General features: G+C 42.8%; 2 protein-coding genes across 3 annotated transcripts in view; one reads left to right on the forward strand and one right to left on the reverse strand.

Moving 5' to 3' along the window:
- Nucleotides 1-769: 769 nt before the first annotated feature.
- On the reverse strand, nt 770-56259 carry LOC134614530 (uncharacterized). Of its 2 annotated transcripts, XM_063458443.1 has the most exons (15): nt 56147-56258; nt 40622-40749; nt 37321-37539; nt 36120-36210; nt 33203-33279; nt 32206-32316; nt 31154-31213; nt 28898-29054; nt 28613-28811; nt 27062-27140; nt 21802-21891; nt 19874-19946; nt 7658-7725; nt 5582-5709; nt 770-1118 (listed from the first exon to the last, which is right to left on the reverse strand). In XM_063458443.1, exons 2-15 carry the CDS (start codon nt 40745-40747, stop codon nt 995-997), a joined length of 1602 nt encoding a protein of 533 aa, XP_063314513.1. In that variant the 5' UTR covers nt 40748-40749; nt 56147-56258; the 3' UTR covers nt 770-994. The 2 variants fall into 2 exon arrangements, with proteins under 2 accessions (XP_063314513.1, XP_063314514.1); XM_063458444.1 differs by lacking the exon at nt 21802-21891 and having other exon boundaries at nt 56147-56259.
- Nucleotides 56260-66698: 10439 nt separating this feature from the next.
- The window catches only part of RAB33B (RAB33B, member RAS oncogene family), a 16142-nt gene continuing 10751 nt past the window's right edge, over nt 66699-72089 (forward strand). The window contains exons 1-2 of the mRNA XM_063458445.1: nt 66699-66884; nt 71265-71528. Coding sequence (XP_063314515.1) covers nt 71277-71528 — 252 coding nt within the window. The 5' untranslated portion in view covers nt 66699-66884; nt 71265-71276. The remainder of the gene's footprint in view (nt 66885-71264; nt 71529-72089) is intronic.

The following is a 72089-nucleotide window of genomic DNA, read 5'->3' on the forward strand; positions in this document are numbered from 1 at the left end:
GAAGCAGTGACGTGGGACATGTCGCTGCCTCTGGTAAGTCACTGAAGGGGTTTTCACCCCTTCAGCGATTGGGGGGTGGGAGGGAGAGGGACCCTCCAGTGCCAGGAAAACGGATCGTTTTCCTGGCACTGGAGTTTCCCTTTAAATAGTAATTCAATATCTGAAGTGTATCACCTTCAAAGAGTTGTACTTTTGCATAGTCTGATATTGTGCTTCTATAAATATAAATTGTAATGAGTAGAAAACTGAAATGCAAAATTTGCTAAAAAGTGCAGATTAGGAAAAATGGTCCAGTTTGATCATAGTCACAAGCTTGGCTATTTCATACCTCAGCTCGGGCATTCCTAGAAGTGGGATGCTGGTTGGAGAAGGGTAAAGGGGTCGAGCCAGTGATGCAATTACGTCACTGGCTTTGCCACAAAAGGGGGAAGAACTGCCTGGAAAGGGGCGGATCAACCGAATTACTGGCGTGAATGCATGTCAGGCTGCCTGCCAATCATCTAAAGCCCACTGAGGGTAGCCTCAGTACTATATGCAGGGTCTTAGTGCCCATAGATCAGTAAGTGGTATCGGGATTGTCCCGCCAAAATTGGGACAGTTGGGAGTCCTACTATTTTTACCTAAATGTTGCACTATAGTTGCCCATTTACCACAGTTCTGTGTTTTATGAAGAAATATCAATCTGTGTTGCAGATCTTGCTTATAGCAAAGCTGTCGTAAAAATTAAACTTTGGTGTTATCAAGACCATCTTAACATAATTCTAGATAGTTTTGTTTTTTAAACAATATTTAATATATAGTATTTATGAGCAGAATACATACTTGCAAAATGACTTTACACCAACTTCAAGGACATAATCCTGGTCTGAGTATTTGTATCTTACTAGGTGTATATATAAAACTTGTTATAGACGGTATTATATGTCCCTGGTTATTTGTTATTGTTAGAATAAACTACCAATGTTTAATTATGCTAAATTAATGTATACCAAAATTAGATTTTGCTACTGAGGAATGTGTGTTCCAAATTCAAATAAGTTGTAATGAATTCTGGAAAATCCCTTTTTTGAACAATTTCCAGAAATAAATCAGCTGCTGACTGAAGTCTTTGTTTCTCCCTAAAAAGAGGAAAATGGAAGTTGTTACAAATAGCATTTTCATGTCACGATTAAAAAAAATAAACTAGTTACATAAAAACTGTAGTGTCATTCACATTTTTCATAAAATCATTACATTGTAAATATGAATACCTTATGGACAAAGATTTTTTTCCCCCCAATTCATTTAGCGTAATACCATATTTTGGTGTGAAGGACATACTAAAGTGCACCCCGCCCAACATTTCAAATGGACAGAAAGGACTCTTTCATTTTAGGGATGTGCATGGCCAGAGGTGAGCTGTTTCATTGACTTACTAATAACAATCTACAGAACTAGAACCAAAACAAATCTTATTTACACAGACTGATTCTAAAAGACACATTACAGGGAGTATTACTGCTGTGACTCTGATATAAATTCAGGCACACCAAGAATACAGAGTTCCTAGACCAGTGATGGCGAACCTTTTTGAGCCCGAGTGCCCAAACCGCAATACATGCCAACTTTTTGTGTGTGTGGAGGGTAGGGTGCTGTGTGTGTGTGTGTGGGGGGGGGGGGGGGGGTAGGGGTGCTGTTTTTTTGAGGAGGTGGGGGTAGGGGTGCTGTGTGTGGGAGGGTTGAAGATACATAAAAAAATTTTGTTTTAAAAAAGCATATTAAATCAGTATCGTCCCCCTCTCCCTTCTTCCTACCTTTGGTGAAGGAGAAGGGGGGAACACAGCCATCCCTGGTAGTCCGGTGGTGGTAAGTATGTAGGACAGCTCTCCTGTCCTCCCGCGCGATGCTGTGTGGAGCATTGCCATGGTAACACGCGGCAACGCTCCACCCAGCTTGCGGGAGGACAGGAGAGCTGCTTCCTAGATCCCTCCCCCTGCTTCCGGTCCTGCCGACAACAAAGCAGAGTAGGCGCCTGCCGTTTTTGGCAGGCAGGTGCCTATTCTGCATTGATGGCGAACCTATGGCCGCGTGCCCACAGAGAGGGCCCGGCATGCCACAGGTTCGCCATAACTGTGCTAGACTGTAGGGACTGTCCTTCCTAAATAGGGACACTTGTGAGGTATGAAAGTGGATAGTGGTGGAACCAGTGCCTGTCCCAACACCAATACATCATATGTACCAGGGAAGAACTAGATTTAGGCATAAAATAATAGAATGATGAATTTGAGGCATAACCGCAACCAATAAGGAGATATAAGTTGCATGTGGAAAAACCGTGCAACAATATTTTCAATCATATATGTTTATATAATACTGATGTGCGAAAGTCTAAGATAAACTGAGCCGCAAGATAATAGTCAGTTTTGGATCATCTTCTCCGCTTACAACGCGTCGCTCCCTACAGACCATGCTTATCTCCTCCTCTATAAAAAATTTTTTTTTTTTTTTTTTTATAATTCTTTATTTTTGGTGTGCACAAGAGTAATCACAAGCTTTGGTGCGCCACAACAGCGACATCTGGGTACAATATTGAATATTTGCATTACAGGTTGTGGTAACTGATTGTCAGGCACATTTTTAGTTAAAGTAACAAATAAGTAGTTGTTTAGGTTCTCGGGTAGCGTAATTTAAGTTTAAGTATTCAATGCAACTAACATTTCTAAATACGTTTGACTCAGTAGCTTAAAGTAAGTGGACCTGGTGAGTGTCATTTTTTTCAGTTCCTCGATAGTAATATGATCATGCTGAGCTACGCTTATCTGAGCCTAAAAGAGGGACATGCATTCCATACAGTGACATTTAGAAAATTACATGTCTATCTAAGTACACAAATAGTTAAATGGGTAAATGCAAGCCTTAACAAATTTTGTTCTGCAAGTAGTGGTACCACAGGAGTATGTCACCCTGACTGGTCTGGGTTTCTTGTTGGTTTGTGCAGCATAGGGTAGTCCGGTGTGATTGCCGTGGATATGGGAGCCCAGAGCAAGCCATGCCAGTTACAGTCTGTACCGGGTCTCTCCATGGGAGGTATGGTGACAGTCTATCAAATGCAGCAGTAGCCATTAAATGTGGGTTTTTTTCCCCCCGGTGCCTCCAGAGCTTTGATAGTCCTAGTGCTAGGTACCCTCAGAGCCCTCTCATATGTTGCCTCTCGTGGCTGTCGCTGGATACCTCCCTTACTTTGCTGTGGGTCCTTCTTCTCGCTGGTTTGCGCTCTGCGGCTGCATGAGGCCGCATGAGGCCCCTGGCTCTCGTAGCTTGTGCCTCCCGACGGATTTACGGTGCATGTTAGGGGTCTCCTGGCTTTGCAGTGACGTTCTGTCTCCTCTGGTAAGCTGGTGAAGTGACACTAAATGGTTGTCTTTGTAGCTTCGTTGGTTTCTTCGCTGTAAGCGAGCGTCGGCTCGATCACCCTGGCAGCTCGCGCACATGGCCAGCGGCCATCTTGTGGACTGTCGCCCATTTGATGTTCCTCGCCAGGGAGATAGTTTAGGCCCAGGTTGGTATGCTGGTTAGTGCCTCCGCAGACCGGGATGACCCCCCCGGTCCAGAGGGGGGAGGAGGAGCGCGAGCCGCCGGCTAGGAGACCCGGGAGGGCGGCCGTCCCATCCCGGCTCAAGCTCCAACTAGCTCCGGGTCCAGCCGGGTTGCTGTTGGTGCCGGACAGGGACCCATGTGGGTACTCCGATCTTCCCAGTATCTGGGGGTTCATGTGGGCTTTGGCATGATTTGCCGGTCGCAGGTAACCTCCAATTTACTCCGACTTTCAGGCCCCGGAGCGGGAGCTCAGACAGAACACGTCTGATCCCGTCGGCGGTCCGGCCCCGCCCCCCTATAAAGAATTTTTAACTTAACTTCTAACGAGGTCTTTATGCTGACATATAGGTGCAAGTGGTAGATCCTATATCAGTGATTGACAGGGAGCAGAAATTCAGACAATTAGCTCTAGGATAGGAGTTAAAGCAGATCTGTTACTTTTTGTTTCTATTTCCTCTTGCTTTTATTTAGTTATTTATTTTTTAATTCATCCTAGTTTTTTTTAGTAATACATAAGATAAAGTAAAGACTAATTTGTTTAGCAGCCAAGAAGAAATAAATCAATGTGTCGGAGATGTAGACAAGCACTCGGGCCAAATTGCCGAGTACTCTGACATGGGGGTCCCACATTCATGCAGATATAACATTATTTGTAAAGTTTGTCAAACCACTGAACTTGAAATTTAGGACTAGACAATTATATTATGGTTAGATTGTCACAACAGATACCGCCCGCACCTCCCATGCCTCACCCTTCTGTCAGTCCCTACATTGGCTTCCTATAAAATATAGAGCTCAATTTAAAATTCTGGTTCTTGCTTTCAAATCTCTACATAATGCTGCTCCCACCTATCTATCATCCCTTATACACAAGTATGTCCCGTCTAGGCCCTTACGATCTGCTGAAGACTTACGTCTAGCTTCTGTCCGTACTCCCACCTCTGATGCTCGCCTTCAAGATTTCTCGAGGGCTGCACCGTTCCTGTGGAACTCGCTTCCCTCCTCCGTTAGATGCTCACCCAGTCTCCACTCCTTCAAAAAAATCGTTAAAAACCCACTTCTTCATAAAAGCGTATTAATTGAACTGTTAATAACTCCTGACTGATTCCTTGTCTGCAACTGTCACTAGTCTAATACCATCCTTACCTTTTTGTGTCATTTTCCCCCACTCCCTCTAGCATGTAAGCTCATTGAGCAGGGCCTTCAAACCCTCTGTTCCTGTGTGTCCAACTTGTCTGGTTACAACTACATGTCTGTTCGTCCACCCATTGTAAAGTGCTGCAGAATTTGATGGCGCTATATAAATATCATAATAATAATAATATGGCCATAGAAAGGGTTTTACAATCACAGAGAACTTGCATATCAGATACATTAGCAGCTTTGTCTATAGACACTCAATGCAGAACTATCCGCCAAAGGAAAGTGGCTCTATATCACATGTCCACCTATAATGCAAGGTTCACAAGAACAGTGCAGAAAATGTATGTCCATAGGAAATGGTGAAAATGTAGGGAAGGCTCTGGACATCTCAGGACACAAATGGCTTTTTAAAGCAGATGTGTTTTAGCTCAGCAATCAAATAATTCCATTACATGGACCATTTCTGCAGGTATTTTGGAAATCTGGATTCCTTACTATGACAGCAGATTCCTTATAAATGTTTATGTGCAACTGACTATATTTTGTCACACCTATAGAATGTTCTAAATTTTTCCTGAATAGCACTCAAGGTACAGAATTTACAAAATGAAAATGTTTTTAATGCAGATTTTCCATACACACTTGAAATTTCCAGCACAATTCCAAGAATAGTTAAAATTCATGTAGATGTTCTTCATTCAAATTTTAAATTTTAGGACAAAATATCTGCAATTGGTAGAATTCGCCAGCTCATCTATTTTGACATTTGTGGATTAAAATGTGACATTCCCTGGTCGGTTCACACCAATTTCCAGTTTAATGGATCACCCTGTTTGTTAGAGATTGGTGACAGTCTACTAACCTCTCAGAAGCATGTGTCCTGTTAGTGAGCTGCAGTACAACCTCTTTAACTAATTCGTGGACGAGGCTCCTTGTGACTGTTCTGCTGTCATCTTCTAACTTGACCCGATGCCTCACCCACTGCCAGACCTGTGTTAAAAATAAAAATACTGTTAAATATTCCTTGCAGATCTGTAAGCATCATGGTACAATTAGTAATTTAATTAGGAAAACTAACCATTAGAATTTCTCAAGGTTCGGGGTTATACGACCTATGTACCATTTGTCTTTGCGCCATTGGGAAGTCTTTAGACGGCTAGCTAATACTCATTAGCTGAGATGGCTTAGCAGGCGCTTAGTCAGTGGAAGAGCGGCAGGATTGACATCCGTCTTGTACAGCTCTGCAGAAGCTGGCTGTCCCCAAACCCTGCTTCACAGGAGACCAGTTGCCTGGCAGGACGACCAGGTATGAGGGCAAACTACCATTATAAAGTACTCCTGTAACACCTCCCGGCTGTCAAGGAGAGACACAGGAGTTTTTTTTTCTGTCTTGCTCACTTTGAACTGTAGTTAAAATCAGAATTGAATGCTTCTCATTCTCCCCTTAAAGCACCTAATTTCAGTACCTGCACCCCCTTATTAACCGAGCATGATGCCATCTGTAACCAAGCCCTCCTATATCTGTCCATCCATGCCAACATTGTCTTAATTTCACCACGTCATACCTTGCAGCACCCCTTTTTTCATTGCTAGGTACTCTCTTTGTATCAGTCTGTTGCTCGTGCCATTCTATTCTTGGCCTTCCCAGCAGATTTTAGTTGTCATAAAGACAAGATACATTTTATTTCCCCTCTTCTCTTCTGCCTCCTCTCATTACGTCTTATCCTCTTCTCCATATTCACCCCTCTTATCCACATATTCCACCATATATACCTTTCTGAATACTCTGCTATTCAGTATTCACTCTAGAGTCCATGGTGAATTCATCAGATGTGTAGAAATGTGTGTAAAAACATTGGCAAATGCGTACTTCTAAAATAAATATACATATGCACTTAATATGCTGTGTCTGGATATGCATGCATATTCCACATGCACACATTAATAACCGTCCACTCCTGCACATTCACTACTAACTTCTAACTTGGGCACCCATGACTGTGATGACGGTTTAACGGGTGTCCTTCTATGTACTACTTTTGGTAGGTACCACTGCATACCAGGAACAACCCACAAGACTTGCCGTTTTGGAGAAGCTCTGACCCAGTCATCTAGCCATGACTATTTGGTCCTTGTCAAAGTGACTCAGATCTTTGTGCTTGACCAGTTTTCTGCTTCCAACACAAGAAATTCAAGACCTGACTGTTCACTTGCTGCTTAATAAGCCACCCTTTGACAAGTGCCATTGTAACAATACAAGCAGTGTTATGCACCTCACCTGTCAGTGGTTTTAATGTTGTGACTGATTAGTGTATATTTTATATGTATGGGTGCACTTAAATTATAGTGAAACCTTCACGTACCAAATGAGCCAAAAAAGAGCTCGGTCACAAACGGACAGAATCTCAGAAAACATCAGATATGAATTTACAGACTTGTATACAGTACTTAACGTGGAATTATTCACAGCGTTTATAATGGATAACATTCAGGAATTCATTCGGAACGACAATGTCAGTAGTAATCAACATAGTTTAAAGAAAGACAGATCATATTACCGTAAGTTAATTTAATTTCTTTCTCTACAGAAAGCAACAGAAGTATAGATCAGGTTAGATTTCAGGTTAGGTTACAGATATACTTAAATGGTTATTGAACAAATTAAAAGCAATTTGTACAACATTTCAAATGCACCATTTTAACCCCTTAAGGACCAAACTTCTGGAATAAAAGGGAATCACGACATGTCACACATGTCATGTGTTCTTAAGGGGTTAAATGCATACCAGACTGTCCTATTTAATGAGAAAATAGTATCCATGTATCACTATAAGGATTGAAATCCTTTACTCACACTAAGTGTGGACTCGAGTTGAGGGCTCATCACATGAAGAGCCTTTGGGTAAGTGTTACCAGTTATTGATTTGTCATACTCTACCTGAGATCTAGATATTTCTGCAGTTGCTGAATCCTCCACTTTCCCGCAATAAAAGAAGTGTCCTTCTCCTAAACATAAGAACAGTATTTGATGTTCCATATGTAGGAACTTATCTACACACACAACAAACTACATGACAAATAGTCATAATTCCAAGAAAGCTATATACATTTTATAGATAAATAGTAGGGATCGACCGATATTCATTTTTTTGAGCCGATATCGATAATCTGTGAACTTTCAGGCCGATAGCCGATAACTTACCGATATTCTGTACATTTACCATTTTGAAAAAATTCCTACCCGGTCTGACAGGAACCTGCAAGCGAGCAGGCAGGTTGGAGCGTTGCCGTGCATTACCATGGCAACGCTCCGACCTGCCTGCTGTTCTCGCGGGAGGAGCTGCAGGCTGAACAGCACGCGCCATCACTGGACCACCAGGGATTGAAGAGCAGCCGTTCCCCCTCTCCCCTGACCAAAGGTAAGGGGGGGAGGGGGGTAATATAAAGCTTTATTTTTATAAATATATCAATATATCAATGCTATAACCCCCCCCACCCCACCAACAGCACCCCTCCACACATACAGAACCCCTCCACACACACAGAACCCCCCTCACACACACACAGAACCCCCTCCACACACACAGAACCCCCCCACACACACAGAACCCCCCCCCACACACACAGAACCCCCCCCACACACAGAACCCCCCCCCCCCACACACACAGAACCCCCCCCCACACACACACACAGAACCCCCCCCCCCCCACACACACACAGAACCCCCCCCCCCACACACACAGAACCCCCCCACACACACACAGAACCCCCCCACACACACACAGAACCCCCCCACACACACACAGAACCCCCCCTACACACACATAACCCCCCACACACACACAGAACCCACACACACACACACAGAACCCCCCCACACACACACAGAACCCACACACACACACATATAATCCCTCCACACACACAGAACCCCCCCCCCCCACACACACACACAGAACCCCCTCACACACACAGAACCCCCCACACACACACAGAACCCCCCCCACACACACAATCCCTCCACACACACACAGAACCCCCCCACACACAGAACCCCTTCACACAAAGAACCCCTTCACACCTTCACACACACAGAACCCCTTCACGCACACAGAACCCCTTCACGCACACAGAACCCCTCCACACATAAACAGCACCCCTGCACACACACAGAACCCCTTCACACACACAGAACCCCCCCCCCACACACACACAGAACCCCTCCACGCACTGAACCCCTCCACGCACTATTCTGGAACGGCTGCAAAGGCTATGAATGTGGTTTTCAGGAGCACATGGCGCTCATTGCCCTGATGAGATTATCCATACCAAATCACCTTCCCAGATAGTTTACTCAGTCACAACTCACATGTAAGAAGATCTGGCGCTGTTTATTCGTCGCATGATCTGTAGAATGTGCAGTCACAACAGGTAAAAGAACGATTCTTCCATACAGGTAGGAGAGATATCACAAGTCACATATAGATGTACAGCATAGAATACACTGGAACAGGAAAGGGGGAGGGGGGAATCTGAAGCATCATGCAAACTATGGAGTGGCCCAAGAGACAAACTTAAAGGGAAACTCCAGTGCCAGAAAAACGATTCGTTTTTCTGGCACTGGAGGGTCCCTCTCCCTCCCACCCACCAATCCCCGGTTACTGAAGGGGTGAAAAAAAAACCCTTCAGTCACTTACCTGGGACAGCGGCGATGTCCCTCGCCGCTGTCTCCGCCTCCGCGACGCTCCTCCTAGTGATTACGTCGGCCGGTGGGCGAGACTAAACTCGCTCACCGGCCGAGGAGACCTAATGCGCATGCGAGGAAATTCCGCGCATGCGCATTACGTCTCCCCATAGGAAAGCATTGAAAAATAATTTCAATGCTTTCCTATGGGGTTTTGAGCGACGCTGGAGGTCCTCACACAGCGTGAGGACGTCCAGCGACGCTCTAGCACAGGAAACCTGTGCTAGAACCCAGGAAGTGACCTCTAGTGGCTGTCTAATAGACAGCCACTAGAGGTGGAGTTAACCCTGCAATGTAAATATTGCAGTTTATGAAAAACTGCAATAATTACACTTGCAGGGTTAAGGGTAGTGGGAGTTGGCACCCAGACCACTCCAATGAGCAGAAGTGGTCTGGGTGCCTGGAGTGTCCCTTTAAGATGAACATTAAAGAAACAGTACATTATAATAAAACATTATCATGTAACATGACACTCCCCGCCTGAAATCTTTAGATTTCAAAGCCTATTATATATATATAAAGATAAGTCCAAATGTCTAAAAGTCCAACTTGAACCTGTAAGTGAAGAAAACATTGGAAAATAATACTGGTGGGTTAACCATAAATACAAGATACCTGCAAAACAGGGAAGGTATGCAGTAAATAAACAATAAAACATGAAGTCCAATAACGGATGGCTAAAGTCCTGTAGTCTACAGTTTATAGCCGTGGAGCTTCAACAGTGGCATAGTTAACAGTTATAGTGGCGTTCTCCCCGCCATAGTACCGTATGCTCTGGTACTCTTGCATAAGTCACTCGCTTGGGAGAAGAAGTACCAATTCTGTGATTGGTCGTGAGAAAGTCCGTGTGGAACCTCCTTTGGTTATCTTAATCTCAACCTTGCGAACCTTTCCATCATCGCTGGGCATTACACTTGTTACAAGACCCATAGGCCACTCATTGCGACAGACTTCTCTATCTTTCAGAAGAACAAGGTCGCCTACTTTAAGGTTGGGCTTGGGTGTTTGCCATTTGGAACGGCTTTGAAGGATAGGCAGGTACTCCTTTCTCCAGCGGTGCCAAAACACGTTGGCTAGGTGTTGTACCTGTTTCCATTGACGCCTGTAAATATCCTTTGCGTCGATCTCAGCAGGAGATATCACGGTAGTCCCAACCTTCTGAGTAAGGAGTGTGGCTGGGGTAAGAATCACTGGAGAATCAGAATCAGAAGATACTGGTACTAGAGGCCTTGCATTAATGATGGCGGATACTTCCGAGAGGAAGGTACTCAAAGTCTCGTGAGTCAATAGTGAAGACTTGCGGTCCTGCAACATGGAATCGAGAATTCTTCGAGCGATCCCAATCATTCGCTCCCAGGATCCTCCCATATGTGAAGAATGTGGTGTATTAAACAGTCAAGTACATCCATTGTTTGCTAAGAAATTGTCTAGTTGAAGTTCTTTACAGGCTCCAACAAAGTTGGAACCACAGTCGGATCTTAGCTGCTTGACAGGTCCTCGGATGGAGAAGAATCTTCGTAAAGCGTTGATGAAACAAGAAGAATCCATTGACTCAATCACTTCAATGTGTACAGCTCGTATGGTGAGACAAGTAAACAACACGGCCCACCTTTTGCTGTTGGCTGCTCCACCACGAGTCTTTCGAGTTACCACGGTCCACGGACCGAAGACGTCAACTCCAACGTAGGTGAAGGGTGGATCTGTGCTTAAACGATCAGCTGGCAGGCTTGCCATTTGTTGTAGTTGGTGTCTACCTCTTAACTTGTGACACTTGACGCATTTGAAAAGCAGGGAAGAAACACATCTTTTCATTCCAACAATCCACAAGCCGGCTGACCTGATAGCGCCTTCTGTAAATTGTCTACCTTGGTGTTGTGTTAGTTCATGATGGTGCCGGATTAGAAGAGTGGCGATGTGGTGCTGACCTGGTATGATGATAGGGTTTTGTTCCTTGCTGCACAGGTCAGATTTCTCTATTCGACCTCCAACTCGCAGCAACTGATTGTCATCGACCACAGGGTTTAGATTAAATAGTGAACTATCCTTTGATAAAGGTATTCCACCTTTGAATCTGTGGAATTCTTCCATGTACACTTCTTGTTGTACACAGCGAATAATAACCTTTTCGGCACGCTCAATTTCCGTTGCGGTAAGATGGTTGGTACAGATATGCCAACCATGACACTCTGATATTGAGCTCCTTTTAAAACAATGGGCAACGTGAATCAAATAAGCAACAGCCCTAACAGCTGATGACCAGGTTGAGAAACGTTCAAAACGGTGTGACTTGAGTTTTGGTTCTGGACTTGTAGAAGTATGCAATGTGGTGTTCATAGACCTGATTTCTTTATCATCATCAGGATGTACTAGTTCGTAGGCGACGTCGGTGGAATTTGAGTAGGAGTTTTCGTGAATAAATCTTGGAGCCGTCAGCCACAAGCAGCTATGGAGAGCTGCTGGAGATATAGGTCTTGTCCCACAATCAGCGGGATTAAGGTCAGTGGGAATATAATGCCATTGCTTTGGCAGAGAGAACCTTCTGATACGTTCTACTCGATTACTGACGTACAAGTAAAATTGTTTGGTTTGGTTGTAAATGTATCCAAGCACTATCTTACTGTCTGTGTAAAATGTGAAGGAATCGATTTTAATGTCCATTTCACTCTTTATGACTTCAGCTATTTCCACGGCTAGCACAGCTGCACAAAGTTCAAGTCTGGGTATAGTATGTGCAGGTTTTGGTGTTAGCTTTGCCTTGCCTAGAACAAAATTGCAATGTATGTCTCCATTGATCTCTGAGGTCTTCAAATAGGCCACTGCAGCTATAGCTTCAACTGATGCGTCTGAGAAAATATGGATTTCCCTCTGGTTAGCGGCTGAAATGGAGACTGGGGCATAGCAACGTGGAATTTGGAGCTGTTCTAGTGGCTTCAGAGAACCTCTCCATTTCTCCCATCTTTGTTGTTTCTCCATGGGTAACGGAGTGTCCCAATCTATGTTATCAGTAGTGAGCTGTCTTAAAAGCATCTTACCTTGGGTGGTGACTGGGGCTATAAATCCCAGTGGGTCGTAGATGCTATTCACCATGGACAAGACTCCTCTCCTGGTAAAAGGTTTGTCACAGATTGACACTTGAAAGGTGAATGTGTCTTCTTTGATGTTCCACAGCAGACCTAGACTTCTCTGCAAAGGAGGCGTGTCTGACCCAAGGTCAAGGTCTTTCACGCTGGCAGCATAGTCCTCAGAGTGAAATGCATTCATTAGCTCTTGGCTGTTGGATATAATCTTGTGGAGTCTCAAGTTTGCTACGGATAGCATCTCCTTTGTTCGGGTGAGAAGATCAATTGCTTCTTTAGCAGTAGGAAAGGATTTGAGCCCGTCGTCGACGTAAAAGTTCCTTTCGACAAATTGACGAGCGTCGGATCCATACTCAGCTTCTCCAAGCTGGGCTGTCTTTTTTAGTCCATAGATTGCTACAGCTGGGGAAGGGCTGTTCCCAAAGACATGCACCCTCATTCGGTAATCAATTACCTCTTTGTTGAGGTCATTGTCCTTGTGCCATAGGAACCTGAGGTAGTTTCTGTTGTCTTCCTTGACGATGAAGCAGTGGAACATTTGTTGAATGTCCGCCATCACTGCTACAGGTTCTTGTCTAAAGCGAATTAGGACTCCAATCAGGCTGTTGTTCAAGTTGGGCCCTGTGAGGAGCATGTTGTTAAGTGAGATGCCTTCATGTTGGGCACTGGAGTCAAAGACAACTCTGATTTGGTCTGGCTTTCGTGGGTGATACACACCGAAGGAAGGGAGGTACCAGCATTCTTCTCCTTCTTTCAGTGGAGGTGCGGGTTCAGCATGACCTCTATCAAAGATATTCTGGATAAAGTCTACAAAATGTCTTTCCATCTCTGGTTTCCTGCTCAAAGTACGCTTTAAAGAGGAGAATCTTTTAATGGCTTTATGTAGATTGTTGGGTAGATTCTCTCTCGGGAGGCGAAAGGGTAGGGGGGCTACCCAACTATTGGAATCTTCCTGAAAGAACTCATTGTCCATTACTTTAAGGAATTCTTTGTCTTCTACTGAAGGAGCTAACATGTTGTCTTCACTGCTTGCATTGAAAACTGTAGAGCCAAACCTGTCATCGTGTGCGGGAAAGGTTTGTGTTGCCATGTTGCAACTTGCAGCTAGTTAACTTCTCCTTTACCCAGTAGTGATGTGGGCATGGCTCAAAGTGAGTATTACGACCATTCGGCAATATATTTGTCTTAAATGAAGAAAGGTTAGTAGGCCTTTTCATTTTGCCTATACAGACATTACCTATGATGACCCAGCCCAAGTCCAGGTACTGGGCAAATGGAGCATCTGGGGGTCCGCTGACCTGCCTGTGCACCTTGTGGACCCTTAGAATATCTCTTCCCAGCAGAAGAAGGATTTTAGCATCTTTGTCAAGTGGTGGGATTTCACTTGCTATTGACTTTAGGTGAGGGTGGTAGAAGGCAACTTCTGGTGTAGGTATTTCTTCTTTGTTGGCTGGTATCTGGTTGCACTCTACAAGTGTAGGTAAGGGTAATTGTAAGTTATCTCCTAGAGAGGACACAATAAATCCATGTGCTCTTCTTCCAAAGACCTCTGTAGTGCCGCTACAAGTGCCTAAGGTGTAAGGGTGAACCTCTCCTCTTATGCAAAATAGATCAAACAGTTCAGATCGGGCAAGTGATCGATTGCTTTGATCATATAAGATAGCATACACCTTTAAAGTCCTTTCTGGTTGATCCTTGTGGTGAACATTCACTAAGCATATTTTAGCACAAGACTTGTCGCAGTGGTCTTCCCCACAGACTTCAGTGCATGGGGAAAATATCACGGTGGAATTAGGCACCTGATCTGTACTCTTCCCATCGTGATTTGGCCTGGGAGAAAGGTTTGCAGATTGTGAAGGGTTGGACTCGAGTGGATGGAGAGCTTGAACATGGTCCTCGGAACTGCACTCTATGCACTTGATAGGGATTTTACATTCCTTGGCAAAGTGATCAGTGGAAGCACAGCATCTATAGCATACCCCAAAGGTCTTTAGGAGTTCCTTTCGTTCTTGTAGGGGCTTCTTCCTAAAACTGATACATTTTTTGAGGGGATGTGGCTTCTTGTGGATAGGACATAATCGGTTTGGGTTTTCGATCTTGCCGCTCTTGTTTGAGGCGGGAGCTGAGGTGGGAGCGGGAATCATGTCTGTCTTCTTAACAGACACGGGACCTCTAAGATTCTTGTAGTTGATTTGTAGGTTGTCACCTTTCAGTGAGGGAGTACTGAACTCTCCAATGCAAAACTAGGATCGTTCTTGGTGTCAGCAATGTTCCTGACAAATTCGCAGAAGTAGGAGAAAGGGGGAAATGAAACCTTGTTTTCCCGTTTGTATTTTGACCCAATTTGGATCCACTTTTCACGTAGGCTATACGGAAGCTTGTAAATGATAGGGTTAACTCCTCGAGCAGTGTCCAGGTAACTGAGGCCCGGTAGTTTAGGGTCGGTTTTGGCAAGCTGGACTTCGAGAAGAAGGTCACTGAGTCTCTGGAACTCTTTATTGTCCTTACCGGATATCGTTGGGAAATTTTCCAATCGTTTAAGCAATGCATTCTCTATGGCTTCAGGACTACCATAACTCTGTTCTAGACGTTCCCATGCAGCGGTGAGACCTGCTGTTGGATTGTCGATGTAGACTGACCTGAGGCTCTTGACACGTTCTGTAGATTGTGGGCCAAGCCACCTGATCAGCAGATCCAGCTCCTCGGCAGCAGAAATACCAAGATCACCTATGGTAGTTTTGAAGGCAGCTTTCCAGCTTCTGTAATTTTCAGGATGGTCATTGAAGCTTACTAGGCCTGACTTGGTGAGCTCTCTTCGAAGTATATACTTTACGAACTCTGCTGTATCGGTTGCCTCTGACTTCACGTAGGAGGTTGCTGGTTGAATGTTGCGGATTGCGTCGTTTCTGGTATTGTTGTAAAAAGACGTGGGAAGATATAGTGCAGCAAGGGCGTTCAGCTGAGTTGTTGGGTTGAAGTCTGGAACGGTACTATTAGCAGGAGGTTGGTGACTTGCTTGCAGATTCGTGTGCAATTCTGTGACATATGCAGAATCAGCATGACAGTCAGGCGCTGTACTGGGGTGGATTTGCATGTAGGAAGTTGCTGGAACAGCTTTTGCCTGGTGGTGTGGTGAAGTCCTTGCGTTGTTGTGAAGAATGGAGGCAATTGAGTGCTCGCTGCTGTGGTTTAGAACATAGTTCTTAGTGCGTTCGAAAGGATCTTCCATATCTGCCTTGATGCTGACCCTTTCACTAGCATTTTCCTCTGCACCGATAGCTTGTTCCAAAATCTTTAGTTTTGCTGCAGCTGCCTCGTAGTTGCTCTGTACCTTTAAAGCTTCAATTGCTGCCCTTTGACATGCTGTCTGAGCTTCCATTGCTGCCCTTTGACGTGCTGCTTTAGACGCTGCTTCAGCTTCCATTGCTGCCGCTTCGGCTTGCATTGCTGCAGCCTCGGCTTGCATTGCTGCAGCTTCAGCCTCCATGTCTGCTCTCTTTTTTGCAAATGCGGCCTGTACTTTGCTAGCCTCTGTTTCGGCTCGGGCGTTTATAAGCTGTTCACTAAGCGTTGAGTGCCTTGAACTTCGGGATCTAGAGGAACTTTTAGAATGTCTGGTGGATACGGATCTGTGAGATACAGTGTCCTGTGGTTGCGTTAATTTTGCTTCTGCCTTTGCTTTAGTTAGCAGGATAAAGCTTTCTCTTTCCATGTTAAGAAGCTGGACATTGTTAAGTTGCTCTAATGATTCCTCAGTGTTAATGTTTTGCAGAATAGTTTTATATTTATTGCTTGTAGTCTGGTACAGTTCATATGAAGCAGAGAGATGCTTTATGGCGCCCTCTAGTTGCAGTACCTTATGGCTGGGACATGAAATCACATCAATGTGGGTGAGGATTTTATCCCAAATCTGCTTTAAACTGGTTGCTAGGTCAGTTCTCATGGATTCATAGTTCTCTTTAACCTTCCAAGTGGGTTTCACAGAGTGTTTAGCCAATGCACTGGGCTCTGGGTCCTCATCCTGGCTTTCTCCATGTGTTGCATGCTGTGGTGTTTCATCACATACTGAGCCTTTTCCACTCATGATGGCCTGAAGTACACAGGCTTGGCTGTAGCAGTGAAGAGTGTCTGTATACTGTGTGGGGCTGTAACAAGCTGTGCTGGGGTTCTATGCAGATTTCTCATACAATCCACACAGTTACACTTCACTATGATCTGTCCTGTGACACAGCAATCTCTGTACAAGCTGCTGGATACGTTCTTTTACTATTCTGGAACGGCTGCAAAGGCTATGAATGTGGTTTTCAGGAGCACATGGCGCTCATTGCCCTGATGAGATTATCCATACCAAATCACCTTCCCAGATAGTTTACTCAGTCACAACTCACATGTAAGAAGATCTGGCGCTGTTTATTCGTCGCATGATCTGTAGAATGTGCAGTCACAACAGGTAAAAGAATGATTCTTCCATACAGGTAGGAGAGATATCACAAGTCACATATAGATGTACAGCATAGAATACACTGGAACAGGAAAGGGGGAGGGGGGAATCTGAAGCATCATGCAAACTATGGAGTGGCCCAAGAGACAAACTTAAGATGAACATTAAAGAAACAGTACATTATAATAAAACATTATCATGTAACATGACACGCACACAGAACCCCTTCAAACATAAACAGCACCCCTCCACATACACAGAACCCCTTCACGCACACAGAACTCCTTCACGCACACAGCACCCCTCCACACTTAAACAGCACCCCTCCACACACACAGAACCCCTCCACGCACACAGCACCCCTTCACGCACACAGCACCCCTCCACGCACAAACGTCACTCTCTCCATACACAAACGTCACTCTCTCCACGCACAAACTATTTCTTTCATGTTTGAGTGATAGTTTTCAGTTTTTTTCCCGCTTCCATATCTGCGCACTATGCTGGCGCGATGCATTACGGGGCTGGTATGGAATTTTTTTCCAGGGCTGCTTTTCATTCCCAGTCCGGCCCTGGTTATGCTGCTTAGACTACACCATTTAAAGGGAACATATTGTCGCAAAAACAATATAAAACAATATAGTCCTCAACAATTGTTATTTTGAGACTTTAAATACCCTTCTGACCCCTCTGCATTAAAAAAAAATATAGTTTAATAAAGACTACTTGTTTCCTTTGTTTCCAGCACCGGGACTCCTCTGCTGCAGCTGCCCGCTCCGTCTCCAGAGATGTCAGTCTCCATGATGACATCACCCACGATCTCCTCAATCCATTTCTTCTCATAGAGAAGCAATTAATTGAACTAGGCATCACAGGCAAACACAGCGCTTCTGCAATCAAATTGCTGCTGTCTGGACTAGGAAGAGCCTCTTGTGGCAGTCAGAAAGACATCCGGTACAGGTGGAGTCAACCCTTCCCTGTAAACATTGTAGTGTCTACAAAACTGTAATGTTTTACATTGAAGTGTTAAAATGACAGGACCACTGCACCCATTGGGGTGAAGTGTTCTGGGTGACTATAGTTCCTTTAAAGGGACACTATAGTCACCTGAGTAACTTCAGCTTAATGAGGTTGTTCAGGTGAGAACTATAGCTCCCTGCAGCCTTTCTCATGTAAACACTGTATTTTCTGAGAAAGCTAGGAACACCTCCAGTTGCAGTCACTCAGAGTGAACCAGAGGGACTTCGGAGTTGATGGAGGCATAATATGCCTCCATCCACTCAGATCTGCTGTCAGCAGAGCACAGGGAAGCACTGTGCACAGCATCCTGTGATTCAGTATCTGAACTTTCCTCATAGAGATTCATTGATTCAATTTATCTCTATGAGGAGATGCTGATTGGCCAGGGCTGTGTTTGAATCATGCTGGCTCTGCCCCTGATCTGCCTCCTTGTCAGTCTCAGCCAATCCTATGGGGAAGCACTGTGATTGGATCAGGCTACCACATTTTTTAGCAGACTGCTTGTTTTTCTGAGTCTAATAGCATGCAGATTTACAGCTTCAGGCTTCAATACAGTAAGATTTTTGCTATGTTTATGGAGGCATGAGGGGGCCAGGGGGGCTAGATGGTGGTGTTAACACTATAGGGTCAGGAATACATGTTTGTGTTCCTGACCCTATAGTGATTCTTTAAGTTTGATGCACATGAAATGAATGTAAAAAATGATAGCTACATTATTAAATTTGTGGATGTATTACTAAATATGATTGCATATTAACTAAGATGCAACCACTTGGTATAAATGTGGATAGCTGTGTACAGATCTTTATTTACCAGGTAAGAAAAACTTAGCTATATCCCCTTTTTGCTGGATTTTCTGTTAGATGCTAAAGATTCTATCACTAATTCTACAATCAGCAGTGTACTAAGCAGGGGATAGGTAGAGGCTGCTCTCCCCGGGTGCCACTCAAGGAGGGGTGCCCAGGGGTTGCGATCTCCTGGTGACCGGCAAGAGGGGAGCGTACTACACAGCCAAATGCTCTAGGTACACCCTGTCTAAAATACACTGTACTCAGGTAAGAGCACATGGTGCCAAATACATAAATAGGTTCAGTTTAAATTAAAAATAAGGACTAAAATGACAGGAAAACTCATCACCACCTATTTAAAGAAAGCTTACCTAAGTCAAGCTAAGAAGTAGAAACCCTATCAATATATATATACCCTGTGCATTATTTGTGCATTTATTTTTTTATTGAGTTAAAATACAACATGAACAGTTTTAAAATGAACAAGATGCTTTAACAATTCAATGCATTTTCCTGTTTATTTCGTCATCAAAATATCATCATTAGTGATATCCCGAACAGTTCGCTGCGATGTTCGGTCCGCCCCCTATTCGTCATCATTGAGTAAACTTTGACCCTGTACCTCACAGTCAGCAGACACATTCCAGCCAATCAGCAGCAGACCCTCCCTCCCAGACCCTCCCACCTCCATGATGAATAGGGGGCGGACCGAACATCGCGCTTGTTCGCGACTGCGAACACGCTATGTTCGCCAGCGAACGGTTCCCGGCGAACTGTTCGGGACATCACTAATCATCATATATTGGCATTTGGCTGTGATTTTTGAAGCTATTCTACTTAGAAGATTGCCAGAGATATTTACCAAAGTAAAAACTCAAAGTGAACCAGAGTAGCCAAACTGACAGCATAGATCACGTAAGAGAATTCTTCCAGTTCAGATATTTGAGCTTCAAATGAACATTTAATTCTTACTTTAGTAGATAACCCTGTCAATCTATTACCAGAAAATAAAAAATAAAAAAATACTTATTCTTATTATATTTCATAGAACGATTATGTTGCTAATGAAAGACCACCCCTTACCTTTCAGCCACGCTTCAATGAACTGAATGCCAACTGCGATATTATATTTCAGACCATGCAGGGTGACACCTCCCTAACAAGGACAAACAAAATAAATTTCAAAACCAAGACAGCTTAGTTTAGGCATTAGTGCTATCTACATACAAAGTATATATTGAACATGGTTAAATAAGCCTAAAACTAATATAAAGGTTGTTTGCAAATCTGTGAAAATCCCATCCTTAAAAAGACACCCCGTGCTTTATACAAATTTACTGAAAATGATGCAGCTAAATTAAAATAAAAACAATATATCTCCTTTAAAGAGACACTCTGCTGAAGTGCTTTATGTGTCATGAGCATCTCATCCTAACTCATCCTAACCAGTTAATAAACGTGCAGGATTCTATATGAAATTGTTTTATAAGTAACTGCAGAAGCACCTCCCTGGCTGTCAATCAGACAACTGGGGAGATTTCTTCATCATTCCAATAACTACACAGAACTAACAGAAGTGGTATACAGGCTTTGTGAGAGAATGCCTGCCTTGTGCCTCCAGTAACATTATGCATGACAGCACCTGTCCACAGACATACTTGCCCAAGAGACTGACTTTAAAATTAGAGGCTACGCAATGAATTGATTGGTCACTTCCCTGAAGTCTGTTTCGGGGATACACATTCACGTGGTATGAACCGTTTGCAATTCTCGGTGGACTCGGCAACATGTTCCTTTGTGATCTCTTGTTATTTCTATTATAAACTTGATTTGTTTATAGAGATTCTTGTCCTCTGTAATAATAGACTTAGCTTAGTTTATCGTGCTGTTGTCTTCTGGAGTCCCTTGTTCTCTATGTTTTCTCACTTCCCATTAGGTCCCCCGTTTATATTAACAGCCCCCACCTGCGAGTCACGGGTGATGGTGCGGGGGGCACTATGTCCCCTCCATTTAAATTATGTGTGTTTCCCACCATGGGGGGAATGGGGGGACCTGGGCTGCTCAGTCACTAGTAGTTTTAAATGACAGCGAGCAGCCACTGGCGACATGCCCCTACTCGCGGCATACCACAAGAAGGGGCAGGCATGAGGATTTAACCTCCCTTTTTTCAATATGAAGGTCATAGTGACCCCCATAGGTTTTAATGCAGGGGTGGGGGGGGGCTTATTTATTACAAGGAGGGAGCTAGTAGCACTGTCAGCTCCATCCTTGTTTAGCTTTTTTCTCGCATGCGCACTGTTATTTCTCAGTGCTGTGGGGGTTAATTACCCTGCAGCACAGAGTCTATCAAACGAATGAAACTAAACGAAAAGGTAATGCATTCGGCATTTGCCCTTTCGTTTCGTTTATATTTCGTTTGTAGGGCTTTCGTTTACATTTTAGTAAGCGAATACGAAAAAAACACGAATTTTCGGATGAAATCATATTCGGACGAAAACTAATGCACATGTCTAGTATCAATAAACATTTGTATATCCCTACAGAGTGCTGAATGAATCTATTATCTTCTCTAATGTGTAATTTTGCCAGTAAGTATATTCTCTATTTTTTTTATATTTCTTTATGGTTGAATTACATCTTGATCAGTTCACTTGGATAAAATAAATATTTAGATTTAAATAAATTGATATAAATGTTCCACGACTGAGGAAGATATTAATTAAGCGCTTTATGTGAAGCTGGGCACTTTTCCAGCACATCTGTCCCCAAAATCAGACTCATACAAGTCTAATTGAAAGTGAATTCCAAATTAAAAATCAAAATAGCCAAACTGAAAATATAATAGACTCGGACAATTGATCTAATGCGTCTAGTTTTGAAATTCTCTCTGAATTCCCAGTAATTGTCACTGGCAGCAACACTCTCTGAATGATTATAAAATGTAATAGTACACTATCGGTGCAGGAATAGCATTTTAAAGCAGCAACTGTATAAAAAAGGTTTCTACTCACAGCAGGCATTGTAAGCAAATCAGACTGTGAAACACATACATCTGGGATCACATGTAACTGGTTAGGTCCTTCTGTGTGCTCCTGGAAAAGCTAAACCAAAACCAGAAAGTAATTAGGTTTCTCAGTCACAAAGAGTCAATACAATTAGGCACATATTGGGCATAAGGTCACGTTTGAACCTGAAATTTTATTGTTAGAGGTATAAGTTTAAAAGTATATATATATAAAATCCTGTATATCTGTAAATGAGTAATGATTACCTAATATACGGTGAAATTAAATAACCTGCATAGGGCAGTCTAAGCACAAAAATCACTTTGTCTTAAAGGGAAACTCCAGTGCCAGAAAAACGATTCGTTTTTCTGGCACTGGAGGGTCCCTCTCCCTCCCACCCACCAATCCCCGGTTACTGAAGGGGTGAAAACCCCTTCAGTCACTTACCTGGGACAGCGGCGATGTCCCTCGCCGCTGTCTCCGCCTCCGCGACGCTCCTCCTAGTGATTACGTCGGCCGGTGGGCGAGACTAAACTCGCTCACCGGCCGAGGAGACCTAATGCGCATGCGCGGAAATTCCGCGCATGCGCATTACGTCTCCCCATAGGAAAGCATTGAAAAATAATTTCAATGCTTTCCTATGGGGTTTTGAGCGACGCTGGAGGTCCTCACACAGCGTGAGGACGTCCAGCGACGCTCTAGCACAGGAAACCTGTGCTAGAACCCAGGAAGTGACCTCTAGTGGCTGTCTAATAGACAGCCACTAGAGGTGGAGTTAACCCTGCAATGTAAATATTGCAGTTTATGAAAAACTGCAATAATTACACTTGCAGGGTTAAGGGTAGTGGGAGTTGGCACCCAGACCACTCCAATAAGCAGAAGTGGTCTGGGTGCCTGGAGGTTCCCTTTAATGAAGTGAATTTGGTACCTAATTGATTTTCCTGCAGCCTTGCTGTTGTAAACGCTGCAATTTCTAATAAGTGGCAAATTGTCAGCCAGCCAGCCACTAGGGGATCTGCACTAAAATAGATTACATTATTGAATCTCTTTGATGTCCAGGGTCAGCATGCAAAGTATTTTGGCCCAGGATGCTGTGGGCCTTCAATGCTTTTGTAATGCTCCTCACATGGAAGCACAAAGCAACAAAGAGGATCTAGACTACTGAGAGGAGTCTGTTCCAGAGATGGAAAAAGGAAAAAAAAAATGTAATGGTTTAAAAAATAAAATTTAAAAAACGGGGCGGGGCAGGAAGCAGGCTGAGAGAGAGCTCCTCAACTTGCATTTGATTTTAACAAATAAATCAAGTAAACCTGTACATATTGGAACTATATCTGTTGCATAAGCTACTTAAGACTCCTGAGCACATCTTGGACCGACACTCTCAGCTCTGTCAAGCTCTTACTGGGTCCTGAAACTACCTGCGGCCTGCTGTTTGTTCAAAGGCAAGGGTCACAGCCTATCTCTTTCCAAATAATCAACTCAAGTGCTGTCTGGGTCACATTCCACCCCTCTGGGCCGGTGGGGGGTTATCCTGGTCCCCGCTGGGCCAGTACTGCACTAACTTCCCCATACCAGTTGCCTGCCTTGCTGAATCGCTACTGAGAAGCTGAATCGAGCCTAGAGCAAGATGGCTGCCACGCACCTGCAGAACATGAAGAGTTTGGCCCCAAAAATAGTTGGCCCTTCTGGCGTGTCTCTCACAATGTCAGAGAAACTTAAGGCAATCTTTGAGTTGTTCCGGATGTAGCTTGAGCATCTTGCACAGAAACTGACCCCTGTATCTAAGTCTGCAGGGGGAGCTTTGAGATGAGGTGGAGGAACACCGAAAAGACCCCAACCGGGCACAGTTACCATCATACTCACATCTACCATTGCAGTTTGCCCTCATAGGCTGAGAGCTATTTGGGATTCGACCCCCCATACGCCACCGACGTCTGCGAAGGACCTCTCTGTGCCCCAGGAAGCAGCGACAGAGACCCTTCCGCAGTCCCCCATCGGGGAAGGACTAAGCCTCGGACAGACACCGAGTCTGTGAAATTGTGGTGCCAGCTCTTAGACCGGCCTGGAGCTGGAGGGGCGCCTCACCTGGTCTCCTCTGCACGGCCCCCTTAAGACTGAGTTCGGATACACGCATTAAGGCCGGTGTTGGAATTGGCTGACTTTAATGCTTTTCCATGGGAGCTGACATACCTACCAGACGCTGAGTTATGTTTTGCAGCAACAGCTGTAGTTTCTTTATTTTGTATTAATTCTTACTACTTTTGCTTTTATTTATTTCTTATTCAAAGGACTGATTAGTGCAGGTGGCCTCAGTGGTACAAGCTACTGACTGCGCAGTCTGATTAGTACAGTGTAATATCCATGACATGCGCACAGTCGTTATTCGGCTTGTGGCATTTTCTTCCCCATAACCCACCAATAAACACAGACACCAATTTCTGTTGGAAAATAAAAGTCCACAGCTTTATTTAAATTTTTCAATAAACAAGATAACAAATTGGGGTCATTGCCAAATAAAATTAATTTACCCCCACCCCCATCCGTACAGCATTAACCCAGACAATGACCCCATACCATAAACAATATATAACAATATAAATAACACATAAATATAACACACGGCCTACCAAAGAGGCCCCATAATTATCACTTTATTAACTGTAGGGGTGTACCGAGACACCCCTACACCACCAGGTTCGGAGCCACCGATGAGCTCGAACCAACAGACCACTTCCAACTCTGGCCTAATTCAACCTAAGCTTAGCCTAGCCACTTGCTAATCCACTTCCATCCCAATTACCCTAGCCCTATCCCGCCGCTGTGACCAAACGGGACCTGCTAAAAACCCAGGGAGGGTGGGAGGGACAATTAACAGGTAAGTGCAGATTCTGAATTAAAATGGCCACTTGCTAAAATGGCCGCTTAATATACTTGCACTTTTCACACCCTTTAACATGCTCCACCCTAATTCCCCACCCCTAAATCTATAGCTCCACCTGCCTACTCCTTGGCTCTGTCAAGGCCCATTCCCCTGACTGCGCTGATCCATGGGCTTCATTACTATGGTCACTCATATTGTCAGAATGTTTGCCTTATTTTCACTGCATGCTTTACCACACGTCTGACATAATAGTATTTGTGTTATAGTTAGCATAGTCCTGGACTAAGCTTATCCACTTACTTTCCTGATCTTAATCGCTATGTCTAACTTGCCTCATGTCTCTATCTGCTTAGATACAGGCAATGTAGACATTTTAGACATATGTGTCTTGCCTGAATCTATTTCACCATAAAATTAGGGCTGTTATCTTGAAATGCCCCACATCTATCCTGATATGTATTTTGAACTGCCTGGTATAGCTGTTGGGCATTGTGGGCTTGTCTGTAATTATCTTTACGCACTGCAAAAAATAAATAAATAAACCAAAATGCAGCATTTGATTGGTGCAGCATGACAATTTGTTGCACATGGACATAGTCCCACAATGCTTCCCTATGAGGAAGCATTGCATTGGCTGAGATCATTGGGATTAAATTATATATGTATATATATATATATATATCTTTTTTAAATCAGTGTGACAAAGGTTCAATAATCAAACAAAGCACAGTCAAGTGATCAATAAAAGATGTTTTTCTATTTCTATTAAAATAAAATAATAATATTCTATAGCACAGGCAAAAAAATCCTCCAAGTTCAAGTATTAATTGAAGAAAATCAGGTCTTGAAGTGAAAAACACAAAAACCTTAAAGTGGCACATGCTGAACTTACCTTTCTTTAATTGATTCCTCTTCTCTCCCTCTGTCAGGATCTGTTCTTCATTTGTTCCTGCCTGCTCTAGTTTTCTTTAAAACATAAGACAAAGTAGTCCCTACTCGTGCCGTGCACGAATAGGATCGGAGTTTCATTCATTCTGTTAGGATGAAATTTGGTAGTTTCGCAGGCGTTCTGTCTAAGTGACAAGACGTTCGGGAATACTGACAGGAAGCATCGCAAGATCACGGATTAAAGGTGAGAATTGTGGGGAAATTGCTTTGATCACCGGAAACGAAGCACACTTTGCTCCTCCGCTGGTCAAAGCTGGTCAAGCGTAGGAAAACTCCATAAGAAAACTAGCGCAGACAGGAAGAATTGAAGAACAGATCCTGAGAGAGGGAGTGAAGAGGAATCGATTAAAGAAAGGTAAGTTCGGCATGACAGTGCCACTTTAATGTGTTCTACTGATTTCCAAGTACGTAGATGATGGCTCCAGGAATAAATTAATAAAATTGACCATGGGCATGGTGACCATGTGCATTTTTATTTCTGGGACAACTGGAATCCCTAAAACATTACTGTCTTTTAGACAAGAAGTCCGTGTAGAACTAACATTGTTCTTTGTAGCCATATTGTCTATAGAAATTCCCCTGAAATAAAGAAAAACATTATGAAAGAGATCAAATCTTAATTAGCTGCAAGTTAGATGGCTATTAAACCCATGGATTACCATAAGCTTGTGGACTTCCAGCATGAACTGAACTAGTGTTATCATTTTGGACAATGGTGAAATCTGTAAATACAGATATTATATTCTCTGTCAAGATTGGCAAATGTGATCTATCTTTTATAACTGAAATGAAAACATATATAAAGATCTACATACAAATGGATATAAACATATACAAATTGTTTTATATAAATAAATAACTTTTTTTTTTTTTTTTTTTTTTTAAAGCATGGCTCCAAGCACCATAACAACTGCAGCACAATGTAAAGGTTATGGGGCCAAGAGTGCCAAAGTTCACCCCATGTAAGTAATCAAACCATTTTGAAACGTCTTACTTTGGATCACTGCGTATCACTTCACACATCCACTATCTCAGCCAGGGAGCTGGAAGCAAATACCTAAGAACTTCTATTAGGTATCCTGAGCTAAGCCCTGCACCACTAGACTTAGCTCAAACAGAAATCTTCCAGATCTCTGGGTGAGGTAGTGGAAGTGGGAAGTGAAGTACTGCCGACCTCAGGTAAGAAGCCAAGAAGAAGTATTCTAAAATGGTTTGATTACTTACAACTGGGGTGCACTAGGGCAGTCCTGGCACCAAAACAACTACAATGCATTATAGTGATTATGGTTCTTAGAGTGTTCTGCTAAACTTATAGTATACCGATTACATGTAAGCTGAACGGATGCTAGGAAAATCTTTGTGTGGCAATGGTTTCTTATCACATTCACCCAGAAAGGAGCAATATAAAGACAGTATAACAGTATACATTCAGTGTACCTTCTGCATAGGGGCTACGAGGTCAATATCGTACACCATGAATCCATCAACCCCAGCTTTAATTTCAAAAAGCTTTAACCTGGAAATAGGCAAAACACTTGGGTCATTACTAGAAAATATGAATGCTGTTATAAAATCCACTTTTTCTGGGAATATATTTAGCAAATTTGGAGGAATGCCTTTATCACATTTAAAGTTAAATGATTATACAATAATCAGTATGTGACAAAATGCCACCAGGGATGTGGGTCTGCTACTTCAAAAGTCTTCAAGCACTCCCTTCCCTCAATGTTTTATTAAAATCACCAGCTAAAGTGAAGAGGATAATCATAAAATTCAAGACATTTGCAGTGCACTGCGAACTAAGTTAGAAACCATTGTCTAACAGCATACTTCCCAGCTTCCCTGGAAAGAGAGAGATGACCGGTGGGGACCTGGTAATCTCTAGAAAGCTGACCTCGAGTCAGTTCCCGGACTGGTACATTCTCAGCCACCCGAGGCAATGTCCCAATCCCAGCTCAAGGTAGGAGTTGAGGGCGGTGCAAGGATGCTGTCAGGGGATGTACCCTGACCTGAACAGGTGCTCACCTCAAAAGTTCACTTGACTTTAGCTCCGTTGTTCCATGCTCTCAGTGTGTTAGGCTATATTATTCCTATTATTATGAACCTTGGCTTATGTACCCTGACTGTGTTTCTAGGTTTTGCCTGTGTTTATACGCTTCAGACCTATTTCTTACTTTGGACTGTGACCTTGGAACGGTCTTTGACCTTGCCTTTGGATTCTCCCTTTATTCGCATTGCCCCGCATCTAGAGTTCCCATCCTACCAACACGATTTAAATACTACTACTAATAATAATAATGTATCTTCTACTAATACTAATAATAATGTATTACTTGATTTACAGGCTTGCCTCATATTAGCAGTCAGTAAAATAAAAAATAAGGTAGTCACACATATATACGAATCAGTGACAGTTATTCCTGAAATAAGCTTTTGGGGATACTTGAGGACCTGTAATGAAAAAACGATGGTATAAATTACAATCCAGAATGACAACCATTTGATAATGATTTCTGACTTTCAGCCAGAGGGCACAGTGCAAGGATTTTTGGCTAAACAAGTGAAAATGCATCTCTCCTCCTTGCTCCCCCCAAAATACATCTTCACCTGTGTGTGTCTTAACACCCCTCTTGAATTTCTTACCCCTTTTGTGCTTGTTATCTCCTCTTTTGGATGTCTTACCTCCATTAGTGCATGGATAGCCCTGCAAGTGTTTGTTCCAATATTATGCACTATGTCTTTCTAGTTATGTCACACTACAATCTTGGACAGAGTGGAGGGGGTGATGGGGTGATGGTAAGGGATGACATAGAAAGAGGTAAGGGGGAAGGATAGACAATGAGAAAGTACACTATACTGAATACTAAAATTATAAGAAAATAGCTAAAAAAAAGAGCTATAATATCTACTCAGAAATTGGTATATTGATTAACTCAGTTTTTTCACCTTTGGAAGACATGTTAATCCTTAGGTGCTTTTTGTTCTTACCGTGTAACAGTTGCCATGACACTATGGTATTGTTCACTTTGTCTGTGCTCCGGGAGCAAGAGAGACACCATGCCTCCTGTAGCCAGTGCACCTCTACGATGACATGTCTGAATCAACAAATCCATGTAACTTTTAAGGAAACGTTTTTCCATATTCACATATTTGCTGCGATCAGGAAGCAAAAACTCAAGTCTGTGACCTAAAAAAATTTAAAATAAGGAAATCTATTAGAAAAAAAATGATATTTTCCTGTATGTACAAAGTATGCTTTATTCATATCCATACCAAATTTGTTCACAAAGGAAGCAGCATAGTCCCAGATCCCACAGTTCAAGCCAGCTGAGTGGTCCTTCAACTCATAAAGGATCTCCTCCATCTCAAACGAAGCCAGCACGCTCTCTATCAAGACCGTCGCTTTAATGCTTCCAAGTGGCAACTTTAACTATTCATTAGAAAATAAATAATACGTTGTCCAATAGCATGTAGGTTATCTAATTCATTATTTACATCTATATACATTCATTTTATACAGCTGTATGATGTGTTTTGGAAAAATAAAAGTTACTAAAAACAGGTATCCTAATTCACAAAGAATGAAGGATATAGAACAGGACAAGACAATAATGATATAAAATGTAACTGGAAGCCTGGTATGGGTAGCAGTATACTTTAATAGATACACACAGAGTGTTGGGGATGCAAAACAGCAGATAGCATTTTCAGCAGACACACAGTTTTGATATTGAGAGACAGATATTCAACACATTCACTGCTGGTATTAAGGGATATGTTATCTGCAGACTCACACAGTCTTAAATTGGGGTCCACATTATCAGTTTGTGAAAAGTGAAGGGTACAGTTGTAATTAAAATTATTCAACCCCCATTCAAAATTAGGTTTATTGTCAAATTTTACTATTGGCTGTTTGCAATGAACAAAAGCAATTGAAATAACTCAACGCAACGAAATGCTTCAAGTGGTTTTCTCAAATTCAACTGAAAATGCAACTTTCCCTCACAACAGCACAAACATGCCAAACAGTTGTTGTCTCAAGCACACCTGATGCAATTCATCAAAGACTTTATTAATTGCATCAGGTGTACTTGAGCTGGAACTCTTCAAATACCTGAACTGGCTAAGGGGTTTGTAGAGTGTCGTGTATGACTGCCGAAACCACTTGAAGCAATAGTTGTGTTGAGCTATTTCAATTGCTTTTGTTTGATTTGTTTATTGCAAACAGCTGAAAGTCTGTACATTTTGACAATAAACCTAATTTTCAATGGGGGTTATATAACTTTAATTACAATTGTGTCTAGGGGCTGTGTGTACATTTGTTTGCTAGGTTATGTAGTGTGTGTAGGGGAAGAAGTGTGTGTAATAAATTAAATGTGTGCATATGGGATGCAGGGGCGTCACTGGGGCTGGGGGTCAGAGGGGGCCATGCCCTCCCCCCCCCCCACATCATGCAATGCCCCCTTGTCCCCCATTTTGAAATTGAAGCCGCTAGCCATGAGTCTCCCTTCACAAGCTGCAGCCGCAGTGCACAGAGGTGGGTGGAATTCCCATGTGTGGCCAAAGGGGGCACTGTGCTGGGAGGAACTTCCTGCTGGATCACAGAGAGGAGCGCAGGGGATAGACAGAAGTTCAGCTCTGCCTGGGGGAATGAGGCATCCAGGCAGCTGCTGGTAAGTGTGTAATTTAATCTGTTTGTGCATTGGACTAATAAAAAAACAGATAATATGGATACAATCTCTACTTATATATGTGTACTCACACATATATACACGTTTATAACTGCCCCCCTACTTTTGTCCCTGGCCCCTCATGTGCCCCCTCTATATATGAATCCTGGAGACGCCACTGATTGGATGAAGTGTGTGTATAGGAGATGTAGTGCGTATAAAGTAAAGTAGTGTGTGTAGGGGCTAAAGTGATTGTATAGAGGATATAGCCTGTGTGTGAATGTGTGCAGTGGTATATGGACTACACTGTGGGGGGTGAAATAGGGTCTTTAAGTAGCATGTGCCCGATCTGGAGGAGCAATACAATATAAATGCAATAAACCCGCCTCCCCCTGCATCTTACCTTTGTTCTTGGAGGGGGAATGTGCATTGCCCTGGTGGCCCAATTGGGAAACTCTAGTCTGCACCTTTGCTGGGTACAGATTGAAGAATGCATGCCACTCCAAGCTCCTGCATTCTATGACATGAGAACTTTGTCGAGGTAACCCACGACAACGATCTAAGTGGCCTGAGCTCGCAGGAGGTATATACTCCGTCAACACCCGGCAGAGGTGCAGATTAGAGACCCACCATATTCCACCATGGTAGATACACTTGGTCTATGTGTATATCTGTCTAATAAAGATATACACACTGTTACATACAGAGTTACATAATCTGAGAAAAACACACACTTTTACACAGATAAAGTTTGTGTTTTTGATGTAAAAGATGCATGCATACTTGTCACTTGTGCAAACAACATACACTTCTTCAACAAATTAAATTACATTCAGAGAGATTTGTGGACTAAACTCACCTTTTCCTCAGTCCATACAAATATTTTATTCCAAAGTCTGGCTTCTAGAAAACTTTCCACCTAAGGAAAATTATGAGCTAATATAAAATAATGGAAGCAACTAAGTTTTATCAAAAATAAATGTCATATAGTTATGGAGTGCAGCAAAACTCATAATCACAGTCAACCCCTTGGGCCATCAGAAACCCTGGGCTCCATAAGAATCTCTTTAATTATCTGATTAGCTTCTAGCAGTAACTTAGAAAATGACACCAGAGGATTCTGGTAACCATATTGAACACTGGATGTGAAGCTAAGCCGATTTAGGCTTTAATTTTATATTTTTGGATAAGATTTTAAAATGCTTTAATATATTTGGGTATACTTTTTTAATTACTTTAAAAATTTCAATATTTTGGTATTTCTTGACATATTGATTTTTATTTAAATATCATAGATTTTTTGGATCTTTTAATATTTGTAAAAAATAATTTTGAAAGTTTAAATAAAAATATGAAATCATTTAAAAAGCTTATCCAACATTAATAATTGGAGACGTTAGTGTGACGGTTTTTAAAATCTGAAGCTCTTGCTCATGCAATAAATACTCTTTCATGTCAACCTCTTCATCGCGAACAGCTTATTCATTATTAATAGTATTTATATAGCACCAACATTATTCACATTGCTTTATAATGGGACCATTTAACAATAAGTAATAGTAATAGTAATATACACAAATAAAGTGGATGGACGCAAGAGGTGAGGAAGGCCGTGTCCAAATGAAATATTTGAACAATAAAAATACACTGCCCTTCATTCTACAAAAATCGATGATTTATATACACATATGTATTACTTTTCAACAATATATTGACATACATTTGTGCCATTATTTTGGTTTTACCTGTAGTATGGCTAAGGAATTCTAATAAAACATTAAGTGTGATACCATCCAGAGCCAGATTATATACATGGATTGCATGAGGATAGAATTATAAAGACTTCAGATTCTAAACAATATCACTATTTAATGAAATTGTTTGATCATTAACATTGATACATGTAAATACCTTAGATAAATAGAAGAAAGGACCACTTTCACTTTCATAAAGTTGTCTTCCAGCATGATACATTAGCAAACCATAATCAAACAGTGGTCCTGGGATTTCTCTACCATTTATCTGTAAGATAAATTAGGATTTTTTAAATTAAACTTCTGTGCAATTGATAATAGAATTATAAAGGAATGTGCTGCCTGACTTGTTTCATCACTAATATTATTCTCCAAAGATGAAATTCAACCAGTTCTAAATTGTCTACTAACATACCACAATGGGGAAGCACCTAACATATTATGCTGAATCTTTGTGTTGAATACACACTATAATAGTTGCTGATTTATTTCTGTGATACTTACCAGCCTGGGAATGATCTACTGTCAAATCAGGGTTTTGTTAATAGACTTGTAATGGGCATAAAAGGTTTGAGATCCAGACCCTCTCCCATAATGCGATTCCCCCTTCTCAGGACCTGGAACTAGTGTACCAACACATGTATGCTAGAATTATCTTCTTAGCAGATAGACCTTTAGCAGGATCACTCTGAGCAACTAGTAGCTCATTTTACCATTTACAACAATCACCAGCAAGGCTAGCGCAATAAGAGGTGGCTTTCTCCAGGACCTTAGCACAGGAACAGAAATGAAAGAGAGTTTTTTTTTTCTCAAGAATATCTAAAAGTAAGTCTTGATTGCTCTTTGCATAATTCTAAACTTTTTTATATTTTCATGAGTGTAATTGCTGAACTACAGATGCAGCTCAGACATAAGTCAGAGTTGAAGTATCAGACAGACATCTGTGTTGGAATTATTTTCACTTCACAAAGAACATAAAAATATATATTTTTTAATTTTGGTTTAATTTGTCGTGTTTATTTTGAAGGAAAAATACAGTAGTGTGTGTAGTGTAGTTCATTCAATGCTACATTTTCATCCAACAAATCCCTGCATGTCTATATAATACTCTTCATCTTCAATACAATAGTTTCAGAGCATCAGATATACATTACCAGCATGTTGTGTTCTACCATGTTCCATGCTCTTGGTCTAAGCATTAATACGGGGGCTTTGGAAAGTGGGGGGATTCCTGGAAGAAATTATAGATCAAGGACATTTTCAGTCATCATTAAAGTGGTTGTTATGTCTTGAACAAAAAGAGAAAAGAAAAAGGAAAGACCCCCCCAAAGGGTATTCCTGCGCTGGCAATAAAGAAACAGTGACAATTAAAGTAAAAGTAACAATTGCCTACATGTCCTAGAGAGTATTGCATAAATATTAGAGGGAAAAAAGGAAAAATATAATGATAATGAAGGAGCAAGAGTATGCTGCCTAAATAGTCGTTATGGTGCCCTTTGTAACGCTAATAGTGGGAATAAATCTTTATTATATCTTCAAAATAGTAACAAAGAGACACAAACTTATCCCTATATCTGTATATGGCTGCAGGCAGGAGATACAAAAGACACACTGATTAGTACTAGAATACAGAGAGATGGATTGCTATCTATCTCAATGTAACAGACAATCCTATTACTAGTCCCTAGTCTCCTGAAAACACCTTTGAGGGTGTTCTAAACTGGGTCTGAATCTAAGTCTTTGAATCACCTGCCTAATCAGTCTTAAGCTATACTAGCTAGGATTAGCACTAAAAAATGAAAGATGGGTTTAAAAGCCCATGGTGCAAGTAGATATCCTTAGGTGCATTAAGTGCATAGGTGAAGTGAGGAGAAAAACAACGAGCTTTTCGCCCGACGCGCGTTTCGGTGTGTAGTGACACCTTCGTCAGGGGATGAGCAATTGTCCTTGCGAAAAACCGGGACTTTTAAACGCCCGTTAACCAATCGGGCGCGGGATTCCCCTATCGTCATTAGTGATGTTTCGGGATGTTCCCGCGTCACGTGTGACGTACCATGTCACATGGTCCGAGGTGGAGATAAGGGAGGAGTCAGTAGGGGGAAGCGTCATATGATTGTACGGATTAATTGTCTCTATCTGCCGTAACTTGGCAGAGAGTAGTGACGGATCCCTCGGGGACCTCCTTGCAGCATATATGCTTAAGCATTCTGACATCAGCTAGAGTTATAGATAAAAAGCATTATAAGATAACGATTTGGAGTAAGAGAGATGGATGTAGATTAGCCTTCTTAAAGAGAGGAGTTGTCCCCTACCATATCATGATAGTTAGATGACAGATCAAGGACGGCTTACACAGAATTAAAGTGACAGTGTAGTCATTAAACTTTTTATAGAGATTAACTGTCATATTTGTCCCATATCATAGCCAATTGATCAAAGTTGCTTTGGAGACTATACACTATAAATTGGTATACAGTCTTAGAATTCTTATATTGAGATAATTCTACAGTAATAAGTATGGGTGTATACTCATAATTTGTAGAGAAGTGTATAAGATGAAAAAGGGGGGGGGGGGGTAGTCTATCTATATACTTTAAATAATTGGATAGGGACAGGCTCCTAATTTGGAGGCTCCTTAGTCTCATACTTATTATATGCTCTATAGAGCTTTTTTATAAACTGTAAACTCTGTCAAGCTGTTTATATGAAATAATGCAATGGGAGGGTGGTTACCGGTTGGTTATGAGGACAAATGCTCAATTATAATGGAAAAGTGCTGTATGTGAAAGCAAAAAAGGTGATTATTATTTACAAGTGTCAAAGTTTATATTTTTAGAGATCATGTAATAAATGGAGAGTAGGTAAAGCCTTCATTCAGACCGTTTGGCGCAGGGTTTGTAAACGGTAAATCCAGTAACATTCCCATTTCCTAATGCGTTGGTCCCAGTTGCCTTTTCTTTGGTCTTGTTTTGGCCTGGTTGTTATGTCTTACCTTGAATTAAAATCTATTTCTGTTCTACTTGGTTCAGGGGGTTTCAATATTAGTTTTAGTAATTGCTATGAGCGCATTAACAAAGGGGAACTAAAGTTTTTAGTGATCAAACTTTGAGATAATATTCCAAGATGGCCACCTCCACAATGAAAATGTGAATTGTTAATTGCTGACAATTTAATACAATTTGTTTATATTAAAAAATAACATCAGCCTATTGAGTACAAATAGATATGGGACTATAAAAAAACAACATACATGTCTAACAACTCCAGGCACCACCTTAATTTTAGTATTAGTTGTAGTGCCAATTTATAACAATTACAAGTAAATCATGACATGATCCGGGAACAGTGCTTCTCAAATTAGGTTACTGTCTTAAGAAAATTGAGCTATAATTACACAAAAGGGTAAAAGACACAGTAGGGGTTGGAGAGGGGATAGGAGGACAATGCATGCAAAGAACGTGAGGTCAACAAAACAGTAGGGAAAGGAATAAGGTTATAGAGAAAGGGACAGCGCTGACTAAACCTGCTAGAAATAATATATTGGGAGGCAGCTAACCCCAAAAGTGGGGATCCCTCTCTCCCGCTCGTGGAGACAGTAAACAACAAGGGCACTGCCCCTTCTGTTGTTTTTACTTTTGTTTAAAGGAATAAAGTTGTTGCTTTATATCGTGTCATAAAGAAGAAGGGTTAAATTAAGTTTCAAAGGTCTGGGAATGGGGAAAGTTTAATAGGGAGGGACAGGGTATTCCATAAGATTTCAAGCAACCCAACATTTCTGCACTTATGCAAACGTACTGTCCTGTGCTATCATGTAAGGTGTTGGGGTTTAAATATGGGCTTGAATGTGCATGAATATAATAGACAAGAGTTAACACACCCGATCAGATGGCACAGCTTCAGAAAAGTGGTTACCTGCTCATCTCCTTTATTTTACATTAATAGTACATATTGCTGGTAGTGTATACATAATAGTATACTAAACATCTGCCTATGATCTTGGTTAGTGTAATTGACATTAAATGGGAGGAGAGGACCCCAGGCACAATATTGTCCAGAACCTCTCCAACGTACCTGGAACCTTGTTGTACACTACTTGGTAAATATTAAATATTCCTTTGATTTGATTGAAGTATGTTGGGCAATTGCCATCATCAAAATCAACCTAAATGGAACATTCTTTTTTATTAGTAACTCTTAGAAAACATTAACTAGTAGGTCAAGGAAAACAAATATGTTAGTTCATATTGTCAATTTATATCATCTTACATTCAGAATCAAGATATTTTATCTGTTACTTAAAGGACCACTCTAGGCACCCAGACCACTTCAGCTTAATTAAGTGGTCTGGGTGCCAGGTCCAGCTAGGGTTAACTAATTTTTTTTATAAACATAGCAGTTTCAGAGAAACTGCTATGTTTATCAATTAGTTAAGCCTTCCCCCTATGTCCTCTAGTGGCTGTCTCACTGACAGCCGCTAGAGGCGCTTGCGTGATTCTCACTGTGAAAATCACAGTGAGAGCACGCAAGCGTCCATAGGAAAGCATTATGAATGCTTTCCTATGTGACCGGCTGAATGCGCACGCAGCTCTTGCCGCGCGTGCGCATTCAGCCGACGGGGAGGAACGGAGGCGGAGAGGAGAGCTCCCCGCCCAGCGCTGGAAAAAGGTAAGTTTTAACCCTTTTCCCCTTTCCAGAGCCGGGCGGGAGGGGGTCCCTGAGGGTGGGGGCACCCTCAGGGCACTCTAGTGCCAGGAAAACGAGTATGCTTTCCTGGCACTAGAGTGGTCCTTTAAAAAGCCTGCAGGCTGGGTTTGGCTACTTTGCAAAAAGGGGCAACTGAACCATAGCCTCTTTCTAATTATAACTTGAAAAAAGTGAAATTATAAAGTGACATTTTCTCCAAAAAAATGAATATATATCATTTTTAAAATATCATTTTTTTATGTATACATGTACATACATACGCACACATATATATATGTCTTTATTTAATTATAAAATGTAATAAACTTTTTAAAAAGAAGTGTAAATTTGATGACAGCTGTCCTTTAATCTTTACTGGTGACACCAAGCATGCTTGGGATGTTAGAATCTAAAGTTTCAAACATGGAACTCCGCAGACAGGGTCAAAATATTAACACATACAGTTTCTATACTTTAGGTTTACAAGAAGAATAAAAGCTGTAATATCTCTCTAAATATCTGTCTCTTACTTTATATGAAATGAATGTGACTGTGAAAAGTTTCTCTTTATTTATTTTTTTAGACATACTTGAATGCCTTGTGCAGAAGACAGCAAAGCTCTGTGAAACCGTTCAGTGTGACATGGTGCTGTGTCCCCAATATCCACATGTCTGTTCAATAATCTTCTAGGAACCGGAGACACCTTCCAGCTTAAGTCGTTTCTAATGTGTACATTTTCCGATGAATAATTAGGGTAACTATTTGTCAGATCAAGTTGAATTTTCCGAGCAGATCTGTGCCACAACATCTGAAAGCAGTCAATGTTATAAAATTATCTTTTTCCAAATTCGAGTTTTATGAAAACCACTTAAGCAAAAGTAGATATTACTGCGCAGGACTTATCTTTCTGCATTTGTATCCATTTTTTGTATTACTAAGCCTTGTTACAATGCAGCCGCCCATCCCATGTGTTCCCTATTAAGGGTTAATAAGGTATAGGGGTGTATATAAAAAAAATACCCCTTTCTGTCTCAGTAGAGATTTTTGCCAGAGGCTCAAGGAAGCAAGGTGAATGGTTAGAGTTAGGACCCACCTAGGGGGGTCTGCCTTGACGTTGGCAGGTGGGCTCATCCTCTCATGGCCATTGGAGGTAACTAAAAAAACTCAATTTGTTTAAAAATACATAGGGATTAAGGAGAGCGCAGGTAACTTGTTTTTCTTTGGTTTTTAATAAAAGTAGATATTAGTTGGTATACATTTTGTTTGCCGTGTTCGTAAGCAATCATAAAATCTTGACAAATACCCATCTGATGAGCCTTCTATAGTGAACAAATACTAGCTATGGTGATGGAAGGTTTCTGAGTGTTTGCACCATACATGAAAATAGGTGTACACAACAGATGTTTGGCTGTGACCTGTAATTTCATAATCTGCTCCTTCCATCCCACAGTCTTACGTTAACTATAAAACAATGCCTCACCCTTTTCATCTACCATTTCTTCCCAGTATCCACTAATCCACATGTCCTTAGAATATCCCCGTTCTTCATTAAGAGGTTCCTTCTAACAGGTTTCCTTAAAACGTTCTACCACACACAAAGTGAAACTGTAAACCAAGAATACTGCTATTGTGATCATTGTAACGAGGAGCTATTTGAAATGTAACATTGGTGAAAGCATGGAATGCCGATTCCTATATCTATAAATACAATCTTATACAAGATACGCAAAATAATAAAAGGCACGCAGTGAAAATATATGTATTAAACATTACAATTAACAAAATGACTAATACTTGATCAGAAATGGCATGGAAGAAGGACAACAGAAATTACTGACCTCTCATAAATAAGAATTAGAACACAAGCAAGTAAATTAATGAATATTTTTCCGTGGGAAAACGTAAACTGACCTCTGAAAAAAACATCAGAGTTTCCAAAATGACTATGGGTATCAACGCCACTATAAACTAATATTGCTAATGTGAAAATGTAAATTCCACATTAGCGATACAACAAGTAAGGGGCAGAGATGGCTGGGTAAGCCTCTTTTCTTCTTTCTGAACCTAGGTAAAAATATTAACATTTTTGTGTTTTTGGTTTTTACACATGTTTTATATTGGGGAAATTCACAGACCATCAAAAGTAAACTACAATTAAATCAAAATAAGTGAGGAGTGTAGTTTAGAAAGTAGGTGGGAAGGAGGAGGAATTAATTGGAACTCTTTACCTCTTGGTTCAGTTGACATAATTGTGTTTGTCAATTACCAGTTTATGTCTCTATACCCATTGTAAAGTTGTAAAGTAAAGTATTGAGGTTTTTCATATGTTCAAATATGTCACTGACACAACGTGTAAATACAATAATATACACTTTGAGCTGGATTCTGTCTGGAGTTAAGTAAAGGTTTCCTTTTTACTTACTGAGTAATACTTCCTCTATTGAAGTGTATAGAAAAATGGTGGTTCCATAAGCAGAGTAAACATTTACTCTACTAATAGAATGCAGCCCTTAAAGGACCACTATAGGCACCCGGATCACTTCAGCTTAATGAAGTGTTCTGGGTGCCAGGTTCCTCTAAGGTTAACCCTGCTTGCTGTAAACATAGCAGTTTCAGAGAAACTGCTATGTTTACATATGGGTTAATCCAGCCTCTAGTGGCTGTCTCATTGACAGCGCTAGAGGCGCTTCCCACTGTGATTTTCACAGTGAGAAGACGCCAGCGTCCATAGGAGAGCATTGAGAATGCTTTCATATGGACTGACTGAATGCGCGCACGGCTCTTGACGCGCACGCGTATTCAGCCGATGACGTCCAAAAGAGGAGGAGAGTCCCCAGCGCCAAGGGAGCCTGGCGCTGGAGAAAGGTAAGTGTTTAACCCCTCTTGAGCCCAGTGAGAGTGGGACCCTGAGGGGAAGGGGGGGGACCTATTAACACTATAGTGCCAGGAAAACAAGTTTGTTTTCCTGGCACTATAGTGGTCCTTTAATATGTAACATTTGAAAAGTTACATATTAAAGGACTACTGTATTGAATATATGAAAAAAATTTTTTATCTATTACGTTTTAAATATGATTATATGCATAATTGAAAATACTGCAGTGATACTGAACAATGTTCACTGGAGAGTCTATTATATTCTGCATTTACTATTTAGTTTTTAAAAAAAAGAAACATAAATCATTGTTCTGAAACACACAGTTCCCTTAATTCATTCTTTGATGTAATCATTTTGGCTTCATGTTTAAAAATGCACTTTTACAAATAAAGCAGTCTGACCTTTCACCAAAAACAGAAGTTATTTCATCACTTCCTCTACTTCTAAAATTGGCATAATTAAACTAACACTACAGGCAGTCACAGCACTTCATGTTAATGAAGTGGTGTGGGCGCCATGTTCCCCCTGTTTTATGCCTGCAGCTGAAAACATTGTCATTCTGCAGGAACAGCAATGTTTTATTTGCAGGGTTAACCTGCCTGGCAGTCATATTGAAAATTGTAAAACTCTGCTATTTCAATCAGATGGTTTTAGAGAGACCGTCTGACTGGTGCAGTGCAGGGCTTTGCCATGTATTCACACAAGCCTCCCAATGCTTTCCTACTTGTTTTGCAAACAGAAAGAGCTTCCAGCGTAAGTATTTTATTTAAACCTAGTGGTGACTAGGACACTATTGCATTAGTAAAGTGTATTTGTATTTCTAACACTATAGTATCCTTTTAAGAATCATACCCTGCCTTGTACAAATGTGAAGATTTGTCTGCACAGGGTTGTACACAAATGATTGCAACATTGTATTATTGTCCTAAATGTCTTATTTAAAGGCAAGGTATTGGGACATACTGTTGATGCTTTTCGACTTTTTGATATCCCGTCATTAGTTTTAATTTACCTTGTCAACATCTTGATCAAAAGTACAAGTAAGTTCAACCAGAAAATTAATAGCACCCGGTGTAAGTAGGGTATGGAATTCAAACTCCAAACCAGTAGGAGGGTCTTGTAAATCCACTTGATTCATATCTGTAGATAAAAAAAAATTAACAATCACACTGACTGTGAAAAGCTGTTGCATACTATTCTTGGGTGCCCTTACAAACCCCTTAGACACACATTCACAGGAACTTGCACACACAAATTAAAGATACCAGCGGCCGCTTTAGGTTTTGTATTGATTAGGCAAAACTTAAATAAACACTGCACACCTGCAGCCCCATAATCCCTTCATAGATCCATTCACATTCACCCAATCCCATAAACCTCTGACTAATCAATTCCATCTCTAATCACACCCTCCTATGTGAACGCAAAGTGTGCCATATGTGCCCAAGCACAGCCTAATGCACAGCGAGTGTGTCCTCCATGTCCCTGAGTACGTCTATATTGCCATTTTGTGTGATTTTAGGTTAGCTTTCTATGTATTGAAAAACAAAACAGATGTTTATCTTTGTATACAACCAGTCACTAAGGAAAAAAATACATTTTGTTCCTCATTTTTTCAAATTGGCATTTGTTTAAGAAGAGTAAAGATATTTGTTTTCACTATATATGACTAGAAAATGTAGACACGACTTGGAACAGGACAATGTGGATGGATGGTGAAAGAAACAGAAATCACTACATGGCAACCAGTATAGACAAAGCAAACACTACATGGCAATCAGTATATACAAAGCAATCACTACATGGCAATCAGGCAGGAATGGGAGCACTGTATCAATATGGTAACTAATAGCAGAAGCGCCACTGGATACACATGCTACATAGCATGCCCTAGAAATTATACAGAAAATGTGGGAACCAATTTGGTGACAAGCTCTAATTAAAATGGGCCACATGGCTGTTGTGAGCGTGAGGACAGATAAACAGAGAAGATTTCTGTTGGGAAAGTGAGACCAGCATAAATTATGCAAGTCATCCACGCCACAGGGCCCATACCAGACCTGGCATCCTTACAGGACAGCACGATCATGTGGTAGACAGGCAGAGATCTGCTGTATGTATAGCACTAAAAACCACAGTCACAAACAGTATTGTTAACTTTAAAGAGCAAAAACTTACAAGATGGACAAGGTTAAACAGTGACAATTTAATGTAAAACAGTGGAGCTCTATATACTTGTAAACTGCAACCAATGTGCTAAGTGCAAAATATCAATCAATCCGGTATCATTGAGGAAGCCAACAGAAGGTGAAATGTGTTTCTGGATGATACAAGGACTGTATATTGGTATTTTATAGTACATTTATTTTGTTTTAAATATTATAATAAAGTAATTTTTTAATACCATCACCCGAGTTCCTGCACTTCTCAAAGAAGGTGGTGTGGTCCTTAACCACACAAAGCCTCTGTACTGAGCCAGGATCTAGGCTTCATGCTGGTGAGTACAATTGTTAACACATATCAAGCTCTCTTCTTAAAGCAATATCACACTAGTTCTACCTATTCCCTCTATCCTGAGATACACCACTAGAAAAAGGATCCACTTTAAGAATCAACACGAGAGGGGCAGGTCGTCCAAATGGACCAATGGCTTCACACACCAGAGCTAGTTTTATTAGCTCTGAATCATGTGTGTTCCATATAAGATTTCTTGTTTTATCATATGTATTAAAGTTTTACACTATTTTGTATCAATTTCCCTTTTAAGGTATACTTGCTGACCCACTACAGACGGTTATTTCTGCCAGTTTAGTTATTACTAGGGATGTCCCGAACGGTTCGCTGGCGAATAGTTCCTGGCGAACATATGCGATGTTCGGTTCGCCCCTATTCGTCATCATTGAATAAACTTTGACCCTGTACCTCACAGTCAGCAGACACATTCCAGCCAATCAGCAGCAGACCCTCCCTCCCAGACAGCATACAATTTAGATTAATTCTGAAGCTGCATTCTTTTTTTTTTATTATACATTATCCCCCCATAGCCAGTAATCTGTGTTTATTATACATTATCCCCCATAGCCAGTAACCTGTGTTTATTATACATTATCCTCCCATAGCCAGTAACCTGTGTTTATTATACATTATCCTCCCCATAGCCAGTAACCTGTGTTTATTATACATTATCCTCCCATAGCCAGTAACCTGTGTTTATTATACATTATCCTCCATAGCCAGTAACCTGTGTTTATTATACATTATCCTCCCATAGCCAGTAACCTGTGTTTATTATACATTATCCCCCCATAGCCAGTAACCTGTGTTTATTATACATCATATCCACCATAGCCAGTAACCTGTGTTTCGTATACATTATCCCCCCATAGCCAGTAACCTGTGTTTATTATACATTATCCCCCATAGCCAGTAACCTGTGTTTATTATACATTATCCTCCCATAGCCAGTAACCTGTGCTTATTATACATTATCTCCCCCATAGCCAGTAACCTGTGTTTATTATACATCATATCCACCATAGCCAGTAACCTGTGTTTAGTATACATTATCCCCCCATAGCCAGTAACCTGTGTTTATTATACATTATCCCCCATAGCCAGTAACCTGTGTTTATTATACATTATCCTCCCATAGCCAGTAACCTGTGTTTATTATACATTATCCTCCCCATAGCCAGTAACCTGTGTTTATTATACATTATCCTCCCATAGCCAGTAACCTGTGTTTATTATACATTATCCTCCATAGCCAGTAACCTGTGTTTATTATACATTATCCTCCCATAGCCAGTAACCTGTGTTTATTATACATTATCCCCCCATAGCCAGTAACCTGTGCTTATTATACATTATCTCCCCCATAGCCAGTAACCTGTGTTTATTATACATCATATCCACCATAGCCAGTAACCTGTGTTTATTATACATTATCCCTCCCATAGCCAGTAACCTGTGTTTATTATACATTATCCCCCCCATAGCCAGTAAACTGTGTTTATTATACACTATCTGGTGTAACAGTAGTGTACATTTAAAAAAAAAAATACAGGGGGCTTGTTGTCACCTTTCGGGGACCCTTGGTGTTGTACGTGGCTGGGTGGAGGAAGAGACCTTCAATGACATCAGTGAGGACAAGGAACGGGACATGGCTAGCTTGGTATCCAACCTTGTGCAAATGGGGAGTTTGCGGTTGTGCAAATGGACTGTTTGCGGTGCGTTAAACGGGGAGTTTGGTCTGTCACTGTGAAGCGGGCATAACCCTTACACTACCTGATCGATACAACATCATACCTGATGTTTTAAAGCACGTTATTCCAAACAATTTAGGAATGTTAGGTGATTTATACCCTTTATGGATTAAAACCAGACTCTGCATCAACTATGTAATTTTCCATGGGAGTTTTGCCATGGATCCCCCTCCGGCATGCCACAGTCCAGGTGTTAGTCCCCTTGAAACAACTTTTCCATCACTATTGTGGCCAGAAAGAGTCCCTGTGGGTTTTAAAATTCGCCTGCCTATTGAAGTCTATGGCGGTTCGCCCGTTCGCAAACATTTGCGGAAGTTCGCGTTCGCCGTTCGCGAACGGAAAATGTTATGTTCGCGACATCACTAGTTATTACCCTTTTGATATTTTGCACTTAGCACATTTAAGCACATTGGTTGCACTTTACAAGTATATAGCGCTTCACTGTTTTACATTAAAATGTCACTGTTTAACCTTGTCCATCTTGTAAGTTTTTGCAGCCTATAGGGTGCCCTGTATTGTTGTGGCAACTGTATTCCCTCTTTCCACTTCCCAGGAGTAGCAGTGGAACACATCAAGGATCAGAGGAACTCAAGCAGTGTGGATAGTAGAAAATTACATGATTTTCCGATTACATGACTTACGGTCATGATTTTATTAAAGACACAGAGGCGAGTATTGCATATTCTTTACTGTCCACCAATAAAAGCAAAGAATACAAAACAGAATGGAAAAAGAATGCAGACATAGTAACATGGGCCACTCCAAGCCAAGTCCTAGTATAATAGCAGGCACCACCCTCAGATCTTCCTCTTTCTTGAAGATGCGACACACCATAACAGAAAGTTTGCAAAACAGGAAACCAGCAGACATAATCCATCAGCAAACGAAACGTAGAAATTCATAACAGAGAACACAGGACCACTTAATCGACAACAGGAAACCAATCCAGGAAAACAATGGAACAGCTCCAACAAGATAATGCTCCTCCAAGAGACATTAAACAGGTCCGGATCATGCTGTGAAAACATAAAGAACAGGAGCCCAAGGGTTAAATCGGTACTATAGACCAACATCAAGGCCAGAATAACTGGGCATTAATCTACGTCCCAAAATGAACAACAGCCCATCCCAGAACTCTAAACAGGTATAATCAAAACCAAACCTCATAAATACAAAGCCGCACTTACAATACCAACTAATCCAATCACCTATAATGAACAACATGGGTGGGAAAACAGAACAAACAAAAGCTGAGAAATTGCTTCATAACGGGTGGGACCATGCTTGCCTCCATGTCTTTAATAAAATCATGACGTTACGTCATGTAATAGGAAACTCATGTAATTTTATGAAAAGACACAGAGGCTCATAATGCAAGTTTAAAGCTGATCAACCGCAGAAAACACATGAGCAATAGGCTGAAAATAACAAAGACGAAACGTTGATTTCGCGTGACCAAGCAGCCATCCTCATAAGGCCCTCCAAACGTGCACCTGATGCCATAATCAATGAGCAGAAAAAAGATTATCAAGAAGAAACGTTTAATCGGTGGGTGGAGCGCTAATTAGTGTGTAAGCAGATATTTGCTTACCCCTTACTAAGATGTTGTATAATCGATGAGGCAGAGGGTCTCGTAACAGAATGCGCTCCAAAATAAGAAATGACGATACCCATTTGGTCCAAAATCCACTTCAACCATCGGGACAACGTAGCGCTCACAACTGGAGCAAAAGGAGGATGAAAAGACAAGAAAAGTTAGTGCACAGATGCAGAACGATGTTGCCTGGTACGATCATCATATTTGCGTAAACATGCAAATGGACAAAAAGCCGGTGTTGAAGGGAAAGCTGGATACAATACTGACTTAATAGAAGTCTTAGAACGTCTGGAAATATTGAAAGTCACACCCTCCGGAGTGTATGATCTGGCATCAAAATCCAAAGCACGGACATCCGACATTTTGCAAAAGATGAGGCAAAAGAGACAAACCAATTTAGCCGTCAACTGGCGTAACGAGAGATCCTGGTTAGAAGGCCAAGCAGAGAGAAAAGACAGAATAACAGAGACATCCCAAGTAGATGAATAATGCGGCCTAGGTGAACGAGAGAGATGGAAGCCGGGTAGATGTCTACATACCAAAACCATGGTGGGTCGAAGATATGGCCTACCTGTACAGATTGATCTTCGGTAAGCCCTACCAGCGTCAAATAAAGAAGTTAAGAATTCCAGAATCTCTTTCACAGGGGCTGAAACGGGATCCATGTCCCTAACCAGGCACAAGCCAGCCCAAGCTCGCCAAGCTGACCAATATGACGTTCTAGTTCCGGGAGCCCATACGTCCGCCAACAATCGTTGAGTAGCCTCCGAAACTCCCTGGACTTCCCAGGGTCCCCTGAAATCCACCATGCCATGAGAAGGAGGGATCCTTCCACCAACAGAGGGTGACAACTTCCCGTCGGAACGCCAAGCAGGCCTGGGAAAGACGGCAACAGCCTGGGACAGTCCACCGACATCTCTAAAAGTTTAGGGAACCACGACTGCATCCCCCAAAAAGGAGTCACAAGCACCAGTTCAGCTTGTTGGCGTTGAACCTGATTAAACATGCGTGGAATCATGGAGAAGGGGGGCGGGATGCTTACAGGGGCTCCCCTTGCCAGTCTTGCAGGAAAGCGTCCACAGCCTCTGCCGTCGGGTATGGTCTCCAGCTGAAAAACCGTGGGAGCTGGATGTTTAGCTGTGCGGCAAAGAGGTCGAGAACAAAATAACACCAGAGAGACGACACAGTTGAGAACACCTCTGTGTCCAATTTCCAGTCGCTGTTGTCCGAAAGATACGGTAAATTCCAATCCGCCTAGACATTGTGTAGGCTGGTAGATATTATGCTTGGACCACCAAGTTCCGAGCCAGATTGAACTCCCACAATTTTTTTGCCAATCTGGCCAGGACTGCCGACTGGGTGCCGCCCATGAGGTTGACATACCTCACTGCCGAGATGTTGTCCATGCAGAGGTGAATCCACGAATGTGCTAGTTCCATCATGTTCATGTGGATCCAGGATTCGGAGTCCGACCAACGAACCCCTGTCGACACACCTTTGCAGTGATCACCCCAACTGTGGAGACTCGCGTCCTAGACTATGGTGAACTCCGGTTGTTAACCAAAGATCGCCCTGCTGTTCCACGCAGATAGGTTCATGATCCACCACTCCAGTTCATCCTTTGTTTAACCATCCAGGATGACCAGATCCGCATAAGACGCACCCTCTCGTAGATGAGCGATCTTCAACCTTTGGAGTGCCCGGTAATGGAGAGGGGCCGGGAACACTGCCTGGATAGACGAGGCCAGGAGGCAAATATGCCGTGCCAAGTGATGCGGGGTGATCCGCTAACGGAGGAGCGCCCTGCGAAGTTCTTTGCAGATCGTCCGAATCTTGGAGGACAGAAAGCTCAACAATTCTTCCTCTGAATCCACGAGGAAACCTAGAAATTCCATACGCCTGGATGGGCTCAGACAGGATTTCTCCCAGTTGACATAGTAGTTCCACGATCCATCGCAGATGTTGCGTGAGGATGGAGCACTCCTGAGCCTGATCAGGATGTAGTCCAGGTAGACCGACTGCGTAGCCAGGCCATCACTGGGCATAGCAGCTTTGTGAAGCACCAGGGTGCAAAGGAGAGACAAAAAGGAAGATATTTAAAGCGCCAAACACTGTCCTTCCAACAGAATCAAAGTAGATCTTGAGAAGGTTTGGCTACCGGCACCGTCAGATACGCGTCCTTCAAATATAGTTTCACCAGTCAATTTCTGTGTAGGAGTAGGTCCCTCAGAAGGTGGATGCCCTTCATCTTAAAATGGCGGTAGCCGGGGGGCGGGGCCTGACAGCCGAGCTAGCAAGACGTGTATACAGTGAGCTCTGACACAAAGAAGCTCAATAATGGCTTTTACTGGGCAAAATCTTGAATTTAGCAGTCCTGCTCACAGATAACTCACTGCTGGATCGCGTGGGGGCTTGTGGAAACCTGTTTTGTGAACCTCAGCCGAGAAGCACCACGCTCCATAAATGCAGCCTAGCAAGGAACGCGTCCTAATGGTTGGGAGAGGCGGACGATCTCCCGCCCTAGGGACCGCTACAAGCAGCAGCTCTTCTGGTATCCCGCGTCCCCCCCCTCTGGACCGGTGGGGGTCATCCCGGTCCCCACTGGGGAATTCCATAAACTCACCACAAAAGGATGGTCTGCCGAAGTGGAGGCCGCAGTTCAGGCCCAAAATGGCCGCCGAGCAACAACTACTACAGCCTCATGCATGCCCCACGGCCCAGATCTGGAGAGAGCACTTCGAGGCTCAGTTTGATCGAATATGCCAGGAATTCTGGCAGCGTATGGAGCACAAAGCCACCCACCCTGATCTACCTGCTACAAAGGGGAAGGAGGCCAAAACGGCAACTTACCGACCCAGCACCCACAAGGAGTCGCGCCCATCTTGCCGACGAGCCCGCGGGCGGACTCTCCCGACGCCAAGTCGCACAGCTGCATGCCAACACCGTCCACCCACATCACAACCTCGCCGCAGCCTTTCTGCACATCGCTCAGGTGGGAGCAAATCACCAACCCGCAAACCACTAAGTTGGAGAAAGCACACATGGCAACGCAAACCCAGAGGGGGGCCCAGAGGACAAGACCCGGTTACAAGGCTGGATGGCATGTCAGACAGCACAGAACAAGAGCACAAGGGCGCTTGAGACCAGCGCGGACCTCACTTACATAGTGGTGAATTTACGCTCCCTGGGGGTAACAACCTGCCATCAGCAGGCATCGGTTAAGCAGTCCCAGGCAGAGTCATCTATGTTAAGCTTACCCCCACTTGCTGTATGGGGACAGGCAATAATCCCCAATGGCTCATCCTTTCTCTATATGCTCCCTGATGGAGATGCTACCCCAAGGTTATGTTGCTGGTAGTATTTTTATTTTTGTTTAACTTTCAGCTTGTAGCAGCCACACCGTTAATGCAACCAGCTCAGAACTGCATCTAGTGGCAGTGGACACTGTGCTTTAATTATTATTTCATTTTCATTTTAACTACAATATGCGTACACGCCAGTCAACTAAATTAGCATGTCACCTACTGCTCATAACCAGCTAACACCATGCTTAGCAATTACTCCTGTATGAAAATATGTTACCTCCACATAGTATGAAAATAAGTACCCAGTGGCTCCCACACGCAAACGTTAATCAGAGTTTAGCATGTTATACCATTTGTTTTCATATGACAGAGTTAATGTCAGCCTACACTACTGTTCATCAAGCTTAAAGCCATACCATTCTCTGACACAACCTGTATTAATCTGTTAGTTACATAAAAATGTGCAGTTCTTTTGTATGCCACAGTATAATGCCCTGTGAAAAGCCTGTACTTGTTGCCGTGGTAAAATATGCATGTCTGTCAAGCTTTTGCACAATAAAAATAAAAAATTTAAAAAAAAAAAAAAATGGCGGTAGCCAACTATAGCATTGAATGGGTGTATGTTGATGACAGGGGGCATCTGCCCGCCTTTCTTTTCCACTAGAAATATATGACCCCTTTGGGATCCAGAGGGGCCAGTTCGATTGCCTCGTTGTCACGGAAGGCCAACAATTCCTCGTCGATCAACCTGCGGTCTCTGAGTGAGAAACAGATCGGCTAATTTCCAGGGGGCAGCAAAGGCCCCAAATGCTCAGGCTAATGCCTTGTTTGCCTTGTTTTATGGGGCCCAAGAGCTGGCCGGCTGGCCACCTTTGGGCTCCACCGGGGCAGGCGGGCAGTTGTTACCCAGGTGGGTGGTGAGGAAGCACTTTGCCCTGAGCTCTCTCTGCTCAGCTCTCTTGTGCGACCCACAGTGATGCCGGGAGCCTGAATATGACATCAGTCTGGCTCCCGGCATCACTCTGCAGCTCTCTCGTTGACAACTTAGAGTGCCCGCCCACCTTCACATCTGGCCACCTACCTGCCCAGCAGCCAGGCCAGCTCCACTGGACCCCAGGTGAAAAATCCACCCAGTTTTCCCAAAAGTAGGGAGGCTGGGTGGATTTTGAAAATAAAATACAAAAATAATAATAATTGTGAGTGTTGGGGAAAATGTATGTGTTTGTCAATGAGTGTGACTGTGTGTGTGTCAGTGAATGTGACTGTGTTTGTGTCAGTGAATGTGAGGAAGTGAGTGAGTGAGTGTGTGTGTCAGTGAATGTGAGTGAGTGTATGAGTGAATGTGAGTGAGTGTGTGCGTCAGTGAATTTGAGTGAGTGTGAGGGAGTGTGTGTGTCTGCCAGTGAGTGTGTGTGTCTGTCAGTGAGTGTGTTTGTTTCAGTGAAAGTGTGTGTGTCTGTCTGTCAGTGAGTGTCTGTGAGTGTGTGTGTCCAGTGAGCATGTGTGTCTGAGTGATTGTGCGTGTCTGTCAGTGAGTGTATGCATCTGTCATTGAGTGTATGTGTCTGTCAGTGAGTGTATGCATCTGTCAGTGTGTGTTTAAATAAGGCTTCCCCAAACTCCAGCCCTCCAGATGTTGCTGAAGTACAACTCCCATGATTCCCAGCCTGCCTATTTAATTCATAGAATCATGGGAGTTGTAGTTCAGCAACATCTGGAGGGCTGGAGTTTGGGGGGGGGGTCATCTTAGGGTCTACCTCCGGGGTGTCACACACTTTGTTAGACACTACAGGTCTAGGACACTCTGTCCTAAGTTTATTGCGGGCTGCTTTGCTGAGTGGGCACCATACCCAATTCTCAAGGTATCGGGCCACAGGGTCCGCTGGGAGCCAGTCAGCCGACCTCGGATGGTGGAGCTCATCCGAGTCGAACAAGGGCTCGCCCAATGAATCCATGAGGGCAGTCCCTGCGTCCGCGGGAGGAGCAGCCCCAAGATTGCCTCTGGACATTTCCGTCTGAGCATAGGAAAAGAGGTCAAGGCCCAACTCAGCGGAATCCCTCTCAAGAGCCGTTTTCAGACTCCTCACCAGCCTCCTCACTAGACTCTAGAGAATTTCTGAGCCGGAGTCACTCTCCTTTTGTGCTCTCGCACATTTCCATAGCCGCTCCCGTTCTGCCTGGCACGGAAAGGCTCTCTTGCGTGAGAGACACACTTTCTTTGGCCAGATAAAATAGAAAGGTGAACAGCGCTAAAGATCAGAAAATGTACATACGTTTAGTAGAAAAGTCCAAAATTCTTCCTCACTTGACGTGTTTCGCCGAAGCTTTCTCAAAAGAATTTTGGACTTTTATACAGGACTGGTTGTATAGTTTATTATTCACTTTTTACTTATTGTATTAAAGTATATATATTTTTTAAACTATCCAGTCATTTCTCTTGTCCTCCTTCCTATCTAATACTGGTTTGCTGCTATTCCTGGGTCCACTATATCCCGAGGTGGGGATTATTCCACCTAAAATTCTCCAAACTAGAGCAGGTCGTTGCTCTAGTATATGTAAGTAGGATCATCTACTTTTACTACAATATTTTTATTTACGTACTATACCATGTGGCGTATTTTACTCTTGTTTTTCATATAACGAATACTTACACCTATAAATTCACCAACGGTCTTGAACCTCAAGAAATCCATAGACGGGGATTATTCCGTCCAGGCTCTTAACACCGAGCTGATATAGCTCCTCAAAGTGTGAGTGTGAATATAACACCTTTGTTCTTGTGGAATTATATCGTTCATACATACTGTACCATTATTTGTATTTTTGTTTCTATTTTTTTAAGTTACTCCGCTGGCCAGTATTTCTACTAAACGTATGTACATTTTCTGATCTTTAGCGCTGTTCACCTTTCTATTTTATCTGTCCATTTATCACAAGGTAGAGGGAACACCTTGTTGGTGAACTGCTGCTCACCCTTGAGAAGAGAGCGCTTTTTACTCTTTTGCATTTGACACTTTCTTTGGCGACTGAAGGTATGCCAGTCATAGGGGTTCTGGAGGCAGAGGGGGAGTTATACTTGCGTAGAGCCTTCCTGGGTGCCACACCTGAAGTATCCACTGCTGGACGGGTGTGGCGCACCGTAGAGCCACTTAATGAAGCATCCGTCAGACAGGTGAGAAGGGCCTGGGAGATAGTTTGAGACAGGGCTGATGAAATGGACCCAATGGCCGCCATAATGGCCTCCGTCATTGAGCGCTGTAGCACTAAGGCCTGCAAGTGATCACAATCAAAATTTTCCAGATAATTATACTGCCCGTAATGCCACAGAAGTCCAAAAACATTATTGACTTGTAACTGGGCTTAACATGTGATTTACATGTTAATCTTACTACATGAAGCCTCATAGACTGACAATGATAAAATAAAAAAGTGCATACATTTTAGTTTGTGTGTGTGCAATGTTTCTTAATACGCTTTTTGTATATATTTTGGTATTTGCGGTAGCACCACTACTTAGAAATGCATGTTCCGGGTGTGCCCCCCAATTCCACTTTTTTTCTGTGTAGATTTGGAATCCAGACCAAATTCCCATTGGGCTAAGCATCCCACCCAGCCATTATAGGTGCCCCTTTGGAAGTGACCACAGGAAAGCATAAATTCAGGAGACTCTCTGTAAAACATTTAAACAGTAGGTATTGAGATTTAGAATGTAAATCTCCCATGTTAAAATTAGTGTAGAACCCACCAATGTTGCGGTATTGTGACGTAGTGGTGGGCTTAACAAAATATGGCCATATGGTGGAACTGAATTACCCTATTTGTTTGCTGAGATAGGTGATTTTAAGTAGCCTTGTAAAATGCAAAACTGTATTTTTGTTTTGTGTGTGCGCGCACTGTTCCTTAATCTATCTTTTGAAACCTTTCTAATTGTGTGAGAGCAACCTGATGAAACTTTAGAATTTTGCCCTCCATTACCCATCCTACTACCTCCACTAGTATGATAATCAGTACTTAGGAGAGGTTCCATTACCAGCTTCACCACTATCACATGTTATGCTAGAGGAGGCTACTACTGAGTCAAGCTATACAAACGTGTTGGATCACTGCAAAAGCATTGATGTTGAGCAGTAGATTCTGTAGGATGGAAGATAGCTGGGGGAGAGTGTTGAGTCAACTCACCAGCTCCAGAATGAATCAATATCTCTGCACACACCAAGAAGCAGTGTTGTTGATGAAAGAAAGTGAGGCTAGCCACATTAGCACAAGAACAGCTGTAACACAGCCAGCACCTATCACTACTAGCAGAAGAACTATTGGCAGTGCTAGGTACTGACTGCCAGTAGACATGGCAGGGGATATGGGAATGATGATGATGATATTTCTGACTCCTTTGATAGTACCAGAGTCAACATCACAGAAACTAACCTGTCCACCCTAGAACACTGTGTGTGTGTGTGATAGTGTGCTGTGAGTGTGTGAGGGTGCTGTTAGTGTGCTGTTTGAGCAAGAGTGCTGTTAGTGTGCTGTCTGTGTGTGGGTGCTGTTAGTGTGCTGTTTGAGCGAGAGTGCTGTTAGTGTGCTGTCTGTGTGTGCTGTTAGTGTGTGTGTGTGAGGGTGCTGTGTGTGTGTGTGAATTTGTTTGGAGTGATTGTGTGTGGGAGTGGGAGGGGATAGATTAGGAAATAGCCCCCCTCCCTTCTTACCTTTTGTCTGGGAGGGGGGAATCCTTGCTGCCATCCCTGGTGGTCCTAGTGTGAGTGAATTCTAGCCTGCTCCGCGAGAGGAAGCTGCTGGCTAGAGATCCCCGGGTCCTCTCCTGCCTCCCTCCCTGCGGTCCGGTGAGGGAGATCTTTGATCTCCCCACTGGCCCATGGAGGCACACTGCAGGGCCGGCGCTCAGATAGCGCCGGCTCTGCATGGACTGACAGGTGAGATCCTGTGATGTCCCCTGCCGGCCTCGATCCATGCGCGGGCTGTGGGTATTAGGGTGTGCCCAGGCACACCCAGCACACCCCATGCGCACGCCTATGATGCCCCTCCAGAGCATCCAGTGCTCTTAGGGGAAGTAAATGTCCTGTTTTTCGGGGGGTGTTGTGCAATGTAATCATACACTGCCTTTGCTGGTGACTTGTCTCTGGTGTGCTCAATAGTGGGATACCAAAGAAAAAAAGTGAAACAGGGCTGTCAAAGTGTGTTGTGCATGTGTGGAGATGCTCCCTGTGGTGTTGTATGTGTTTGAAGGCTGCTTTTGAGATTGCATGTGTATAGGTCAGACTATTTGTGTTTATGGGTGTAAAGGGGTCTGTTTGTGGCTAGTGTTTAGTGTGTGTGTGTATATGTGAGTGTTGGGAGTGCAGTGTGTGTAGTGTGTTTGTTTGTGTGAGTGTGGGTGGTGTAGTGTGCATATAGGGATATAGAGTGTGTGTAGTGTGTTAGTGCATTGTCTGTAGTGTGTATATATGGGTTTAGAGTGTGTATAGTGTGTTTTTGTGTTAGTGCAGGGGCTGTAGTGTGTGTATAGGGGTTTAGAGTGTGAATAGTGTGTGTGTGTTAGTGCAGGGACTGTGATGTGTGTGTGTATTTGGGTTTAGAGTGTTTATAGTGTGTTTGTGTGTTAGTGCAGGGGCTGTGATGTGTGTATATGAGTTTATAGTGTGTTTTTGTGTTAGTGCAGGGGCTGTGGTGTGTGTTTATGGGTTTATAGTGTGTATAGTGTGCTTGTGTGTAAGTATAAGAGGGTGTGTGGATATAGTTAGTATACAGTAATTGAATAATTAAAAAATAAAAAACAACCAAAAAAACAAACACATTTTCTCCCCCTTTCCCTTATTACCTTGCAGGGGGAGAGGGAGCACGCAGATCCCTGGTGGTCCAGTGAGAGGGGGGCATGCCGCAAGGTATTCTCTGGTGGTGCAGTTGGCATGTTATTTAGTCTGTACCCCGCAGGGTACAGACCACGTCTCTGCCTCTCGCGAGCACTGCTTTTTCAGAGCTTTGCCGCGGGTTACCATGGCAACGCTCTGATAATATCGGCGCTCATAAAAAGACAGACTGCTTTGCCTGCGTGCGTTTCACTCCCTGTGCACTCTTCTTTCCACTGGTCCGTGAGAACTCCCTCTTATGGCCAGTGGTGCCCTGCATGGGCCGGCAGGGGAGATCCCTTGATCTCTCCTGCTGGCCTCGGCCAATGACCATCACAGCCCACCGGGCATTTGCCCGGTTTGCCCAATGGCCAGTCCAGGCCTGGATTACATACATGGGGATATCCAGGCAGCAACCAATGAATATTGAACAAGTAGGTAAGCAGTTACGTGGTGGTGCTTCCTTTGCCATGCTTGGAGGAGAGAGTTTCAAAAAGTCACTTAATTTAATCAGATGTTGCAATGTTGAAGAAGAAACTAGAGAAGTCTAGTGGTCTGTCAGAGAACTTTAACACTGATTAATAGAGTGATTCTAGTAGCCAGCTTGCCTTTCGCTCCCTGACGGCACAGGCAATAGATAAGGCATGCAATAGATTACATACATGAACATTCATATACACAGACAGACATTCCTATATACTCACACATTCATATAGATACACATATTCAACATGTACACTTACAGACACATTCCTATATACACAAACACATATATACACACAACTTTCTTTTATTGTTGTTATTTTTAAAATTTATTTGTGCAGAAATATTTGATAAAATCCCTTGTCTACCTCCTTCATTCCCCTTTTCTGATGCCACCTGTATGCACCTTCCATTAGGATTGACAGATATCTAACCTAATGCTCATTATTTTGCAATTTAATGCTTTTAAAAATGTTTTTAAATCTTATGAGATTTCAGAATATAGCACTTTTTGTCAGGTGATTTTGAAAAGCTAAGTTGCAAAATAGTGAGAAGAGGCTGGGATAACTGATAATCCAACCAAAGGAACATAACAATGGTTGTCAGAAAGGAGTGGGACAGGGAGATGAGTGATTTCTTCTGAGAATTCATTAAACGCAAATTAAAAATATATATAATGAAATTATACAATATAAATTTTATATGAAGATATTGAAAAATGGAATGACAGTTCCTTTAACCCCTTAAGGACACATGACATGTGTGACATGTCATGGTTCCCTTTTATTCCAGAAGTTTGGTCCTTAAGGGGTTAAACCATATAGGACACTGAAAATGAGCCAGTTTAGACATTTTTTAAATATTACATAATGTTACAAAAAAATAAAAGAGCTTATTTTTGGTAACTGTTGCATTGCACAAAATTAATTAGCATAACACATTTAAAGGTTATTAAATTGTAATTCCTGCAATAACAATTCTTGATAACATTGTCTGTGTCATAAAAGTCTGAAACAATATACTTACCGCCTGTCCTATGGTTGTTATTACTATGGCTCAGTGGTGTGTTGTATTTGCTAGTGTGAAATTCTGCAGTGCAAGCAATTTCCTATCAATATTTAACAGTAATGTCCTCAGACTTTGAGCTGTAATTTCAAGCATTCTACAAAATAACAACACATGCAAACGGATAGTTCCACTAAGATATGTGAACATTCAGTGTTTTTGCTGCTTACTGATTGGCTGACTGGTCTGTGGTTAGTCAGTGTCTGACTGGTCGTTACCTATTAGCTGTCACATGTAGTTGCAAGCTGGGGGCTAAGAATTCCTGATTTCTGCAGGTTGCTGCAATACTGATTATTGGTATTAGCCAGCAGACTTGGGCATCCATTCAAGCAATTTGGCATTTCTTCATAATGATGAATGGCCGAACACAAAACACACATAAAAGAAAAAAAAATTAAAACTGAACTGCTTGTTGGACAAAACTTCCCTCATGCAGTTCAGTCATTCGTTTATTTGTTTGATTAATTACAAGAGGGAGCTGCAGTTCGATTACTTAGAAGATGCTTTGTAGATCCCCCCATGATACTCCCTCACCCAGTGCCATGGGTGAGGAAGGGACAAAACAAATTACTCCTATCAGGGTAAATATGATCCCCATTTAGTATAATTGAGAATTAAAGGAACACTATAGGGTCCGGAATACAAACATGTATTTTTGACCATATAGTGTTAAAAACAGCATCTAACCCCCCTTATCCCCCTAAATATAGTAAAATCTTACCTTTAGTCCAATATACTGGTGCTGGCTCCACCCCCTGATCTGCCTTCTTGGCTGACATCACCAGAAGTGATGACTTCAGCCAATCACAATTGTTTCCTATAGGAAAGCATTGTATTGGCTTAGATTGTCAATTCTGGTGATCTCAGCCAAGGAGGCAGGCCAAGGGGCAGAGCCAAATGCCGCCCTGGCCATTCAGCATCTCCTCCAAGAGATGCATTGAATCAATGCATCTCTATGAGGAGACACTAAATTTCAGCCCCAGGGAGCACCTCTAGCAGCCATCCGAGGAGTGGCCACTGGAGATGTCCCTAGGGAGTAATGTAAACACTGCCCTTTCTCTAAAATCAAACAAACTAGTGTTTACTGTAAAACGCCTGCAGGGACTGACTATTCTCACCAGCACAACTACATTAAGCTGTAGTTGTTCTGGTGACTATAGTGTCTCTTTAAATCTACCCTCATATCCCCACCAGCTATGTTGCGGATATGTGCATGTCTGTTAAAAAGCAAGCAGCAAGCGGCTGCACCCTGTCATAAAACAGACTACTGACTGGGTATATAATGCTGCCTAGTTGCTATTTCCTGCCTCCATGGTGGGGCAATTAAAAAAGTATAAAATCAGGGGGAAACCTGACCTAGTGTCCCCTCAAGCCCCCACCCACGAGCAGCAGGTGGGGTAATTATAGTAAAGTAGTAATACAATACCCAGAGGAGGGACCTATTGTTCCCCACCAGCCCCCATTGGATTTATTTATGGGATCTAAATATTATAATGGGGAAGAACTTATTGCCTGCCTGCCTGGCAGTAGGTGTGGGCTAATAATAACATAACAAATAATTTTAAAAAAGTGAAAGCGCTCAATATGTTATTAATATGGATTATATATTATAATACAAACATAACAAAAATGTGTAGTGCATATATGGGAATCCCTATGTCAGTAAATGTCAAAACACTCACATTTATTTGAGCCTGTAATCCTGGCTCATGTGCAAAAACCTTGGCTAAAAGATATTCCAATATTTCAGAAATTAGTCTTCCAAACACCTCCAAATAGAGGGAGATCACAGGATATGACAACCTGCTGGGGTTTTATTGTTGATAAGGAATTCAGTTCCAGAGATACAATCACAACCCCCAGGAACCACTTAAGGCGAGAACAGGGCCCTGACAGGTCAGTGGTGGCATGGGGGGCTTTAATAGAAAAAAGGGTAACAGGCAGCGGAATCCGAGAGGGAAGAGACAAGAGGAGAAGTCAGGAGGTCCAAAGGTCTGGCCAGGCAGTGAGAAAGCATGGTTAGGAAGGAAGCCAGAGTCAGGAACTAGGACTTTCACGGTCCCCTTAACTCTGCAATGTAAAACACTGCAACTGCAATACCTACAATAAAGTGATAAGACTGCCTAGTGGTGCTTATGGAGTTTCCCAACGTTTGACTCCGTGAAACGACGCTGAATATCCTCATACTATGCATGAGGACATCCAGCTTCTAGCAAAACCCTGTAGTAGAGCATTGAATTAATGCTTCCCTATTGAAAGGCTAATTGCGCACGCGGTACTTGCCACACATGCGCATTAAATCCTCCCCAACTGCTGACTTCACTAGGAGAAGGAAAAGAAAGCACAAGGAAAAAAATTTAGCTTATTTAACAGAGTAGAGCTTTCATAAAAAATAAAAACACATAATACCTTTATACACTTAAATCATAACGCATACATAAAAAGTTATTGGGAAATAGATCAATGACAGAAGCCATTCAAAACTGATGTCCATAACGTGTCTTGTCTGCCAGGGTTACTTACTAAAATTAGAAATCAAGGTGAAGTTCAAAATTCAAAACATCAATACCTGAATTGGAGAAATTGTATCTAACTATGCTTTCCTTTCAACTTACTCTTAACCTACATTTGAAATTAATTCTGAATTCACCTTGAATTCTCACTCAGTAAATAATTCTGTGTGAGTGGGATATCTAAAGAACTCTCTCCTCTTGAGAATTTTATGCATACTGCTCCCTCTAGTGGACAGCCTGTATTTCTTAACAACATGAAATCTTGAAATGATAAATAATGTATTGTATGCCTAACTGGCAATTAATGTGTTATTACCATATTATTTTTAGAGCTATCTGTAAATTCCTTATTTTTATTTAGCAGGCATAGTTTATTTCAGTGCACATGCCGCACAGAGATTTTAAAAATGATTTGCAATTCTGATCATTTATATTTGTTGCATAAAGTACACAATTATGTTTATGCTGTTCACATAAAGAGAATATACGAGTTTTGTCTGTGCATCCATTTTGAACAATGAAATGGAGTATAAGTTTTTTTTAAAGCAACATGTAAATGAGGTTTGCACATGCATTCAGATTCAACTTTATTATGACTGTACAATGTACATTTAATGACACTGAAACACAATTGGCCTCTGACAGTAATGCAGCAGCAATTGATAAAATACAATATTAAATGTACTCTCAGTGTAAGCTTTTGCAATACCATAATTCCCCTAGAACTTAAGAAAAACAATTATTCTTCATTGATACAAATGTTAAGCCTAATAATACATTGACATTCATAGGCGTGCACACGGGGTGTGCCGGGTGTGCATGGGCACACCCTAATCCCAAACATCAAAGATCTCCCTCACCGGCCCACAAACAGGGAGGGAGGCAGGAGAGGACCCGGGGAGCTCTAGCCAGCAGCTCCGCCGGGTTCCTCTTGTGAGGTCAGAGCGTTTCCATGGCAACGCTCAGATCTCGCAAGAGTGAACTCTAGCCCCGCAGGCTAGAGTTCACTAACCACTGGGCCACCAGGGATGGCAGCAGCACGGTCCCCCCTCCCTACAAAAGGTGAGAAGGGAGGGGGGCTGTTTCCTAAATGTTCCCCCCACCCCCATAGTCCCTCCAAACAAATACACACACACTATCAGCACCCTCACACACACACACACACACACACACACTCACACTAACAGCACCCTCAGACATACACCCTCACACAGACAGCACCCTTACACATACACACAGCACCCTCACACTAACAGCACCCTTACACACACTGCACCCTTGCACACACACACACACACCAACAGCACCCTAACACACTGCACCCTTACACACACAGCAACCTTATACATACACACACACTAACAGCACCCTCACACACACACACAAACACAATCAGCACCCTCACACACACACACACAAGCACTAAGCGCACCCTCAGACTGTTATGCTTCACTTGGAAATAGGTAATTAAAGGAACACAACTGCAGATAAATTTAGTCTACCATACCTTTAAGAGAATTCGAGGAGGTCAATTGAGAACCTTAAATACTTTTCTATTTAACTTCCAATGTCTCCAATAATGACGAAGTTAGTAGACAGTTGTAAATATTTGTGAGAACAGAATAGCTTGCAGCATGAAAAGAAAAATGACTTGATTGGAGATTCGCAACAATTGTAGCAGCAAACGAAACAGAGTATTTACAGGATAATCAAGGTGTTGAATATTAGTTTGTAGCAATGTAGCAAAGGTAAGTAGAGTTAGATTAATACTTACGGTTTCCCAGTGACTTGTCTCAGTGGAAGCGGTTCTTGGCTGGATCAGAGTAATAGGAGAGGTCCTGCTGAATTGTGCAAGAAGATTCTGCTTAGTTAAATTGGGAAGCGTTAGTCCAATTAACGGTCTGGGTCTGGGAAGGAGATGGCAGAGAGGTTGTGGTACAAGCAGAGATTTGAGGAAAGGAGAAGACAGCTGCAACGGTTATCCGGTCCGGTTCGGTATACTAAAGGAATAATGAGCTAAGCGTGGCGTTCTCGGGAAGAGACAGAATCACTCAGCAGTTTGAATTTGGCGCGGCTCCCCTATAAGGCAGATGAGTGTTGCGTCATTTAAGTGGGAGGAGCTTACTTCCGAACGCGGAAGTAACCCCAGGGGAACGGAGCCTTTTTAAGTTCTGACAGACACATACTCCAAGGATTCCATGTATAAAGTGGAATTATGAGGCAAAAATGTGGTTCTTTGTTGAGCTCATTTGCATACACCTACCCAGAATCCCTTGCAGTAGTGAGAGCTGGTTAAAGTGAGATTTCTGTGGTAAAAGCAAGTCTTATGGCTTGCCTGGTATGTGTATTTGTGTTTAACATTGCATTAATTATCCACTTATTTCAGGTGGAAGGGGTTTTCATCCACACTTTCTCCCCACCACATCTTCTTTGGTATGTGCTTAACAAGTAACGCCAAGCCTCCATAACAAGCCAGTAACCTATCTCATGCTGATGAGTTGAAATAACAACTTAACAGCTGTCCAAGAGCAGCTCACTGGTATTGCACCTCTTCCTGAGTTGTGTTTCAAAGCTGTTGTATGCAGCAGACACATACTCTAAGGAATCCATGTATAAAGTGGTATTATGAGGCTGCAATTTGGTTCTTTGTTGAGCTAATTTCCATATGCCCACCCAGAATCCTTTGTGTGAAAGAATTTACCTTGATTCCAAGGTTCAAGCTTATAGGTTTCATATTAGATAGCCTATATTAAAATTGGTTAACTTGGACTCAGGAAATGCTTAATGCTTAAAATTACACTTAAGTAATATATGTCCATATATGTCTAGTTCTGGGACCAGATAGCCCCCACCTGGACTCCTAAATTAGTCTGTTCCTTCTCTTTCCCGGAACTTATCTGTTATATGTACATGACGTTCATCCCTATGTCTTATCAGTAATCCTTTAACCCATTTACTCTCTTCCTACTACTGTTCTATGAGTATTTGCATGTAAGCACTTACTTTTTTTGTTCACAATATTGGCCTGCGCCCTGTTGACCTGCCCACCCAGTTTATGGGACACTAATGTACAGAGGTATGGAGTATGTGGCTGGGCATGTGGGTGGCAAGGAACAACTATGCTGGTGGCTGTGAGTAAGGATCTTACTGGGCATGTGGATGGCTTGGTGGTATTATGTCCCGAAGATGTGGGTGGCTAATAGGGAGTATCTAATGGGGGGTGTGGGTGACATTTAGAGGGCTTGATCATGTGGATGTCTGAGAGGGAGTATCTAGAAAGGCATGTGGATAACTATCAGGAAGTATGTAGCTAGGCTTGTGGGTGGCTGGGAATGAGTATGTGGGTGTCTGGGAGGATGTATCTTGCTATGCAAATGAATGGTTGGGCGGGAGTTTAAAGGGAAACTCCAGTGCCAGAAAAACGATCCGTTTTTCTGGCACTGGAGGGTCCCTCTCCCTCCCACCCACCAATCCCCGGTTACTGAAGGGGTGAAAACCCCTTCAGTGACTTACCTGAGGCAGCGGCGATGTCCCTCGCCGCTGTCTCCTCCTCCGCGACGCTCCTCCTTGTGATTGCGTCGGCTGGTGGGCGAGACTATTCTCGCCCACCGGCCGAGGAGACCTAATGCGCATGCGCCGAAATGCTGCGCATGCGCATTACGTCTCCCCATAGGAAAGCATTGAAAAATAATTTCAATGCTTTCCTATGGGGTTTTGAGCGACGCTGGAGGTCCTCACACAGCGTGAGGACGTCCAGCGACGCTCTAGCACAGGTTTCCTGTGCTAGAAACTAGGAAGTGACCTCTAGTGGCTGTCTGGTAGACAGCCACTAGAGGTGGCGTTAACCCTGCAATGTAATTATTGCAGTTTATGAAAAACTGCAATAATTACACTTGCAGGGTTAAGGGTAGTGGGAGTTGGCACCCAGACCACTCCAATGAGCAGAAGTGGTCTGGGTGCCTGGAGTGTCCCTTTAAGGATAAGGAAATAAATGCCAGTATGTAGCTGGACATATGTGTGGCTGGGAAGAAGTATCTTACTGGACATGTGATTGTCTGAGAGGGTGTATTGGCTAAACATGGGGGTGGCTGGGAAGGTTTATTTGCCTGGGCATATTGGTGGCTTGGGAAGAATTATGTGGCTGTGTCTATGCGTGGCATGGTAAGAGTATCTAACTAGGAGTAATCTGCTGGGCATGTAGTTGGCTGAGATCAAGTATCTAAATGGACACGAGGGTGGAATAGTTCTGGAATAGTTGTTGGCTTAAATGAGGAAAATACTTCTATCTTTAAAAACCTTTTATTAAAGCTTTGCAAATGTTTTGACTCTGGTGCATGTTTTTTTTTTTAAATCACATCTAACACAAGACGAGTCCCTACACAGGGAGAAAGCTGACAATGTTTTGAAAATGCAGATTTTGTTTCCTGTGACTCAAATGCCACCAATAACAACCAGCATTTACAATGTAAAAATCTCACTGCACTCAGTTCACCCTGTGATCACCTGCAAACACCTTTATGGCCTTCACACATACTCATTGTAGTCTGGCAGTCTGGTCAGCTTTGGATATTGCAGTCCACCACAAAATATCTCAATGAACTAGTCCAGGCCTGGAAAACATTGACAGCAAAGGCAATTAGCTGATATACAATAAGGTTACGATGCTTAGAATGTCCTTTACAATTCATTAAAGACAATATTCCAGAACTTACTTTTGGTCTCCTACCTTACACTCTCCTTCCTTACATGCAGCAGGATGTACAGGAAGTCACGCAGGGTAATGGTAATAATCTCCACCTGCATTCCAGCAAATTTCCTACCTGCTATGGAGCTTGTCTAACAGTGAAATTCACTGAGTGAAGTTCTGTCACTGCATCGCCTGAGCAACAAGTGAGTATTCTCCTTCATGCACAAGTGCGGTTCCTTGCACTGCACCACCAATGAATATTTAAAGGTCCAGTTGTGTCCAATCTTGGGCAACTAATATAATCTGTGCTCTCCTTGCCTGCACCTAGTTCTTCAGTAAAAAAAAAAAAAGGTTTTGGGTTCAGTGGAAAAAGTATTGGGCTGAAGACCCCACCAGGTGACACCCCAGACATACTGTGGTAAAAAGTGACCCTTTTACATTTTGTTGTTCTTTTTAAATTGTGTGTGGTAGCTTCACATGCTCTGCTTGCTACTTACATCTGGTAGTTAATACCGTGTGTAGTTTGCTTGAGATTTACATCCAATACCAAATTCTGGTAAATGTGTGCTGTATAAAACTTCAGAGCTTTGATGTACTGGGAAACACGATACTATCTTGAAACAAAACAACTGTATTGTAATAATCTACTAGAAATTGAAGCAGATTGCTAGAGTGTAATCTGCGACAAATTAACTTTTTCTGAGATCACCGCATTTCTGGACCATGCTAAACTTAAAGCGGCACTGTCATGGCTGCACACATTTTTTTTTGGACCCCCCTCCTGACTCCACTATGTTTGATTGTCTCCCTAAATGCCCCTAGGTCCCCTATTTCACCTTTAAATTTCATGCCAACTTGGTCCTAGGCGCCACCATCATTGTGTGGGCAGATGAAAGCTCTGTTTGACGGGTCATCTGCCCACACTAGATAGTGCTGTAAAATTATGGCGCCTGCCCAGTTATACACTTGGGCTTTCGCTATTGTTCGAAATTCACGGACAGGAATTTTGGCTGTTGGTTCATTTGTCAGAAAGACGAAGGAATGAATAGCAATTTCAAAGAACAGTCGAAGCCTGAATTTCAATTCAGTCTTCGTTTGCTCGTTTAGTTTATTACAAGGAGGGAGCTACTGACTCGCAGATCCCTCCTTGTAATATGTAAAAATGGAAGTGGCAGGTAGCTGTGCTCCCTGTCACTTTCCAAGCCCCCCTCACTCTACAGTGGTCAATATGACCCCCATATTAGTGTAAGGGAGATTGGGGGAAGGGGGTGACTTTTTTTCTTCTTCTTTACAACAGTGAGTAGCCACAGGCTGCTCACTGTTTAATAGACATGCCCCTACTTGTGGCATAGCCAGTAAGGGCAGAAGGGAGATTTAAACCTCCTTATTTACTAATAAAAAGTAATTTTTACTTCGCAGTCTTCTTTTTAGTAGATAGCTCCCACATACTGTGGGAATTAGGTGGCTATCTTCTAAGCGGCTGCAATGTGCAGTTGCGCCAAGAGTCGGCACACTGTATCGCAAGCATGTCAAACTCATAGCCCGCGGGCCGATGGCAGCCCACAAGGGACATCTTTGCGGCCTGACAAGCCGCGAGTACATTCCTTGTTGTTAGAGCAGAGTAGGCACCTGTTTCCCCCACATTTCAGGTGCCTACTCTGCTAAAGCTTACCCGGCTGGGGAGGAGGATCAGCGAGGGAGCTCAGTGTTCCTGCTCCTCACTGCTCCCTCGCGCCGTCTGTAGTGAAGCCGGGCGACGGAATATTCCGGCACTTGGCTTCACTAAACCTCGCAATGGAGCAGATAGAAGGACCTCATGGAGATGCCCCACATCGGCGCAAAAAGTTAGGGAGCAATAAAGAAAAGTATGTGTGTGTAAGTATGTGTGTGTGTCTGTCAGTGCCTGTGTGTGTCAGTGTGTCTGTCAGTGAGTCTGTCAGTGTGTGTCTGTCTGTCAGTGAGTGTGTGTGTCAGTGTGTCTGTCAGTGAGTGTGTGTCTGTCAGTGCCTGTTTGTGTCTGTATGTCAGTGAGTGTGTGTGCCTGTCAGTGTGTCTGTGTGTTGGTCAGTGTTGCATTGGCTGCAACTGGACAGTGAAGTACCTGGAGCTGCATGGAGGCATGCAACGCCACGTCACATTCCGACGTGACATCAACGTGCTCCACCTTAACAGGGTTTTAAGAAGTAGAGAGAGGATCAGATTTGGCACAGGGTGCGGGACGGCGCCATTTGGGGTATACTCCAGAGTTGCATACTGGCAGCGACATTGTGAGTGGAGCCTGCTTGATGGCTAGAGGGGGAGGACTGGGATTTAGTAGAGGGGGAGGTCTGGTATTTAATATATGGAGAGGGGGACTGGTATTTAGTATATGGGGGGCTCGGATTTAGTATATGGAGGGGGGAGGACTGGGATTTAGTATATGGGGGCTGGGATTTAGTATATGGAGGGGGGAGGACTAGGATTTAGTATATGGGGGCTGGGATTTAGTATATGGAGGGGGGAGGACTGGGATTTAGTATATGGGGGGCTGGGATTTAGTATATGGAGGGGGGAGGACTAGGATTTAGTATATGGGGGGCTGGGATTTAGTATATGGAGGGGGAGGACTGGGATTTAGTATATGGGGGGCTGGGATTTAGTATATGGAGGGGGGAGGACTGGGATTTAGTATATGGGGGGCTGGGATTTAGTATATGGAGGGGGGAGGACTAGGATTTAGTATATGGGGGGCTGGGATTTAGTATATGGAGGGGGAGGACTGGGATTTAGTATATGGGGGGCTGGGATTTAGTATATGGAGGGGGGAGGACTGGGATTTAGTATATGGGGGGCTGGGATTTAGTATATGGGGGGACGGACGGACTGGAATTTAGTATATGGAGGGAGGAGGACTGGGATTTAGTATATGGGGGGGCTGGGATTTAGTATATGGGGGGGGGGAGGACTGACTGGGATTTAGTATATGGGGGCCTGGGATTTAGCATGGGGGGGGGGTGCTGTGGTTTAGTATATGGGGATGCTGTTTTTTTTTTTTGTTTTTTTTTAATACTGTAATTTTCAAAATAAACCTACCTTTCTATGAAAATGTAAGGTTTGTTTTTTTTTTGTGACCCACATAAACCTAAACCTTGTTTATGTGGCCCGTGCTAGACATTGAGTTTGACATGCTTGCTGTATAGAGTGTACCCATCATACAGTGTGAGTGTACCCATCATACAGTGTGCCGCCCGGCACCCCCCCCCCTCCTTCTCCGACCGCAGTGTGCCGGAGGGAGGAGATGCGGAAGCCCCGCCCCCAGGATGGAGGATGGAGGAGGGCAGTGGGGGGGCCCACCTGCTAGTCTTCCAGTAGAGGCAGTCTCACCGCGGGCCGGGCTAGTACAGGAGCAGCACTGCGGCCACATATGATCCTCTCCCTCTCTCCCCCTAGCCCGGTGCTCGGTATTTACTCCGGCGGTGGCGGCGGATCCTGACTCCGGACTCAGCCAGGCGGATACTCGGTGAGTGACGTGGCGGTGCCGGCCGGTTACTGAGCGCTATGAGGGAGCGGCCCACGGTGCGGACACCGGACACTCAGCACCCGGGGGGCTGCGTTACACAGCGAGATGGAGACATGTCCTCTATGGCGGGATACTGCGGGCACTGAGAGCAGGGAGACTCCCATATACTGTGTTTATATTATATAGATAGACCGATATAGTGTGCCAGTCTGATCATCTAATAATAATAATAATAAATATTGTGTATAACAAGCTGGGTATAATCATTGCTGAGATAGTATGTATCATCATATGATGGAGAGCAGGTTACATTAAACATTCTGATTCTGGAATTGAATTGGGTGACCCAGCAAACAATGGCCAATACAGTCTGTGTCCTGATGGTCCAATGGCTGTTTAACATGTTTGTAGCCACCAAGGTTGCCAGGTCAGCCATTTTACATTGTATAGAGAGGTACCCCACATGCTGTGAATAAACAAATGGAAAATCCAACCCGCAAGATGTAGATTATCTGAACAAGAAATGATTGAATGAGGGTGTGGGTCTGTGAATAATTCATTATCTACTTCCAGTCATGCGTAATATCTTTGTATAATTGCGTGACACTTATTTCAGTGCTGGACAGAATGATGGAGCATTGTTTTTTATTTTTTTTTTTTTTTTTATATAGCATCAGCATATATTTGAGTGCTTTATAATTTCACAATGGGGATATGTAACAGCAAGTCATAAAATAATGTTCACCAAAGCAAGAGGTGAAGAGTGCCCTGCTCAAATGAGCTACAATATGAGTAATCAAACAGGCACTATAACCACTACGGCACACTGTAATGTTTAAGATACCAGGAGTAAGGAGTCAAACGGGTTGATATTAATTTGGGTCCTCTAGGCCTTAGTCTTTTATGAGTATAACTTTATTTTTATTTTCTCAGCTTTGCCTTTTTATTATTTTTCTGATTAAATATCTCTTTTAGCTATAGTACAGTAGAACAAAAGCAGTGTTTGACTCTAGTAATTGTCAGCATTTAGTAAGTGTTTGGTTACGTAAAAGTCCTACCCTTGTGAAGTAAAAAAAAAAAATTAAATTTTTTTTTACTCTACATGTACCAGGGTTCCAACTAGCTCCTGCCACAAATCTGTGTGGGTGGTGGTTCAGACAGAAACGCAGCACATGCAGACTCCTACCACATTAAATCAGTGAAGTGGCTGGTCATTGTGATTCCATACCTCATACTAGATAAGGGGTAGGCAACCTTTTAGCAGTATTGAACCAAAATAGTCCCTTGGAGTACCAGTACTTTGTACACTGTGTGTGTGAGAACAGTTTGTGGCATTCTATGTGTTCTGTATGGGTGTGGGCTGTATGTCGTATTGTGTGTGTGTGTGTGTGTTTAGGGGCTTGTGTATGTGGACTTTCAGTGGTGGTATATGCAAAAGGGTACCTGTCAACCTGTGTGGCTGTTTGTGATATGTGTGTTTATGTGGGTCTGTCTCTCACATTTTCCCAGACAAAGATATTCACGTGCAGGTGCTCATTTCACACATTCATGGGATACACGTGCACAATCACAATGCTAGTCATACATGCTGCTTGTACACACATTAAAGGCAACCTTCGTCACTCGAGATGTTGTGTTCTACATTTCCCCATATGCTTTGCCAGCATTATGGCTAGAATAACTTTATGGGTGATGTAATCCACATCTGGAGTGCTGAAGATTGCCTACCCCTACACACACACATTCAAATAATGATATTTTAGCCACCCTCCTTTTCACTTACTTTTTAGCAGTAGGAGGGAGGTTTCCATGGTGTCCAGTAGACACTGAGTTGGCCAGTCACATGGCTACTGCTGCTTTCCTGCCTGGATTCTTCTTTATAGGCACCCAGACCACTTCATCTTATCCAACCCCTATACTAGATAGTCCGAATATGGGCAGGTTTCAGTTTGAAACTTCAACTCTTAAAGGGACTCTCCAGTGCCAGGAAAACATATTAGTTTTTCTGACACCGCAGGGCCCTACAATGCCCCTCTTCCTCCCACCCCCCATCCCAAGTTGCTTAATGTCCCTCGGCACTGGGTCAGGCTCCGCCTACTCTCCCCCAGCTGGTGGGGGAGACCTAAGGCGCATGCCCAGCAATGGCCCTACACGCGCATTAGACCTCCCCATAGGAAAGCATTATTCAATGCTTTCCTATAGGGATTTCGGAGATGCTGGAGGTCCTAACATAGCGTGAGGACGTCCAGCGTCGCTTAAAACACTTTTCGTGTTCTAAGAACACTGAAGTCCCTCTAGTGGCTGCCTGATGGGACTTAACCCTGCAGGGTAATTATTGCAGTTTATGAAAACTGTAATAACTACACTTGCAGGGTTAAGGGTAGTGGGAGTTGGCACCCAGACCACTCCAACGGGCAGAAGTGGTCTGGGTGCCTGGAGTGTCCCTTTAATCCACTGCATTGCATATTTTGAAAGTAAATGCAGCACTCAAGTGTTGAATAAGTACCAGGAAATCTATGATTCTCCCAGCAACCAATGCCTGACCTCACTGCAGGATTTCAGATCCAACCACCTAGGCCAGGGATAGGCAACCTTTGGCTCTCCAGATGTTGTGGACTACATCCCCCATAATGCTCTTACACACATAATGCTGGCAAAGCATCATGGGAGGTGTAGTCCAAAACATCTGCAGAGCCGAAGGTTGCCTATCCCTGACCTAGGCTGACATGAAAGATCAGGTGTAGCCCAACACCTGCTGCCTATCATTGTTGACCAAGGTGTAATGTTTAAAGCGGTACTTTAATCCCCACTACCCCCTGAAAAACTAGTATTTCGTTAAGGTAGAATCTTTACAAAATACTCATATTGACAACCCAGGCAAGAGATATACTGATACAAAGTAGGGGCTACTTTATTTCTGTGTATTTCCTATGGCTGACACTTCTAGACACTGGGCTATATTTCCTACACATGGACACTGCTAGATATAATTGATGGCTGCAGGGAATTTTCTATTTATCTATGGAGGATCCCGTGGTCTCTATAGACCTCAGTGCTGTACTTTCGCGCATGTGATCAATGACATCGGTTTCTGGCACTGAAGAGGACTGGGAGAAAATGTCAAAGCCTACGAGGGACAGGTTTAGTTAAGTTGCACTCTCCTTCGCCTGGCCACCGGGGACACAGCTCCGATGTCACCAAATTCTGCAAAGTCCCCAGATGGTGACAGTGCTGCTTTAATGCAGATGAAATCAGAGATATGTCTCCAGAAAGAACATCTTCAAATGCACTTATGTAGTGTTAAATTGGATTTACAGGCCTGCTATTCTCAAGGAAGGCTGGCAGCTTTTTACCTGGGTGCAAATACAGACCATTTTTTTTGCACATAAAACCGTTGGATCTGCATGGATTATCCTTCTCTGGCATGCACAGACCATATTGGAGTTTGGCAGATGAAAGCTGCTGGAGTTATGTGGCATCATGTACTCCTGCAACCCCTATCACTATGACTTCTGCAGCATAAGGAAGCATACACAGAAAATTGTGTTGTTTTTTTTGTTTTTTTTTTTCTCCCCTAACTACACTTACATCTCACACTTTAGCCACATCTGAGAAAAGTAGTTAGGCCAGTTTAAGGCTAGAGTTCCATAAGTTTGTGGCCAACTTTCTGAAATAGAACCATGAAGGGCAGCGTTCGCAATATCAAAAAATAAATCTTACCTAGGATCTTGCTTAAGGCGCTTGCGTGATTCTCACTGTGAAAATCAGTGAGAGCACGCAAGCGTCCATAGGAAAGCATTGTAAATGCTTTCCTATGAGACCGGCTGAATGCGCGCGCAGCTCTTGCCGCACATGCGCATTCAGCCGAAAGGGAGGATCGGAGGCGGAGAGCTCCCCGCCCGGCGCTGGAGAAAGAGTTAAGTTTAACCCCTTCCTCACACCAGAGCCTGGCGGGAGGGGGTCCCTGAGGGTGGGGGCACCCTCAGGGCACTATAGTGCCAGGAAAACAAGTGTGTTTTCCTGGCACTATAGTGGTCCTTTAACTGGGCAAAATCAGTGTAAAATGGTACCCAAGGAGGACTTCCTGACAAATATATACTTTCATATGTTGCATTGGTGTTGTGAATTAGTTTTGTCTTTGGTGGCTATTCCTAAACGTATGACTCTGCATATCAAATGAACACTCTTTGTAATGTTTGTTCTATTACTTCTAAACAGTGATTGCAATTATAAATGTCCAGCCATTGAAGTTTAAAAAGTGTTTTGTTAGTGAATATTTCTTTGTACGATTATTGCTTTAGTTATTTTCCAGTATTGTGGAATTTGCAGATTTTCTTCTCCATACTTAATATAAATACTTTATTCTGTATCATTTGGCAGGTGGTGCAAAATATGATGTCTGCAGCTCCCACTGGAGATGATGTAGGACTGGAGTCCTCTCTGGAAGCAAGCATCACTAGTACGTGCTCATTTGGGGCCAGCCGTGCCAGAATCTTCAAAATAATTGTAATTGGGGATTCAAATGTTGGAAAAACATGTTTGACATACAGATTCTGTACCAGCTGCTTCCCAGATCGGACAGAAGCCACAATAGGAGTGGACTTCAGAGAGAGAAGCGTGGAGATTGATGGAGAAAGGATCAAGGTAAATCAGTAAAAGGGTAACTGGTTTGTGAAAAGTAAATGTTTTCAAAGTTATTTAAGGGAAATGATAGAACTGAATAAATGTCTTGTGCAATTATTGATTTTAAATGAACTATACGGTCGCCATAACAACTTAAACAAATTAAGTAAGTTGTTATGGTGTCCAGAGGTCCCTAGTGCTTTCTTACCTCAAGGGCTTAAACAGTTATCTAATGCTTTTACCCCGTAGGGGTTTCAGGAAGTGTGGGGTGTCGCCGTGTGTGTGTATGTATATGTATGTATGTATGTATATATAAAAAAAAAAAAAAAAAAAATTCCTGTCGGATTAGAGGCAGTGCTTTACCAATGGGATTTCTAATCTGGAAGGAAAAATAGGCAGGCAATTCTCCAACTTTTTTAAAGTCCCTCCCCTTCATTAACTACATTCCTATAAATAATGTCTCACCTCACATAACCCCAGTTCTTTGCCAGAGGTGTGCAGGTTTTTTCTCCACAGGAAGCAGGTGAGAAGGGCTGAGGCTCGGGAGGCTCTGCTTCCTTTTTCGAGGTAAGTAGTGGGGAA

The sequence above is a fragment of the Pelobates fuscus genome, chromosome 6, assembly GCF_036172605.1.
Source record: "Pelobates fuscus isolate aPelFus1 chromosome 6, aPelFus1.pri, whole genome shotgun sequence".
NCBI lineage: Eukaryota > Metazoa > Chordata > Amphibia > Anura > Pelobatidae > Pelobates > Pelobates fuscus.

Excerpts from the sequence above, each read along its gene's own strand:
- LOC134614530 (XM_063458443.1), bottom strand. The coding sequence starts at position 40,747 with ATGAATCAAGTGGATTTACAAGACCCTCCTACTGGTTTGGAGTTTGAA. Across the intron at positions 36,211-37,320 it reads CTTCTGCACAAGGCATTCAA|GTTGATTTTGATGATGGCAA; the intron begins GTATGTCTAAAA and ends TGTTCCATTTAG. Across the intron at positions 5,710-7,657 it reads CAGAAATATCTAGATCTCAG|GTCTGGCAGTGGGTGAGGCA; the intron begins GTAGAGTATGAC and ends TTTTTAACACAG.